Source organism: Adiantum capillus-veneris, chromosome 30, assembly GCF_014529385.1.
Source record: "Adiantum capillus-veneris isolate H3 chromosome 30, ASM1452938v2, whole genome shotgun sequence".
In the NCBI taxonomy this organism is placed as follows: domain Eukaryota; kingdom Viridiplantae; phylum Streptophyta; class Polypodiopsida; order Polypodiales; family Pteridaceae; genus Adiantum; species Adiantum capillus-veneris.
Genome location: NC_140960.1, coordinates 58,866,825 through 58,931,273, shown reverse-complemented (window position 1 = coordinate 58,931,273; position 64,449 = coordinate 58,866,825). Strand labels below are relative to the sequence as shown.

General features: G+C 45.9%; 2 protein-coding genes across 2 annotated transcripts; one reads left to right on the top strand and one right to left on the bottom strand.

The window, feature by feature from the left end:
* Positions 1 to 12,896: 12,896 nt before the first annotated feature.
* LOC147418028 (thymidine kinase-like) lies at positions 12,897 to 61,870 on the top strand. The gene is made up of 4 exons (XM_086507425.1): positions 12,897 to 13,416; positions 26,174 to 26,318; positions 26,436 to 26,557; positions 61,496 to 61,870. The coding sequence occupies exons 1-4, from the start codon at positions 12,920 to 12,922 to the stop codon at positions 61,833 to 61,835; spliced, it is 1,104 nt and encodes a 367-aa protein (XP_086363551.1). The 5' UTR covers positions 12,897 to 12,919; the 3' UTR covers positions 61,836 to 61,870.
* Positions 47,344 to 60,597, bottom strand: LOC147418029 (uncharacterized). The gene is made up of 3 exons (XM_086506476.1): positions 58,042 to 60,597; positions 52,091 to 52,450; positions 47,344 to 47,442 (listed from the first exon to the last, which is right to left on the bottom strand). Exons 1-3 carry the CDS (start codon positions 58,930 to 58,932, stop codon positions 47,344 to 47,346), a joined length of 1,350 nt encoding a protein of 449 aa, XP_086362602.1. The 5' UTR covers positions 58,933 to 60,597.
* Positions 61,871 to 64,449: the final 2,579 nt, after the last annotated feature.

The window sequence follows — 64,449 nt, the reverse complement described above, 5'->3', positions numbered from 1 at the left end:
AGGGAAGATAAAGATGCGCTAGTATCTGAGCTTATCTCTTTGCTGTAGAGCATCATTTTTTGCCAATTGGGATTCTTGAATTATGCAATCATATGGAGTCCCGCCTATTCAAAGCTGTAAACGTTTGCAAGCAGTGCAATGTGTTTAAACTCCACTTTTGGGCCTAGAACCTGCTTCAAGAAAGATGTACAGATGCGGTACCTAATGTTTTCTTTCACAGTTTTTTCAGTATTCCTCTCACCGGGACGGTGAGCGGTCTTGTGGCGGGAAACCTGTAGTAGCAGGCTACATGGTCACTTTCACAGGACACAGTACAGTTGGTCTAGGCTCTTTCACACTGGACGGACCCTCTGGGCTGGGAGTGACACGTGGCAGTGGCAGGGTACTGACGGTGGTCTAGTGGACATCGTGGCCAGGTCACCACATGGCTGACATTTATGAGCCGTTGGTGGCCCTTTATGGTGTTACATATGAGTAGTAGCGGTTGGTCATCGGGATCATCCTCTTCACCTTTGGTCCAGCATCGTTCTCGAGAGCAGTGGGTCTTTACACACAGCACGTCTGCACCATCCCGGCACATCTGAGCCTCGACACCCCCATTGTACCTGAGAGTCCTGGGCTGGAGCTGAGTGTGATGCCACGCCAGAGTCTATATCAGTCTTTGAGATAGTCGAGTCATATGTTCTGGTCTGTTGTTGTGTCGACGTCTATTGTTTCCTTTCTGTTCATCTATTAGAGGGAGATTTATTCTGTTTGAGTGAGATTTTCACGCACATTGCACTGAGGACCACCCACTGTAGAGAGCACGACACGTTATCGAGCACGACACGTTATCCGCGCTACAGTCTCAAGAATCATTGAGACATTAAAAGAAGTTAAGTTCCACCACTTATCCAAGCTTGGATCAATTGAAACATGGAGAGAAAGAAGCTTCACCAGTTGTCCAAATTGGGGTCTTTTTCAAGTTTCACCACCTGTCCAAGCTAGCCCAATTTCAATTGAATCATGGAAGCATCTAAGGACCACCACTTGTCCAAGCTAGGATCCATTGAGACATGGAGAGAAGAAAGATGCACCATTTTGTCAAGCTAAGCTCCATTGAAACATGAAAACCCATATATATGTTGTACAAGGGCAGTTTTGTTTCAAGGTCCACCACTTGTCCTAGCTAGCCTCTATTGAACCTGGAAAACTCTAGGAACTGGGAAAAGTGATGCAATGCACCACTTGTCCAAGCTAACCCTATTGACAAAGGATAGAAGCAAGCTCCACCATGTGTCCAAGCTAGGCTCTATTAGGACATGGAAAACCACTTGTCCAAGCTAGGCTCCCTTGAAACATGTGTAGTTACGAAGATCCACCACTTGTCCAAGCTACAGACAACCTTGAAGAATATTGCTTCTCACCAATTGGAAAATCATGGTGTGTTTTACATAAAATTTTTTGTTACAAGGCCCATTACTACTTGCTAAATCTTTCTCTAAGCTACGATATTGTTTCTCATCATTGGCAAAACCCATGATATGTTGTACATGGAGAGTTCTACTCCAAGCTCCACCATTTGTCCAAGCTAACTCTACTGAAACATGGTATATAAGAAAGCTTCACCATGTGTCCAAGCTAGGCAACATTGAAACATGGGAAACCACTTGTCTAAGCTAGGATCCCTTGAAACATTAGCAAAAGAGAAACTCCACCACTTGTTGAAGCTAGGGACAACCATAAATGATATTGTTTCTCACCAATTGTGAAACCCTTTCTGTGTTTGTACATGGAGAATTTTTTTACAAGGCCCACCACTTGTCCAAGCTACCTCCACGCTACAATAAAATCCATGGTATGCTGTACATGGGGGGTTTTATTCCAAGCTCCACCACTTGTCCAAGCTAGTTCTATTGAAATATAAGGTAGAAGCAAGTTCCACCATGTGTCCAAGCTAGGCTCCATTGGAACTTGGAAAACCACCTGTCCAATCAAGGCTACCTTGAAACATGGAGGGAGGCAAAGATTCACCGCTTGTCCAAGTTAGGCTACATAAATAATGTGTGGTTAAATACAAAGGGCCACCACTTTCTCAACCTTTAGAGATGCAAGGTATACCAGATGTATAAACTAGGCATGAGAATACCAGAAGATCCACCATTTGTGTAGCCTATTTTCTTTAGTAGCAAGCTCCACCATGTGTCCAAGCTAGACTCCATTTGAACATGGAAAGTCACTTATCCAAGCTAATCTCCCTTTAAACATGGGGAGAAACAAATCTCCACCACTTATCTAAGCTAGAGATGACATGTTCAACCTGTAAGTTTATATCTTGAACAATATTGTTTCTTACCAATTGGAAAACCCATAATATGTTGTACATGAATAATTTTTTAGCAAGGTCCATATCCTGTCCAAGATTCCCCCAAGCTACAATATTTATTTTCACAATTTGAAAGTCCCATGATGTGTTGTACATGGGGGATTTAGTTCCAAGCTCCACCACTTGTCCAAAATAACTCTATTGACATGTTTATCCCATGTTGTCCAGTTCCTATCTTCTCATTAGTAGGAAGGAATTCTTTTTGAAACATGTTCTTGAAAGCAACCTGTGCGCGTGGTATGAGTCTCTTCTCCTTAAGATACCTACACCATTTACTAAGGAAAATATTCATCGTATCTTTGTTGCATTCTTTCTCTTTACACCGAAAGACACACGGTTTTGTGTTTTTCAACAGTTCATCCACCTCTTTTTTAGTAAGAGACTTCAATGGGTCCATATTGGAGTCTTGCTCCAAAGTGCCACAATAAGAAATTTTAAGCCCAAAGACGTAAATTTTTTTTGCCAGCTCATTTGCAACGACCTTGGTATGCTGATTCATGAATTGCACAAGTAAACCAGACAATTTAGTGACTTTTTCACTTTGATGCACAAAAGTTCCTTTCAAGACAGTCGTGTGATTGCAGTGCTCTAAATGTTTGAATGTCAAGCGATTCGATATGATCATCAATACCAATTAAGATGTGGGTATTCTCTATGAGAGTATCTTGTTGTGGAGCAACTATGGACCAAACAGGCAACACATGCTCAAAAGTAAAAATATGATACATATTAACATGTGAATCCATGGTGCAAGTGTAGGTGCTAATTATTGTTTTCAATTAGGCTTCAATGAAGCTAGCTTGCCCTTAATAGCCGGTTGATTTGCTTTGTCAATTGCACATGGATCGTCCCTCACCATTATCAAGACTTTGAATGTTTGATTACTTCGGTAGAACCATCTTGCAAAGAGGACTTTTTACGAGATAAGAAGCCATTTGTCTCGATAATCGGGAAATTCCCCTTGACAACTTCTGGATTTCCTTGGGGCATAAGTCTCCAAGTACTAGCAAAAGTCTGGTAAGAATCTGGCAGAGCATCAAGAACAGTCTGCACAAGGGAACTGTTAGAAATGACTTTGCCTGAAGAAGTAAGTTGCTCATTTATATCCTTGACACCGACAAGGAAAGTGTCCATTTCATGTTCCTCGTGCATAATATTTGACTCCAGCTCTTTACGCAAAAAAACCAAAACCTGCAACATCCTCAACGTTGCCTACATCCTCAGAGCCAGGATGTACATCAATGCCCTCCACAATATTCCAAACACCCTTTGACACAAGGACATGCTGCATCATATAAGCCCACATAGGGTAATTGTCCACATCCAACCTATCCTCACCAACAAACATCTTGAACACATTTGTGTTGTCGTCAGTCATTGCAAATGATGCACCTGATGTGAAAACTGTCTGAAAAGAGGAGAAACAAAGCGGGAACAACACATGCTATATAGCACAAACCGTAGTAGACTGTAAGGAACCTGTAATACAAAAAATGGCACTAACAAAAAATTTGCACGAAATAACGAAATATCATGCGTAGTATTGCCTGTAATGGAAACGAAGACCGAAATGAGCCCGAATCAGAAATCTAAGCAGATTGAGCTCCCAAAGTATTTGTTGACCTTTTGGCGCTCGACAAAGCTCACAAAATTTGGAGAAACTGAGTAGGAATGTGTTGGAGATGCTGGCGACTAAGCTCGGGAGGACGCAACCTGCTCTGATACCAATTGTTGGAATTAGGGTTGCAAGAAAACACACACAACTTGGAGATAACGAAGGAAGCTCAAGGCACACAACAGAGAGAGTATTACTTAGTGTGCAAAGGAAAGATAAGATAGCCCTAGAGTGATGGGTGTATATGCAATGCACGGGGGAAAAACCTCCTAGAGAGGGAAAATTGCCCCGGCTGTCCTAAGTGTGTTCACACACATCACTACCATATGTATATGGTAACATCTTCCTCACGCATAATCTTCGATTCCAACTCTTTACGCAACAATGCAATTTTAGCCTCATTACGACTTGCATAAAGACCAACCATAATATCCCAAGCCTGTTTTGCAAATTTAGCTGAGCGAATGTGAGGAGTAATAGTGCGCTTCATAGATAATGCAATCAATGCATGAGCATGCGCATCTCTAACATCCCAACGAGTTTGCTCAGTCGTAGGCAAAACAAATCTAGCAACAGCAACCCTGCCACCAAAACCTGTAACATTCTCAAGATCGCGTATATCCGCAGAAGCAAGGCGTACATCAATGCCCTGCACAACATTCCAAAGGCCCTTTGACACAAAAACATGCTGCATTATGTAAGCCCACATTAGGTAATTGTCCCCATCCAATTTATCCTCAATAGCAAACATCTTGAACACATCTGCGTTGCTGTCAGCCATTGCGAGTGCCTACACCTGTTGTGAAAACTACCCAAAAAGAGGAGAAACTAAGCGAGACGAACACGTGTTATGTAGAACACCCCGTAGAAGACTGTAAGGGACCTGTTATGCAGAAAACAACACTAACAAAAATTTGCACTTAAGGGAAAAATTGCTTGCCTAGTATTGCATGTAGTGGAAACGGAGGCCGAAAGTATTTGTCGACCTGCTGGATGCTCACCAAAGCTCACAAAATTTTGAGAAAGTGAGCAAGCGTGTGCTAGCGACGCTGGCGACTAAGCCCGAGAGGACGCAATCTGCTATCATATCAATTGTTGGAAATAGGGCTACAAAGAAACACACACAACTTGGAGAAGATGAAGAAGCTCAAGGCACACAACATAGAGTAGTATTACTTAGTGTGCAATGGAAAGAACTTACCCTAGAGTGATGGGCGTATATACAATGCATGGGGGAAAAACCTCCCGGTGAGGGAAAAAATGCCCCGGTGGTCCTAAGTGTGTTCACACACATCACTACCACATATGTATTCACACACATCACTACCACGTATGTATGGTAACACTCTCTCATTTGTGGCTTGAAACCCCACCTTTGGGCCGAGAGCCCATCTCCTTAACCAACACATTCATGTGCATTTGCTTGACATAAATGTGAAGCTGTGGGGATAAAAATTGAGAAAAACTAATCTCAAGATAAAACCTAATCTCTCGACGCCAAGATTAGTCTTTATTCCATCAAAACGAATCTCAATATCTTCAGATTTGCTTTCATCACAAGAGGTCAATGATCACAATTAAGCAGGGAGGCTCCTTTTGCATGGGGACCATTGATCCATGCACATGAGCTCATGGCTGAGCACCCCCACCCCCCCACCAAAAAAGAAAAACAAAACAAAAGACTAATTGACACAAGGATGCCAGGTGGGATCAATCTTCTCCATTTTTGGGTGGCTCTGGGATGTGCATCTTTGGATACTAGATTAATCCCCAAATTAATGCAAAGGAATCCAAAGTAAAGTGCAAAGTAATTCCCAAGTGAACCACATGTGAACATCAATGATCTCTAAGTGTACTCCTCCTTTATGTGAACCCCACTCATTGCTCATGTGAATCAAGTGTGAACTCAAAGTGAACTTTTCCCTCTCATTCATAATATTGCTTCAATGCTTCTATGCTTTATTGGAATAAAGACTTTTGGGTTTCGCAAAAAAAAGATATTGCCTCTCTTGCCTTCAACTCCCGTTAGCGTATTTCCTAGAAAGTTGAGGAAAGCTTGGCTCGATGAGTTGTTTTGTTGTGCTCATGCCAACCCCGAGTAGTAAGTTGTCACCGTTGTGGATCGTCTCCCTGATTAAAGCTTCCCCCTAGTCCACAAATTTGTAGTCAGGAACATGCAGACGTGGAGCACAAGTAGTAGCAAGTGCACATAGTCCATGCTAGTCTACAACATCCCCATGCACTATCTTCATTACTTTGCGGGTTCTCGAGGTTGCCTCATTCTCCCTCGTTCAACCCTTGCAAATCCTTGCCGGAGCATGAGTCATGCAACACAAGTTGCTGGGTGGTGGGCAATCCTTGTCACTTCTTACAATCCTGGGATTGATCTCCTCTCTATCTAGCAAAGAGATGCATGCACATGGAGGATGTCAGATAGCTAATTATCATTTTGACCTGCTACTGTCGGAGCATGCATCATGCAACACAAGATGTTGGGTGGTGAGCAATCCTTGTCACCTCTTACAATCTTGGGATTGAGCTCATCTCTATCCAACAAAGAGGTGCACACACATGGAGGATGTCAGGTAGCTAATTATCATTTTGACCTACTTGCTTCTATTCTTTCTCTTGTGGATAAAAAATTTACATGTGAGGTGTGATGCCCTGGCCATGACCTCACAGACTTGAATTTAAGCACACCTCATTCCACCCAGCCACTTCCTCTCATAGAGTTCTTAGTCTCTATCTTTAGGAAACACCTATGCATGGTGTGCCCTCTTGGAATAGCGACATCTAGCCACCATTCCCATGCACTTGTACTCATAGCTTCTAGGTGTCAAGCAAAGAGTCACTTAAAGATACTCACCAATAGTTTCTCTTTGTTGCACCTATGTTTGCAAGCAGAGTAGCACAACATACAAAGGAGGATAGAGTAGCTTAGTGGTGGATGTTTTGCAATCTTGACTATACACCTTGGCTTGTTACATAAGAAAAGAGAGCTTAGAGGACATATCATGTTTCTCTCTCTCTTTCTCTCTCTCGCTCTCTCTATTTTGAACAAGTGCCTTGTTTACTGCCTACTCTCTTACCCTTATTAAACCACAAAGCATTAACATTTACGTAATGCATTTTTATGATCTATGATGGTATAAAGAAATGGTACAAATACAAAGGAACCCATCCAAACTTCGACAACTATTAGTGAAAAAATCTAGAAAATAGAGGAAGAACGAGAGAAAAGTATGCATCCTTAGAGAAGCCATTAACTGTAAGGATCCTTAGCCACTCCCAATAATGTCACAGTCTCTTTTGAAATTTCATGATAAGGAGTGCTTGTCAACGTTCACAACTAAACCTTGCCTATATTTCAAGCTTGTCTTTACCAATACTAATGATTTTAAAAATCCATTTTCTTTCGTGCATTTGAAAATCGTGGTGACCTACTTGCACATTCATTAGAAAACTAATTTGTTAGACGATTCATTTCTTCTTCAATTCCCACGCCCCCCTCAACCAACACCTACAGTTGATGCAGTGCCTCTCGCTTCTCATGCCCCCTTCTGCTCCCTTCTTTTGTGCCCCCCCCCCGACCACCAATCCCTCCTTTGCATTGCCAAGCACAAATAACCCCTACCTCATGAATTCTCTAAGGCATGCCAACATCTTGCGTAAGGCCAAAGGCCATCGAGGTGAAGGCATATGTGATTGTATCTAGAGAGAGGCCTTCCCTTTGGATCCATTGCTTGTTTGTCGTGTGAGAAGCCCACCATGACCAAGTCATCTAGTGAAAATGGTGTTGGGATTCATGCCAACTAGCCAGACATCCTACTTACTACTAACCCATCTACTAACTTAACCTATATACACTTATTCTTTAATACAAAAGAATTAGGAGCTGCAACAGAATAACGTTGTTGTGCGCTCCACCCAACAATAGGTCTCTCTCTTTGCTCTCACACTTGCACTTGCACACGTTTCCCGCGGCACCTTCAGCTGGTATTAGAGCAAGGTTTATGCTTGCCGTCCGCACACGCGCACTTTCAAAAGTGCAAACAGGTTTTCGATTTCGGCATCGGCAAATTCAGTGTTTCGAGAGTGTTTCCAACAGGCATCCTGAGGGTTTTACCCCCCTCTCGAAGCTGTTTGTGCAGTCGAAAGCTTCATCCGAGCTACGCTTCAGGAGTTGTATTTTTCAACTCCACTTTTGCTAGAGGTACAAGTACAGGTACAGGACACAGGTGCAGGTTGAGACGGTGGTTATGGGCTGATTAGGAGAACTTTTTCAGGCATCCATCTCCTCACAGGTTGTTGCATACATACAGGACATCCAAGTTTCTTACAGGTTGCATTGTTTTGAATCAGCACAGATTTCAATGGGAGTACTTGATGCGCATATGCATTATTTTGGCGCTTTTGATAGTGCTTGAGCTCTTTTGAGAGCGGTTTTACTCCCTGCAGGGATTTGTTTACTGCTTGCATATTTTGTTTGACGCCTATTTGAGCACGTATATTGCACCTTGCAGTATTATTGACAATGGATGTACGTTGAGTTGCGGAAACTACCATATGTACCTTTTGTGGAGCCGATTAGGCTTCTTTCTGGCAGTCCCGACCATTTATGAGACTTGGTTTAGAGGCCCTTTCTGAGACTAGGCTGGTTTCTTGTCTGCATAACCTTTTGTGAGGGTCGATAGCGTGAGGTTTTCTTGAGCTGGGGAATTCTCGAATGTTGAGATCCTTTCGGTGATACAGGTTGCTGGAGTACCCCTTTTTTGTGGCCTCACCATAGGACATGTATAGAGAGGGCTAGGTGCATTTGACGCCGTGCTGGCAGTCTTGGGTCAGCTTTTGACTTTTTATGCACAGTTAGTGGTTGATGCGCTTGTCTTATGCTTTGAGAGCATTACTTTTAATGCGTTACTGATCTCTTGTGACAGTTTTGGATTGAGATTCTGTCAGTTTTTCTGGGGAACTCTGTCGAATTTTTCCCAAAATTACCAGTGTTTATCGCCATATTATCTTTAGCTTGTAGCCATGTCATGTAGTGGTGAAATGGATATTTACAATATTCGGAAATTTGATGAGACGAATTTTGCTATCTGGAAAGAGAAGATTCAAGATGTTCTTATACAAAAAGGCCAACTGGATCCTATCATGGAGCGTCCAGAGGGCGAATATACAGATGTTGAGTGGGAGAGACTTGATGCTAAGGCCAAATCTACCCTCCGTTTGCATTTGGCCGAATTTGTGTACTTTACTATAGTTGGAGAAAGGACTGCTAGAGATGTATGGGATAAGTTGTGTTCCAGTTATGAGAACAAAAGTGCCACTAATAAGGTTTTCTTGATGAAGAAGCTGTTTGACCTTCGTATGAAGGAAGATGCACTATTTCTACTCACATCAATGAGTTCAGTGTCATTTTCACTCAGTTGACCACTCAGGGTTTGGTCTTCGATGAGAAAATCAAATGTATCTTCTTGCTATGCAGTTTACCCTCGTCTTGGGATACGTTCTGTACTGCGATTAGCAACTCAACACCTAGCACCGGTCTAGTGTACAATGAAGTCCTTGGGACTCTGTTTACCAAGAAGATTTGCAGGAAATCTATCGAAAACAAGAGGAACGGTGATACGTATGTTGCTAGTGATAGACAGAGGGGTCGCACTCAAAGTCGTGCCAAAAGCAAGGAACGTGGGGGCTCACGCAGTAAGTCTCGGGGTTCTATGCGTAATGTCGAGTGCTATCATCACTGCCATAAAAAAGGGCATGTAAAGAAGGATTGCAGGAAATGGCAGCAAAGCAAGAAGGATAAACAATCCGGTGACACTGCTAAGTCTGATGATTCAAACAAGGGCAAAGCAAAGTTAGAGGAGATCAATGTGCTAGAGTTTTCAAATGCTCCTATTGTAGAGAGTCTTCCATCGGTTGTTATGCCACTTACCTCTGACGTATTGGTCTTCATAGCATAACTACCTGTCGAGGCTCTTGTTACAGAAGATGCACAGTATGCACATAATTGGATAGTAGATTATGGTGCGAGTTTCCATGTGACACCACATCGAGAGTGGTTCTCTACTTATTCTCACTCTTGTGGCAAAGCGAGACTTGGTGATACTCATGAACTAGACATTGAGGGTGTCGAAAACATCAAATTTTATCTAAGGAATGGCACGCGCTTTACTTTATGTAATGTCAGACATGTGCCCAAGTTGACTAAGAGCTTGTTTTCTGTTGGCCAGCTTGATAAGTTGGGCTACAACACCACATTTGGCAATGGTTCATGGATAGTATGCAAAGGTAATCTTGTTGTACTCAGAGGTCAGAAGCATGGTACCTTGTACTCCATGCATGTGTCAGATGTTGGTCATGATTACATATCTATAGTCAAGCTGTCGTCTACTGAGTTGTGGCATTGCCGGCTAGGTCATATTAGCCAAAAAGGAATGAGAACTCTGACTTGTTTTGGCTACTTACCTGTCTTGTCTTGTGTTGATTTCCTGTTTGTGAGCAATGTATCTACAGCAAACATAGTAGGTCCGTTCACTTACCATTGAGTCAAAAGCGAGCTGAACCTCTAGATTTAGTACATAGTGATGTTTGTGGTCCTATGTCAACCAAATCTCTAGGGGGGGCTAGCTATTTTGTGACATTCATAGATGACTCTACTCGAAAGGTGTGGCCATATCCTTTGAAACATAAGGATCAAGTTCTTTCTGTGCTCCAAAAATTTTGGGCACTCATTGAGATCCAGTCTGGCAAGAAACTCGAGAGGTTGCGGACTGACAACGGTGGAGAGTATGTCTCCAAGGAGTTTGGCAATTTTTGTGCTAAAAGGGGGATTAAAAGGTAGTTTACTGCACCATACACACCAGCTCAGAATGGAGTTGCTGAGCGCATGAATTGTACGATTCAGGAAAGAGTCACAACCATGCTTTCTATGGAAAATCTCACACAAGGCTTTTGGGCAGAAGCCGTCTTGACCGCAGTGCACATTATAAATCGTTCGCCTAGTACGCCATTGAATGATGAGATTCCAGAAGAGTTATGGTCTAAACTTAAGCCCCACTATGACCATCTACGTGTTTTTGGTTGTGAAGCTTATGCTCACATGCCTAAACAACTTCGATAGAAGTTAGAGCCAAAGTCACACAAATGTATTTTCATTGGATATGGTGCAAATGGAGAGATGGGATATCATCCTTGGCACTCGAAATCTCGTCGAGTCATCCGTAGTTCAAATGTGATCTTCAATGAGTCGAAGATGCATAAACAACGTATCAAGGAAATAGAGGTTCGGAGAGTCACTTTTGAGGATGTTGCCTCAAAGACAGTGAAATCAACTCAGCGGGCTAGTGATGTAGCTTCCACTAGCAATGCTCCAGAGGGAGCGGATAGCAATGGTCAAGGAGTGAGACGGTCTATGAGAGTCTCTCATCCACCTGCGCATTTTGAGCCAGGTTTTGATTACATCATGTTTACCGATTGCAGTGAGCCAAGCTGCTACCAAGAAGCCATGATGACGAATGATGTGGTGAAGTGGGAGCAGGCTATGGAATCTAAGTATAACAGTGTTATTCTGGCTAATAACACTTGGGACTTGGTAGAACTGCCAAATGATGCGAAAGCTTTACCTTGCAAATGGGTTTACAAGAAGAAATTTACCTCGGGTGATCCAAATCCAAAGTACAAGGCTAGACTTGTAGCCAAAGGGTTCAAACAGCAAAAGGGAGTGGATTTTGATGAAATCTTCTCGCCTGTGGTCAAGATGACAATGCTTAGAACCGTACTTGGTCTTGTAGCGATTGAGAACATGGAACCTGTCCAAATGGATGTGAAGACAACATTTCTTCACGGAGATCTCGATGAGGATGTTTACATGCAGCAGCCTGAAGGGTTTGTTCAGGAGATCATTTCGTGAGGAGCTAGTATGTAAGCTCATTGATTTGGTTAAGGTACACACTGACGACAACCCAACATATGCTTTGACGAAAGGCTTAGCTTTGGAGCGGTTTACACATTGCAGTGAGTTGATGGGTATAGGTTAAAGCCACTAGATTGCTTCACATTTGTACATACCAGGTCACTTGGGCTGCGTTGGCCTTTAAGTGGGAGTTTGTTGGGATTCAGGCCAACTAGCTGGACATTCCACTTACTACTAACCCATCTACTAACTTAACCCATATACACTTATTCTTTAATACAAAAGAAGTAGGAGCTGCAACATGATAACGTTGCTGTGCGCTCCACCCAACAGTAGGTCTCTCTCTCTGCTCTCGCACTTGCACTCGCACACGCTACTTGCGGCACCTTCAAATGGGTGCACCCACATGCTTTGAAAATTGCGGCCAATGAAAGGACCTAGCGTAGAGAGAGAGAGAGAGAGAGAGAGAGAGAGAGAGAGAGAGAGACGCCATACATCCATCGTGATGCAGTTAGACATGAGAGAGTAGCCTTGAGAACTAGGGACACCTATTGACTTCACTTTCAAAAAAATCAATAGTAAGAAGATTTCGTTTATTGCCCCACATGCTATTAGCTGATGCACGCATGGTCCACTTTTATTTTGCATAGCTCATCCCCATCATGCTGCTTTATCCTGCTTCTCCACCTTGGTCACCTAGTCTGCCCCTAGCAAGCAATCACATCATGAATTTCTCTCATCCTATGCATCATCTAAACACACGCGAGAGGCCTTACATCTGTTAAAATAGAACAAACCTTGCAAGTCGTAATTCAAAGAGAGGTTGGAGGGGGGAGAGAGAGAGAGAGAACAACAAGCGGTTGCACAAGCGTCTTGAAAGAAAGATTCGATGATTTATTCAATTAAAACCATCCTCGGCATCTGTACCCCCTAGTACTCCCTTCGATGATTTTTTCAATTAAAACCATCCTAATTGCCTTTCCCCGCTTCCACATAAGTAGGATTTGCGTATGAAACAATGCTCAAAGTGCTCAGGCAGCGAAGCATGCTAGCTGAACAAGCACAACGTTTGCTGCCCACGCAGGTGTCTAGCAGAGACGAAGTCACAGCTTTCCACGGAACGTGCTCACTGCTACCAGGCGAGAGGGCCCTCACACGCCTAGGAGGCTGCTCCTCCCAGACCTTCAGTCCAATCGGGCCTTTCAAGTCAACTTCTCAGTACCGGCAGATCTTTCTTGCAAGCCAAAATGCAGTTCGGGGCAGCTCTTTCTGCACGCAGACCCTTATTTCCAAGGGCAAGGTGCACAGAGCGAGCAACGGTGGTTGGCTACAGCCTTTCTCGACACAGAAGCGCAGTTTGACAGTGTTTGCGGCACAGCATGATGCTGTGCGCGGGCTTGAACTTGGTGATTGTGAAGTGGCCTCTGGCAGCATCCATCTTATCGTGGGTCCCATGTTTGCAGGCAAGACCACTGCCCTTCTACAGCGAGTGGAAGAGGAGGCAAGTGCAGGCAGGTTTGCCTCCTCATTGCTTTCTTTGACACAGATTTGCAATTTTATAGAGACGATGAAATTCTTATGCTCATGCTAGTACGAAGAAAGAGTTGCTTTTATGTTACTTAGAGAAATGTGCACGGGCCTTTGCTAATAGGAAGAGGGTTGCTATTACTTACGTCCCCCCCCCCCCCCCCCCCCCCCCCCCCCCCCCCACAAAGCCCACGCCCCCGCCCCTTCCAAAAAACACACACGACACTACACACTGTGGTGGTGCCCGCGCGTGCAGGAAGGAGCTAAATATTGTGTACAAGAGGCCTTTGGGATACTAAAATAGCCTATATCTGTCACAACTTGTGACCACACTATGCGTACATACACCCAATGTAACACTTCCCACTACTCTATAGTAGCTGTGAAAACTACAACACCATCTGAGCTTCATGCTACACCAATAGGGGGGATTAGCAGAAACCGGACCTTTGTGATCTTGCATGCAACGCACTCTTAACTTCAGAACGGAGGCCAAAACGCGTCCGAAACGGAAATCTGGCTATAAAAATAATGTTCCAAAGATTGTACACACTCTGGAACCACACCATCTTCCACAGACATTGTTGAAATCGGGGATCATTGCCACGCCTCCCGAAAATCCTGAGGTTGAGTGTAGTACCAACACACATGGGAGAAGAATGGAGAAACCCTTACCCTCAACCACTTCTTCCGCTACTCTTGCTTGTCGGTCGTAAGCGCACACACACAACCAAGAGAGCACACAAAGGGAGTACAATTTGGAGTAGTGTAGTGTGTGTATTAGCTATACACAAGGTGGCATTTACGATGAGTGCAATTTGAACCACCGTGGATGTGTATAATGCCATGTAATGTGTCCCCGATCCATACTGAAAGATACAATGAACGTTTATATAGTCTAAGATAGGAGTGTCTCCATCGCTCGGCTACCTTGGAGGAGCTTTTTGATGCATCCCACTAGCTGCAAAGAGTATGCGGCAACTCCGACCAGAAAGCAGTCAAGGTAGTAGTTGTAGGGGAACACTGAGAGCAATCACATTGAGCCTTCCACATCATCTATATCACAATGTAGCAAATAATAGCAAAGGTTGTATGTCCTAGATGGAGAATCGAGATCAAACTGGTGCACGATGGATGGAAGCACATCAAGAGGTTTCTGTCCATAGCCCAAAGATGTAATCATGAAGACCAGATCTATAGATAACCCTCATATAGAGTATGTGACCTTGGAAATTGCAATAGCCATGTGACCGCACCCACATCTCATACCAATTCTAAGAAGCAAGCAACACACTACCCAACAAGCCAGCTGTGCATATGGGCATATACCAAACAATGGCATAGTGACTCCTCTTGTTGTGTAGTACAATGCTCACTTGCAACTTATTTAAGAAGCGTATGGAGTCCCCTTGACACAATTGATATGGGATTCTTGTGAGTGGCAGTGGCCTTGTATGCAAGTGGCCTTGTACGCAGTCTCTTTAGAGTGCATTGTTGGGCAGCAGATTCTTATGAGGCAGCACCACCCCCACCCCCCTCACGTGTGATTGTCTACGACGGTCCAAGGCACTGGTCACAACAGCCACTCTCTCACGCTTTTTTGTTGCAATGGTCATGCATTTGGAGACTCAGAGTCAATAGACAAATCAATTATTTCATGCAAATATTGCACATGCAGGCTTTGTGTTGGCACTTGGGATGCACGTGTTATTAGGTTCAGTGCTCTAAAGGTGCCACCTAATTCTGAATCATAAACTCTGCAATTGTTGTGGTACCTCTTCCAAATTTGATGCATGTGATTTTGCAAAGGACGAAGGTTCTCAGCTGGCTCCTACTTCGACACGTATATAAGGCTTTGTATATAAGGCTTTCTCTCAAAGATACCATCTTTCCCACGCCGACAAGTGTTTCTACCTTTATCAGTGGCGACTTCTCCCCTCTTTCAGGGTAGATCCTACTCTGTTTGGTGCTTTTGATAGTACTAATGAAACCGGCCCGTAGGGCGGTAGGCGTTGGCTTTCACCCGAAATTCTTTACTTAAAACACACACACAGAACACTTTGCAAAGAGAACCTGCGACGAGAGTTAACACTTGAATACACACATGGCTCGGAAGCTAGAATGCTCCGAGCAGACGCCGACAACCTGTAGGCCCCAAAAATTGGCGCCCCTTTCGGTATTTCTTTATTCTTTAGGAGGGTAAATTACAAGGTAAGGTCCTGGGAATCCTTCACGTGTATCCACCTAGATACCATTTGATTTGGCCAAATTTCGGCAGCATAACAGCCCCAAAACTTGCGCGAAACCAATTCCCCTGCTGGAACTCGCTTGCACTGGCGTATACCCTCTGATTCCTGTCCAAAAACAGTAAATTCAGCACGCTGTATTTACTGGTTTTTGCCCTGTTTTCAGCCCCAAACAGTCCCCTAATTGTCCTTTGCCAGTGGGGCATGATTCCCAATGATCCTGGCGTCCGTACGGCTGAAAAACAGTGAATTTACAGCGCATACACAGCGCTGATTTTGCACCTGTACGGTGAGGTTATGACCCTCACCAGTGCCTGCTTTGGAGCAGCAGTTAGCTACCCCTGTTCCTGCTCAAGGAGGCTCTTGCCTCAGCACAAAAGCATGAACCCACACAACTGTACATCAGTCAAATGAGTAGCCCTCTTGTGGGGCATCACATAACTGCACGTAGGGGAGAGAGAGAGCAGTGTGTAGTGTGCAGGGCATCACTCCTAGCACCACACTGTACATGAGAGGGAAAGAAAGCACTCCATAGCTCTTAACCTGTGACAAAAGCTGAAATGAGGCCTCTCCCAGCATAAAAATCAGCGCCCATTTTTCTGCAAGAGGAAAGTTCACCAAAATGTGACACTTGGCGCATTTTCAAGCATTTTCCCGTTTCGGGTTCGCTGCTTAAAAATATCCCAACCGACGCGTCAGTTGACTTCGCGGTAGAGTTATAAAGTGTTCCCCTAGTCATACCGGAGGTAATGACGCGAACACATTTCACGGCCCAAAATAGCAGTTCCCTAAATTTTAGGAGATGCTTCCGTTGGGCTCCCACTGGTCTTCTGACCATCTATCCTCATTGGAGCCGCATCCAAAAGTTCAATGTGGCCCAACTGTCGGATACTTTTTGTTGGTAGTCCCACCTTGACTTTACGCCTTAATTGAGTTCACTTCCTAGTATCCATCAACTTGCTAAGTGCGACGGGGGGACCTATATGATCTTGCTCTGAGCCTAGACATCCTCTTACCATACGAATTCCAGTGCCGACCATTTTTCCGTCTGCGGGTGAATCTACCGTTCACATTGGCCATACAATGTCCGACCGTTTGCTACTTCAAAAAGAGGGTCTTAAATAAATAAAATAAACCCCATTGGAAAGAAACCAACAACCAAGGTTAGTAGTTGCCACATCTCTGTGACATGGTTAATAACTGCCACGTCCTCGTGACATACCCCTCTCTTGAAATCGCAAACGTCCTCGATTGCATACCATAAATACACGCCACTGATGATCTTGTGCTATTCACACTCTTTTATCATCGCATGTATCCGCAAGAAAGGTCGTAACATACATAGATACAAATGACTTAATGAGGCCTTCATACTTTTGCCATTTCTATCTATGGCACTGAACTCATATGTACATTTGATGTACTAGCTCTATCATTAGCCCTCCTATGCACACGTTGGGTTGGGGCATAAGTAGGCTGTAACCCAAAGGCTTCAAGGTAAAGCTGCAATACATTTGGTGACTCTGACAGTTCATGCTCTTCCATCCACTTTGCATCCATAGGCGGATAGTTCTTGAACTTCACCAAATAGCGTCTTGCAACTTGTCCTTTAACTTTTCTGTCCTTATGTGCCAAAACTTGCTCAGGTACCAGGATCTCATCAAGTTCCTCAACTTCTGGCTGATCCTCAACTGGCATATCTTCTGGCACATCACCCACGAAGGGTCTTAGAAGACTCACGTGAAACGCATTATGAATCTTCCACGCATCAAGCAATTTCAGCCTGTAAGCCACATCGCTGATCTTCTCAAGCACTTGAAAAGGCCCATAGTAACGCATGCTGAGCTTAGGAAACAGTCGTTCCTTGCCCTTCATCTTCTTTAACCTTGCCTTTTCGAACCTTAAGAGAACCCAATCACCAGGTGATAGTACCAATTCACGACGGTGACGATCAGCAGCCTTTTTTTGTTTTGCCTGAGTCTTCTCCAAGGCAACTTTAATCTTCTTATACATCTCATCCATGTTCTCAACATATCGATCTGCCTCAAAGATCTTGTCCTTTGTGTGCAAAATGGGAGGAACCTTTTTGCCGCCTTCAACAATTTCAAAAGGTGCTTTGCCAGTAGACGAATGCACCGTATTATTGTACGCATACTCAAGCATAGGCAAATACTGTTCCCACTTGCCCTTATTATTTGACACATAGCATTTCAGCAGATCTAAGACAATAGAATTGGCCTCTTCTGACTGTCCATCAGCTTGTGGATGAAACGAAGACGAGAACTTGAGCGTAGTACCCATGTTCTCAAACAATCCTCTCCAGAACAAACTGGTCATGCGAGGATTACGATCACTGATAATCGATTGTGGCATACCATGGTACTTAAACACATTGTACATGAACAAGCGTGCCATCTGATCAGATTTTATCTTCTTCCTGACAGGGATAAAATGGGCCTGCTTGCTGAACTTGCAAATAATGGTCCATATACTATCATTCCCTGTTGGCGTCCTTGGAAGATCAAAGATAAAGTCCATAGCAATGCTTTCCCATGGCTTATCCGGAATCGGCAGTGGTTGTAACAACCCTGGTGCCTTTTGCCTGTCAAACTTGACCTTTTGGCAAACTATGCATGCTCGCACAACGGCATCCACATCTCTCCTCAAGGTAGGCCAATAGAAGAACGTCTCTACCGCTTTAACTGGTGCATCAATGCCACGATGCCCTGCATACGGTGGGACATGACTCTCTTCCATGACCTTATGTCGCAGTGGCCTAGTGACACAAAGTCTGCCATGCATCATCATAAAACCATCTCTGAGGAGGTAGTGCTCGTGATGTTGCCCCTCTTGTAATTGTTCAAAGATCCTTGCAAAATCTTCATCAGCAGTATACTGTTCCTTCATGTCATCTAACTCATGATGATAAGGAATTGACACAGCTGAAATTTGTGGCTTTCTTGATAACGCATCAGCCATAACATTCTTCTTGCCTTCCACATGCATAATCTGGAAGTGGAACATGGAAAGAATGTTTGCCCATCGCATATTCTTTTCGGATAACTTTGACTGTGTCAAGAAGTATCGCAAGGTCTGATGATCTGTTTGGACAACAAAATCAGCACCTAAGAGGTAGTGCTTCCAGCTAGAAAGCGCATGAATCACGGCCAAGAGCTCTTTCTCATAGACTTGCATAGTCCTCTCTGGCCCTTGCAAAATTCGGCTTTCATAAGCTACTACCCGTCCATCTTGCATTAGCACTGCTCCGATGCTACTGCCACACGCGTCACACTGGACCACAAATGACTTCCTGAGATCTGGCAAAACAATAACTGGATCTGAAGTCAAATTTTCCTTTAAGAGACTAAAAGCTGAAATCTCTTTTTGGGTCCATCTGAAAGTGACCTCTTTCTTTTGCAATGCGTGAAGAGGCGATGCTATCACTTCTGTAATAAAGAATCATCTTTCTGTGTACTTGATTTTTGCACGTGATGTCTCAGATAGTGATCAGTCAAATTTATCTGTGTTAGATAAAGAAAGGTCAGCATTTTTGCAAAAGTTTAGTGACTATTTTTTTGATTCATTACCGTCGCAATTGCCGCCAGAGAGACCTGAGGACCATCGGATAGATTTGGTGCCAGGGTGTAGCCCACCAAATAGACCTCCCTACAGGGTTAGTGCGGCGCAGCAGAAAGAGATTATGGGCCAGGTTGAGGAGTTATTAGAGAAGGGGCTGATTCAGCCTAGTTCTTCACCCTTTTGCTCCCCAGTACTCCTAGTGCAGAAGAAGGATGGCTCATGGCGCATGTGTATTGATTACCGTGCGTTGAATAAGAATACCATCAAGAATAGGTTTCCTATTCCTTGCATTGATGATATTCTCGATCGTTTAGAGGGTGCTGCAATTTTCAGGAGGATAGACCTGAAGAGTGGGTACCATCAGATTCGTATAAGCCCAGAGGATGTGCACAAGACTGCGTTTAGAACGACATTTGATCTTTATGAGTTTCTAGTGATGCCGTTTGGGCTAACAAATGCTCTTGCCACGTTCAACAGAATGATGGACCGGATTTTCCGCTCGCATCAACAGTTTGTCGGAACATTCTTCGATGACATGATTGTGTATTCAAAGAATGAAGAGGAGCATAAGCGTCACTTGACCATTGTGTTCGAAGAGCTGTGCAGTCACAGGTTACTTGTCAATCCTAAGAAAAGTGAATTCTTCCTCGAAGAGATCCACTTTCTGGGCCACATAGTCTCAAAGGATGGTGTAAGAATGGATCCCGCAAAGGTCGAAGCTATCAAGACATGGCCAGACTTGAAGAGTGTGCACGATGTCAGATGCTTCTTGGGATTGTGTTCCTACTATAGAACCATGGAACCATGAAACCGGCCTGTAGGGCGGTAGGCGTTGGCTTTCACCCGAAATTCTTTACTTACAACACACACACAGAGCACTTTGCAAAGAGAACCTGCGACGGGAGTTAACACTTGAATACACACATGGCTCGGAAGCTAGAATGCTTCGAGCAGACACCGACAACCTGTAGGCCCCAAAAATTGGCGCCCCTTTCGGTATTTCTTTATTCTTTAGGAGGGTAAATTACAAGGTAAGGTCCTGGGAATCCTTCACGTGTATCCACCTAGATACCATTTGATTTGGCCAAATTTCGGCAGCATAACAGCCCCAAAACTTGCGCGAAACCAATTCCCCTACTGGAACTCGCTTGCACTGGCGTATACCCTCTGATTCCTGCCCAAAAACAGTAAATTCAGCACGCTGTATTTACTGGTTTTTGCCCTGTTTTCAGCCCCAAACAGTTCCCTAACTGTCCTTTGCCAGTGGGGCACGATTCCCAATGATCCTGGCGTCCATACGGCTGAAAAACAGTGAATTTACAGCGCATACACAGCGCTGATTTTGCACCTGTACGGTGAGGTTATGACCCTCACCAGTGCCTGCTTTGGAGCAGCAGTTAGCTACCCCTGTTCCTGCTCAAGGAGGCTCTTGCCTCAACACAAAAGCATGAACCCACACAACTGTACATCAGTCAAATGAGTAGCCCTCTTGTGGGGCATCACATAACTGCACGTAGGGGAGAGAGAGCAGTGTGTAGTGTGCAGGGCATCACTCCTAGCACCACACTGTACATGAGAGGGAAAGAAAGCACTCCATAGCTCTTAACCTGTGACAAAAGCTGAAATGAGGCCTCTCCCAGCATAAAAATCAGCGCCCATTTTTCTACAAGAGGAAAGTTCACCAAAATGTGACACTTGGCACATTTTCAAGCATTTTCCCGTTTCGGGTTCGCCGCTTAAAAATATCCCAACCGACGCGTCAGTTGACTTCGCGGTAGAGTTATAAAGTGTTCCCCTAGTCATACCGGAGGTAATGACGCGAACACATTTCACGGCCCAAAATAGCAGTTCCCTAAATTTTAGGAGATGCTTCCGTTGGGCTCCCACTGGTCTTCTGACCATCTATCCTCATTGGAGCCGCATCCAAAAGTGCAATGTGGCCCAACTGTCGGATACTTTTTGTTGGTAGTCCCACCTTGACTTTACGCCTTAATTGAGTTCACTTCCTAGTATCCACCAACTTGCTAAGTGCGACGGGGGGACCTATATGATCTTGCTCTAAGCCTAGACATCCTCTTACCATACGAATTCCAGTGCCGACCATTTTCCCGTCTGCGGGTGAATCTACCGTTCACATTGGCCATACAATGTCCGACCGTTTGCTACTTCAAAAAGAGGGTCTTAAATAAATAAAATAAACCCCATTGGAAAGAAACCAACAACCAAGGTTAGTAGTTGCCACATCTCTGTGACATGGTTAATAACTGCCACGTCCTCGTGACAACTAACCCCATGATGACGCCTAAGTACCTCTCTTTGCTGCTTCTATGACAATGTTGATGACGACTATCATCAATTCAACACGTTTTATCTAATCCCTTTTACTCATATACTTCTTCTAGTAGAGCTTATCCTACTATGATGCCAACTTCGTTCAATTCATTCTTAGAGTCTCTCAATCTCCCATCTCTCTCTTTGATACTCAAAAGTTGACGATACATATTTGTTCAATTCTATGTGGTTTCTCTTGAGTAGGGCAGAAATTTGGTCTATCATTGAGAAGCCACACACGGTATCGTCATCCTACATAAAATATATTGAGACTCCAACTATCACACTCATAGTTCATGGTATGTTTCCATCTATCTCCTCAGGTTCTCTCCTTTTTCACAATTGTTTGTCTGCTTTGGCAGAATCTATATGCTTTTTATGGATCTATTTCTAACATCAAGCTTACACAGCTTGAGATGGATTTGGATGAGCTTTTATTTCAAAAGCAAGATCCTTCTTGAGAAAATCGAGAGTTCTCACGATCAAGAGGCAATTGGAGGAGTGTGGTTCTATTGTTAGCAATCTAGTTCACAAGATCCTTGGTAAGCTTGCTTCGCCATTCAAGAACTTTTGTGATACCATCACTCTTCGGGTTGCTTATGTTGCTTGTGCCTCCCCCCCCGCCGTCGGTCCTCTCTCGTGGTGATAGCACAATCCACTCCACAAAAAGCTTGAGGTTGTGACCAAGAATGAGTGGACTGGCAATATCAAAGCATCCTCTTATATTTCTCACATTTGTCACTCTCTCTCCACCACATACATTGGTGATGATTTACCTTGCTTGTGGTTGGAGTTTGAAACATATTTCTTGGAAATATTATTTTGAATGATGTGCTCTATATGTGTGTTGCTAAATTGGCTTTATCTGATAGGAAAATAATTTCAAATGAATTATTGGATTTATAAGAGTGAGGGTTTTCTCGCTTGGAACACCAAGAAAAATAATTCTAAATGAATTATTGGAATTTTAAGAGTGAGGGTTTTTCTCACTTGAGACATCCGAGTACAGAGTATTCCTAGTGCGTCATTCAGAGTAATGACGGGAGCACTGTGAAAGGGAATATCTGTAAGGCCACCAGGAACGGGTACTTCTGATGCGTCACATCGGATGGGTGACAGGGAGCATTGGAAAGAAGTATCCGACCATCCGGGAACGAACATCTCTAATGTGTCATAGGATGGGTGACATAGAGCATCGTGAAGGAGATTGTACCGTAAGTTCAGTAGGAAAGGACTAGGTGATGGGTATTCCTGATGCGTCACAAGGTGGGTGACGGGTGCATCGAAAAGGGGATATCCATAGTCGAGAGGAAATTCCAAACTGTGTTAGAATTGTGCACAAGGAAAAGCAAGCACTTGAATGAAGATGGGTCCAAAGGAAACTTTGAGGAAAAACAGATGTTTTCTGAGAAAGCGGGGTTGCTTTTTGGGAAAGCAGATGCTTTCCCGCGAGTAAGTCTATGTCTGCATTGCAACTGTGCATGTGATTGCATCTAGGGCGCCTGGGAAGTGCTGTGAAAGCATTATTTTTAACGTATAAGGTTTTATTGAGTTTTTGGGTAGATTCAAACTATTTTTAAAACACGCATGCTGCCCACTATATTAAGTGGGCAGCCATCTGATAAATAAGGCAACAGATCACCAAGCGTTCTCTCTCTCTCTCTCTCTCTCTCTCTCTCTCTCTGTGCAAGCTTTGCAAGCCTCATCACGTTTGTTGAATATGTGCAAAAGGCAAACGACACAGGGACTCAGAAAGCCGCATTTCGTGGCTTTCGTATTTTGGAGTTGATTCATGCTGATCTTGTAGGTGCTATGGAGGTTGATTTCACTTGTTGGATCTAAGTATTGGTTGATACTTGTGGATGATTTTTCTAGAAAGATTTGGGCATTTTTTTTGTTGGAGCTGATTGATATATTGTCTTGTGGATGACTACCATGGGTCTATACCTTGCACTTTCCTTCAAGGGTGAATCTGGGCTTATCTTGGATTCATCTAGGTATATATTTTTTCTTGCTAAGAAGTTTGATAATTTGTTAGATGCCAGATATATCGTTTAGTTCTCTTGGGATTGTTCTTACGACGTTAAGAAGTTCTCTTCTTCTCACTTTCAAAGGTAGATAAGTCAAGTCAATACCAATTTAACTTTAAAGTCTCTAGTTTGAGATCTGATAATGGAGGTGAACTTATATTCATTTCTCTTTTAGGGGTATTCAAAGGTAAAACTCTCTCCCTTACATATATGAGTAGATGGTGTTGTGGAGAGGAAGAACGGCATAGTGAAGGAGATTGTGCGCGCTGTTTTGCTTTATGTCCCTCCCCCTCCCTCATTTTGGAGTGAAGCTGTGGCTTCATTGGTTTATCTTCTTAATCGCTACCTCACAAAGGTAGTGGATGACATTACTCTATTGTAGGTTGTAAATGTTACAAACTGCTAACGTGTCAAGCCTTTGAAGACCGAGAAGGTTAGGACTCCTTGAGCCTAACCCTAGCCAACTTGCCAATCTTTATCAAGGGGCCTAAAGGCTAGCAGAAGGGAAAGAAGAAGAAGTCCTCACCAACTTATGGGGTCCTGTTAAGTGGCCCTGTTATTAAATTTGGTTAGGAGTAAAAACCCTAACCTCCGACCATCTGGTCGAGCGGCCCAACTTAAAATAAAGCAGGTCACACACCCATACTCAAATTGCATATAAGGTGGATGACATGGTTGCTGTACGGATTTTCGTGAATTGCGCCGACACAATGCTGTATGGACAACCCTTTGGGCGCATGCTTTTGGATGAGACGCTTTTAGACTTGATGCTTTTTGTAATTGCTTCCGGCAAGTGATCGGATGGAAAGACAGGCAGAGCGGTTATCTACACACTCAGCAACACTTAAGCACTTCAAAACACTCGAATAAAAGAGATAGAAGACGACATGGTGCGGCATAGTTCCGAGCCAAGACATGGTGGCCCCAAAGACGCACTAGCGCCCCTTTCGGTATTTCTTTATTATTGATTCAACAAGATACAACCCCGAGGGTCCAACTCTCTCCGAGACTCTGCGTCTTGGACGCCCCACAGACTGGCCCATGGGGCACTTATAAAGAGTACAAGGGATGCTAAAAACAGAGCCCCAAAAGCATCAAGTCCAAAAGTAGTTAATCCTAAAAACAACTACTCTCAAAAGCCAGTGTTGAAAATTGTTCAAAGCTGCCAGCGTAAAAAGCGGATCCATACAACAGTGCCATGTCATCAGCTTGCCCAAAAAGCGGAAAAGTCTATACATCCTACCACGTGGCATCTGCAACGCAAATCGTGGAGGGTCCATACTGTACTGCCACGTCATTATTATTTACGCAGGGCTTTAATTTTAGGCCCTCTCGGTGAGCACTCATAAGTTGATAAATCTTTCCTCTAGGTTTTAGGCTCCTCAACCGAAATATTCAAAAGATAGTCAAGTTAGTTTCAGACCTGAAGGTCACTTAGATATCCTAGCATCATGCAAATCATTTTTAATGCAAATACTAATTCGGGCTTTGACCAAGAGATTGGCATGGACCACCTTCCTAGTGAGAGTGAATCTAAACAGGCCAAACGAACGCATTGGACCGATGCGTCTATGACCTCGGCACAAAAACCCTAACCCTAAAACCTGTCACATAAACGTTTGTCTCAGTCTTTTCTTTTGAGCTGGCATGTGGTGCCCGTCCTGTTACAGTAAACCCATTGTCTCTCATCTTCATGCCTTTGGTTGTTTGCTCATGTTCATATGCCATCAAAGAAGAGGACCTTGGGTGCTAGGGATGATCTTTTGTCGTTATGCCTTCCGCTTGAAAGGATGTTGGTTTTGGGATTGGGATCCTTCATTGGATTGTTCTCTCCCATGATGTTCCGTTTGATGAGACTAGATTTGGTCCTAACTCAAGTGGAGCTTCATCCCATGCTGGTATTGACCCATTCCCACATATTGAGACGGTTCAGCCTCTTCTAGCATCTCCACCCCTTGTCGCCACCATCACCCCCCTTGCTGGTTGCTTTATCAGCCTGAATTTCTTTCTTAACTCATAGTATTCGTTTAGATTTATCTTCATTGCACTTCAGCTTCGTGGGTCTGCAGGTTCTGTGGTCCGAGCTGAGTAATGTAAATGTTATCGAGGGAAGGGTGACTATATACAGGGTGACTTTAATTGCTACCTTTTCCAATCCTGCTAACAATTGATATGAGAGAAGATTTTATGTCTGCCAGAAAGGGCCAACCTTGCTGTTATCAAGGTTTGATACACGTTTTTAAGGGCTTGCGTGCGCATTTGTGTTCATTCTCAAAACAAGAAGAGTGATGGCTTTAAAAGCTAGCGAAGGGCTGTTTATTTGTGTTCATTCTAAAAGCAAGAAGAGTAAAGGCTAGTGAAGGGCTGTGTGTTTGGGTTCATTCTGAAAGCAAGAAGAGTGATGGCTTTAAAAGCTAGTGAAGGGACCTGTGGCAGGCCATTGGTTGGCCGGAGTTTTGATCATTTGAAGTGGAGACTTTGTTTTCCTTTTTTGCTGACTCTTTTTGCAAAAAGAAATTAAAACTAGATAACCTAGAAATGATTTCTTTTGCCCAGCAGAAATGTTGCGTTGGTCAAATCAGACAAGGACACAAGATATGGATTGTCCTCCATAGTTTCTCATGACGGCAGACAAATGCCTTGTTGGGCAGTGCCAAGCCTTGCAAGCTTTAGGAGCCAGATTGGGGAAGACGAATATGCAAAGGTGTGTTGTAAGTTTCCTTAACACTGGAATGTGCTTCTGATTTCATACTTTTTGTCTTCAATTCCAGAATTTGATCAGTTCTTTAATCTGACATTTTCATTGTTGTGTTTCTGCCAGCTTGACCTCATAGGCATTGATGAAGCCCAATTTCTTAAGGATCTCTACAGCTTTTGTCAAATTGCAGCAGATTATGAAGGCAAAACGCTGATTGTTGCAGGTCTAGATGGCGATTTTCAAAGGTAATTTCACCTGCTGAACGGTCTCTCTCTCTCTCTCTCTCTCTCTCTCTCACACACACACACACACACACACACACACACACACACACACTTGGAGCTTCTCTACTATAGTGCCTATCCTCAAGGCAAGGGACCCTATGGACCTTGGGAACTATTGTACTAATTTGATTGGGCACACATTGGTACGGTTGTGTGCATCCATTCTTGAGCAACAGTTGAGCAGATGGTCAGAGAGATCAGGCATGCGAGCAGTGGGACAGGCAGGTTTTAGGCGGGGGTTTTCCACTCGATCACGTTGTGACGCATACAGCTATTATTGAGGAGGGTAGATCACATGGGAGGAGGATTTATGGTAGCTTTTTGGATTTCCGCAAAGATAGGTTGATGCGCAGATGGGGGTACCCAAAAGGCTGATTTGGGGAATTATGGCACTCTACAAGTCAGTGAGAGGAGAGGTTCGCACCCCGGAGGGATTATCTCATGTAGTTCACTCCACTATTGGGGTGAAGCAAGGATACCCGCTATCTCCTACGCTCTTTGGCATATATGTGGATGAGGCTTCTGATTACATTGAGAGGGGAGGTGACAGAGGACCTCAACTGGCTGGGACGTGGATTCTGTTGTTGTTATATGCTGATGATGATGTGCTAATTTGTGATTTCCCGGGTTTGTAGCGTCACATAGATGCTTTACATGCGTTTGCCCACGATAGTGGATTGTCTCTCAACCTTGGCAAAACCAAGGTTTTAGTATTCAATACCACACCATAGTGGGTTAGGAGATTAGCACCCACATTTTCTTATGGCCAGGAGTCAGGGGAGTATACAGATGCATACACTTACCTTGGGATAGTCTTTAGCGGCCAATGTTTTCATCGAGGAGAGCAGCTGAGACTAGATTGACCGGAGCTTATGCTGCCCTAGGCAAACCAGAGAGGATGTGTTCGCAGGTTCAATTCCAGGAATCTCAAACAAAGCTATGGCTCTTTGATACGTTTGTGACATCAGCTATGCTTTATGGAGTCCAGATATGGGGACCTTCAGTGGACCACCACAGCAACTCTGGTAGCACTAATGGATGGAGATGTATGGAGAGGCCTTTGGTTTCTCTAATCTCTTGGATGATTAAAGATAAGGCTTCAGTACCACATGAGATTATCAGAGCTGAGGTGACTGCATCTCCACTCGTGGTCGAGGCACTCACCAGATCAGTCTCCTTTATGCACAGTTTATGGGACCTGCCCAAATATGCTGGAGTCTTCCCGACAGCTAGCACTTAAGGGGGATACTACTTGCTGGTATGGACAGACGACGTCATGGTTTCAGTTACACGGTTTCAATATCGATAGATTGCCTCCTTTCAAGTACTCTTTGGATGCACCCTCTGTGTCTATTATGCGCACAGAGATCACCAGGATTATCTGTCAGGAACTGTCTCAGCTTGACACTAGCAGGATTTGGATCCAGCCGACTGTAGCGGGCTATAGTGTCAGTGTCACTTTCACAATATAGTTAGTACAGTTTGGATTTTACAGTTGGTCTTTGGTTTGGTTGGTTCACACTAGACGGACTCGTTGGGCAGCGACACGTGGCAGGGATACGGTGGTTTAGTGGACATTGTGGCCAGGTCACCACCGCCACCCAATGGGGATAGACTTAGGTGCTGTCATTTATGAGCCGTTGGTGGCTCTTTATGGTTGTATATATGAGTAGTAGCGTTTTGGTCAGTGGGATTTTTTCACGTAGTCGTCTAGAGTGAGTCTATACAGAGAGCACATCTTCACCATCCCGGCACATCTGAGCCTCGACACCCCCATTGTACCTGTGAGTCCCGGGCTGGAGCTGAGTGTGCTGCCACACTAGAGTCTGTATCAGTTCTTTGAGATAGTCGAGTCATATGTTCTGGTCTGCTGTTGTGCCTTTGTGAGCTCTGTTGATGTCTATTGTTTCCTTTCTTTTCAGTCTGTTTGAGTGAGATTGTCACGCACATTGCACTGAGGACCACCCACTGTAGAGAGCACGACACATTATCCGCGCTACATGTGCTCTCATTTTGGCGATCACGGTGGGACCTCAAATGAAGTCTCACTCTTTGTTGAGACACAAATCGTGAAGCTAATTGGTTGTTACCTAGCTCCGCACACTTGCTTGCACTGTGTAGATAGTCTTCTGGTCTGGTCCTCTCTCGCCCTGGTCCAACCAGTCCTCGTCCTCGTTGCGGGTTCTGGTCTAGTCCTCGCCTTGGTCCAGTCCTCCTCGTCCTGCCAGCTAGGTGGTCTAGTCAGCTAGGTGGTCTAGTCACTGGTCCTGGACCATGTGGTCTAGTCACTATTCTCACTTGTCCTGGTCTAGACCTGTGTTGTTCAGCCCACAGGTAGAGTCTTCTTGCCCAAAGCTTGGTTGGATTGGTGGTCACTGTATGACACATACAAGGCGGTTAGTCGAGCGTCAAAGCGCACTACTGAGCCCTCTGAAGCACTATAACAGAAGACGACCTTTGGTATCTAGTAGAAGTCCATTAACTCATCACCCATACCTCCACATACGACATCCCCCATTCCTTCATCCGGTTCCACATCTTCCAGATCACCTTCTCCTATTCTGCTATAGCAGGCTATTGAGCAATAGGCTCAGCAAGGGGCCATGGAGGCGTTGGCTAGTGTGTTGGCCAAGGTAAACATCAAGTTCCCCACCTTCAAAGGACTCTCTTCAGAAGATGCTGACGACCATGCAAGGAGGTTCGTATCTCTTTGTAGGGGTCGTGGTCTTAACAAAGAAAATGCTTATTTGGTACTTTTTCCATCCACCTTGGACGGCTTAGCAAACAAATGGTACAGCCAGTTTGTAGAGAACCATTTTGCAACTTGGGCAGCCTTAAGGCAACAGTTCCGTACAGCTTTCAGGCCAGGTGACTACCAAGAGAAAGTGTTGGATGAGTTGGCCAACATGGTGCTCCAGCCAAAGGAGACTTTTGTAGAGCTTATGACTAAAACCAAGTCTCTGGTTGCCAAGCTTCCCCAGCAACCCGATGAAATCATGGTTAAGAAGTGGGTGGAGAAGGCGCTCCCCAAAACCTCTCAGCAAAAACTCTGAGAGAGCCTCCGACCCGACGTCACTCTGGAGGAATTCATTGAAGCTGCTACTAGGATAGAGGGGGCTAGGAAGCTGTTCAACAACTCCCCTCACATAGAGACTCCCTCTGTGTTCTCGGAAAGTAGTCCTCCTGATCCATTGACTTCTTTGCGCAGGGAACTTGAAGCCCTAAAACTACAACGCGCTCTCCAAGAAGAGAAATCAATCTCTCTTAGACAAGAGAAACCATCGTACCTTGAGGCTTTGGATCAAATCAAGAGAGAGCTAGAAGAGCTTCGGTCTCAGCAGGAGACTAAAGCTATGGTATGGTGCAGCTCTTGTCGCTCTCTAGGACATCCTCCAGAGGACTGTCCCCTTCGGGCTTATTGCCACTTCTGCGAAAAATCTGGGCACGAAGATAAGGATTGTTACTATATCAAAGGATTGCGGCAAATACAACAAAGTCTAGGTCCTTCTCTCCAACAAGGGCTAGCACTTGCATCCAACATGGTCTCACCCTATGGCCATCAAAACCCGTTGCCCCCTCTGCTGACAACACCTCCTATGCAGCAAGGTATGCACAACAACTTTGCATCCCCCTGCTTTTATCATGCTAGTACTCCCTCAGTTCCCCAAAGCTTCTACACCTCAGCCTCCAGCTCCATGCAGCGACAAGAGCAGCGACCACCTCGTCCCCCATTTCGTCCGTCTAATCGGCCAGTCTTATGCTACAGATGCGGTGAATATGGGCATTACCAAAGTAAGTGTCCTTTACATGAAGGGTCTCCTCCTTGCAGACATTGTCCCGAGTCTAAGGACCACTACAGTAAGGATTGTCCCAAGGAAAGGGCATCCTCATCTTCAGGCCTAAATCAAAACCAACAAGAGTTTACATTCCCGAAGATCAATCTAATCACAGTGAACACCACCCCTCAGCCAGCACGTGCTACACATAAAGTTCGGCCACAACAAGTGGCAGAGCCCGCTGGCGTGCTCACTCGGGCACAAAGAGCAGCCCTGGGTTTAAGCTTGCCAACAGGACCATCTCCTCCATCACTTCCGCAACCTTATCAAAATGTCGAACCCTTAAGTGGTGAAAAGAATAGGCCAATCTCTATGCTTTCGAACATTGATGGAGCCTTCCTAGCAGCAATGGCTGACTTGCAACAGGTCAAACTTTCCGAGGAGGCTCTTTCGGAGGGCCGAACACGTTTTTATGTCACATTGATGGCATGGCAGCCCTTTGAGAGATGGGGCATTGATTTTGTAGGTCCAATTACTCCCTCCGCCCAACCCGGCAATTGGAAGTATCTCTTAGTCGCTACAGATTATGCAACAAAGTGGGCAGAGCTACTGGCAACAACGGACTGCACTGGCACTACGGTAGCCAAGTTTCTCTACGAAAATATTTTGTGCAGGTTTGAATGTTCTTGGAAATCACCAATGATAGGGGTAGTCACTTTGTGAATGAAACAATTTCAACCTTGCTTCCCAACTACAAGATTTTTCATCGAAAATCTTGTTCCTATTACCCTAGAGCAAACGGGCAGGCAGAGAGCACTAATAAGGTTCTGATAGCAGTCCTACGGAAAGCATGTCATCTTCATCCTTCGACTTGGGCTCAAGCTATCCATGGCACCCTTTGGGCATATCGAACTTCTTTCAAAGCCACAACCAATCACACTCCATTTCAATTAGCTTTCGGTTTGGAAGCGATAGCACCCTTCGAATTCAACTCAGGATCTCCGCGAGTCGGGAGTCTGCGTGCCAATGGAGATTTGGGGTCGGCATCTGTCTCTCGTCTTTCCTTCTGGATGAAAGCCGAAGTTTGGCTTATCTGGCTCTGAAAGCAGAGCAACTTCGTCGCAAAGCCTGACATGATCGCCATCTCAGAAAGACGCAAATAACGCAAGGAGCACTGGTGCTACTTTATCAAGCTAAGTATCTGGAAAAAGCAACGAAGTTGGTCCTAGCTTGGCAAGGACCATATAAGGTGATGGAGGTTCTACCCCACGGAGCTGTACAATTAGCCACCCTTGAAGGAGTTCCGCTGCCTTTAGTCAATGGATTTAGGATAAAATGCTATCATGCTTAAGCTGACGATCAACGGTCTAAAATCAAGTGTTGATCTTCGCCGACTCCTTAACCCTTAAATAACTTCTGGATCACTATCTTCGACATCCCTGCTGTTCTTTTTCATCCTATCTCATACACCCTCTCCTTATACAGCTCTCCTTCTGCTGACTCTGTTGCGTTCAATGGGCTTGATTCTAGAATTGGATAAACCATCTCCTTCACTCTCTGTCTGTATCCTATGTAACCCCTCTTTTGTGTGTAGGAATGATTCTAGTCTTGGGCGTAACCTACCCACCTCAACTCCGATTCATGCCCTTTTTCAAAGCACAAAATTCTGTTGATCTATAACGTCTCAAGTGAAACTAAGTTCTTTTGCTATGCATAAATGCCTTAGTATTATTGAGTGGTGTATTTATGAAGGTACCATGTTCACTAGCAATTTTACTTCGCGTTTTATCTGCCACGGATTCTTTCAGAGGGGTTAGATGATCTCCGATTCCGAGAATCTTCCCTGCTCGTGCTTTGCTCGTCCCTTTGCCTGTTTGGTGCTTCTGATGTCCTCTCACTCATTCTCTTTGCTGCTGAGTGCCTCGAAAATATCAATGTTACCTCGCCCTGAAGCCTTGCTGCCCTGACTCTCCCCTCACCCCTCCCTTGCCCTTTCTATCACCCAAGTGGTAGATTGGTTATGCCATTTCCCTCTTGAATAACAGGTCTTGAGTTCAACTCCTCGGCGCCGGCTATCTTTAAGGTCTCTTGGGATAGTTTCCTACACGTTAAAACTCTCTTCTTCTTCTTCTTCTTCTTCAACCCTCGCCCTTGCCCTTACCCTCTGCCCTCAACCCTCGCCCTTGCCTCTCCTCTCAACCCCCTCCCCTTGCCCTTTCCTCTACCCCTCCCCCTATCTCCTTGCCCTCGCCTTACCCCCTCCCCTTGCCCTCGCCCTAGCCATTACCCCCGCTAACCCTTGCCCTCGCCCTAGCCATTACCCCCGCTAACCCTCGCCCTCGCCCTCGCCCTCGCCCTTGCCCTTGCCCTTGCCCTTGCCCTAACCCTTAACACCTCCCCTCGCCCTCGCCTCTCGCCCTCCCCCCATCTCCTCGCCCTCGCCCTTATCCTCTCCCCTATCCCTCGCCCTCGCGTCTTGCCCTCCCCTATCTCCTCGTCCTCGCCCTCGCCCTTAAACCTCCCCTCGCCCCCTCCCCCTCCCCCTCCCCCTCGCCCTCGCCCTCGCCCTCGCCCTTGCCCCTACCCCTCTCGCCCCTTGCCATCCTCCCGCCCTCGCCCCTCTCCATCCCTTTCCTCTCGCCCTCGCCCTTGCCAAGCTGCCCTCGCCCTCGCCCTCACTCTCGGGCCTATGCAAAAAAAACAAAAAAGCACATTAAAAGCAATTGACACCTATACTTACCTGGCTTTAAATTAAAGCTCAGCGTAAAATCAGCCTCACTTTCATAAAATTTAGCAGCGAGTTCTCTCTGCATGTTTTCAGCCGGGCGTTCCTTTAGGCGTTCGATCTCTAGGCCTCTCTCCATCACCAGGTGTGCCTCCAGGAGTTCTCTCTCCGTGCTCCGTGCGGTCAGGACTTAAGAATACAGTTTTTTTTTAGATTCATCAGTTGAAGATTCTCGGGCACAGTTTATCAAGATGGTTCGTACTCGGAATAGAGAGTAGCACCTCTAGTCGGAGGAAGAGTCCTCTGCCTCTGGGGATAGCTCTGACAATAAATCAGACTATACTCCTAGTTCAGAGCAGCTTTTAGAAGAATCTTCAGAGGAAGATTCACCCCAATCAGTCACTGCTGGCAAGGTCACCACTCTCGAGGTGCCTCGCCCTTTAGGTGCCATCTCGAAGGTACCTTTACTAATGATCTATCATTTACAGGCGCCAAACCTGGCACTCAAAGATGTGTTCTCTCAGTAGCAAATGATACACTTGGGTCTCCAAAATTTGGCTCAGGCCGATTTGTCTTGCACAATCTCTAGTGCCAAGCTAAGTTCCCTCTTGCTTACTTTTCCAAAGCTAAATGGAACTACACTTACAGTGGAGGATATCAGACAGGCTATGGGAATATTGAATGTGCTGGCACCTTTGCCCGCTGAAACTGGCCCGTAGGGCGGTAGGCGTTGGCTTTCACCCGAAATTCTTTACTTTAAACACACACACAGAGCACCTTGCAAAGGAAACCTGCGACGGGAATTAATACTTGAACACACACAGCTCGGAAGCTAGAATGCTCCGAGCAGACACCGACAACCTGTAGGCCCCAAAATTGGCGCCCCTTTTGGTATTTCTTTATTCTTTAGGAGGGTAAATTACAAGGTAAGGTCCTGGGAATCCTTCACGTGTATCCACCTAGATACCATTTGATTTGGCCAAATTTTGGCAGCATAACAGCCCCAAAACTTGCGCGAAACCAATTCCCCTGCTAGAACTCACTTGCACTGGCGTATACCCTCTGATTCCTGCCCAAAAACAGTAAATTCAGTACGCTGTATTTACTGGTTTTTGGCCAGTTTTCAGCCCCAAACAGTCCCCGAACTATCCCCTGCCAGTGGGGCACGATTCCCAATGGTCCTGGCGTCCGTATGGCTGAAAAACAGTAAAATTACAGCGCATACACAACGCTGATTTTGCACCTGTACAGTGAGGTTATGACCCTCACCCGTGCCTGCTTTGGAGCAGCAGCTAGCTACCCCTGTTTCTGCTCAAGGAGGCTCTTGCCTCAGCGCAAAAGCATGAACCCACACAACTGTACATCAGTCAAATGAGTAGCCCTCTTGTGGGGCATCACATAACTGCACGTAGGGGAGAGAGAGAGCAGTGTGTAGTGTGCAGGGCATCACTCCTAGCACCACACTGTACATGAGAGGGAAAGGAAGCACTCCATAGCTCTTAACCTGTGACAAATACTGAAATGAGGCCTCTCCCATCTTAAAAATCAGCGCTCATTTTTCCGCAAGAGGCAAGTGTATGAGAATTTGCCACTTGGCGCATTTTCAAGCATTTTCCCGTTTCGGGTTCGCCGCTTAAAAATATCATGACCGGTTGCCCAGTTGACTTCGCGGCAGAGTTGTAAAATGTTCCCCTAGTCATACCGGAGGTAATGACGCGAACACATTTCATGGCCCAAAATAGCAGTTCCCTAAATTTTAGGAGATGCTTCCGTTGGGCTCCCACTGGTCTTCTGACCATCTATCCTCATTGGGACCGCATCCAAACGTGCAATGTGGCCCAACTGTCGGATACTTTTTGTTGGTAGTCCCACCTTGACTTTACGCCTTAATTGAGTTCACTTCCTAGTATCCACCAACTTGCTAAGTGCGACGGGGGGACCTATATGATGTTGCTCTGAGCCTAGACATCCTCTTACCATACGAATTCCAGTGGCGACCACTTCGCGTCTGCGGGTGAAACTACCGTTCACATTGGCCATACAATGTCCGACCGTTTGCTACTTCAAAAAGAGGGTCTCAAAACAAATAAAATAAACCCCATTGGAAAGAAACCAACAACCAAGGTTAGTAGTTGCCACATCTCTGTGACATGGTTAATAACTGCCACGTCCTCGTGACACCCGCCACCAAAACCTTCTCGAATCTCTCCCCTGAAGACACTGTAAATGCGTGCCAGGAACTGTTGCTGCACTCTCATGCCCCTGTTATGTATTGGGTAGTGCAAATTATGCAACAAAAGGCAGATGCAACCGCTGTTCTCACCTTGCAAGATGATGCTAAAGAACAAGAACAAGGCCGTTCCAAAATGGCCAAAGGGAAAGGCACCTTGCGCAAGAGGACGACAATACAAAAAGATTCGACTAAGGAGCTAGCAACACTACCCTTCTCCGAATCACAGGTCAAAATCTCCGACGTCCATAGTGCAACACCAGGAGTGCGCATGACTACTTCTGTGGCCACCTCTACTTTCACACCACCTCTTGTGAGTAGTGTTGCAGGCACCAAAACACAACCTCCAATTGTGTCGGCATCACCGCGTACTACTCTTAGTGCAGGGGCACCTAGGGATACTGCAGGGGCATCTAGCTCTGGGACACCTACATCTGAACAGCCTGACATATATGCCAATTTTGTGCCTCAAGCCCACAGACTTTTAGATGTAGACAAAAGAGCCATTTCGACGATTATGGATGCAGCCCTCTCATTGCAAGGAACCAACAGTCTGCATCGCGCTGTCTATGACAGTATGCAAAGGGAAGTGTGCAGCCATTTGCAACAAGCGATGGATAGGGACATGTTAATTGCTACGGCTCAACGTCGCATAAAGGTCCTCACTCAACAGGTAGTGGACCTCAAACATATTGTCCACACTCAACAAATATAGTTAAAAGAGGCAAATGATATGGCCGCAGTTCAGGACCTCTCTCTTGTGGTACATACAGTGTGTCCCTCATGTGCCAAATACCAAGCTGTAGTCATTTCACAGACAGCTACAACTACAGCTACAACTACAGCCCTGGTTTCTACGCAAGTTCCTGCTATGGCAACAGGATATAGAGGGATGTTTCCTAAGCCCATTCAGGGGATTCTCAAGCAGCAGAGAAAACAAATCCTACCACTATGGAGTCTAAGCCAGCAGGATCGGCTTCATCACAATTTCATGGACCCTCTATGGCCTCCCCCTCCCAGTCCACCTCTTTCCCTCAGCACTTCTACAGCTTCCCTGGATTCCAACCACCTGTTCCACCATCTCAGTCTACTCAGTCTTTTCTTGGGTTTCCACTTGTCCCGCCTTCTCAGCCTACTCAGTCTTTCCCTGGGTTTCCACCTGCTCCACCTACTCACCCTACTTAGTTTGTTGCTGCTCCGAGGGTGGCCACTCCATATCCGATGTGCCCTCCTCATGGCCACTACCCCCCACCATACACATGGCCTGCATCTCCTTACCCACCTTTCTACCAGCCTCCCCCTCCTCCATCATCCGACTACCAACAGTAGATTGCCGATCTTTCAGTTCTTCAGTTCCGCTCTTCGGGACGAGAAGCGGTCTTGTGGCGGGCAACCTGTAGCAGGCTACAGTGTCAGTGTCACTTTCACAGTACAGTTAGTACAATTTGGATTTTACAATTGGTCTTTGGTCTGGTCGGTTCACACTAGACGGACTCGCTGGGCTGCGACACGTGGCAGGGATACGGTGGTTTAGTGGACATTGTGGCCAGGTCACCACCGCCATCGAGTGGGGATAGACTTAGGTGCTGTCATTTATGAGCCGTTGGTGGCTCTTTATGGTTGTATATATGAGTAGTAGCGTTTTGGTCAGTGGGATTTTTTCACGTAGTCGTCCAGAGTGAGTCTATACACAGAGCACGTCTTCATCATCTGGCACATCTGAGCCTCGACACCCCCATTGTACCTGTGAGTCTTGGGCTGGAGCTGAGTGTGCTGCCACGCCAGAGTCTGTATTGGTTCTTTGAGATAGTCGAGTCATATGTTCTGGTCTGCTGTTGTGCCTTTGTGAGCTCTGTTGATGTCTATTGTTTCCTTTCTTTTCAGTCTGTTTGAGTGAGATTGTCACGCACATTGCACTGAGGACCACCCACTGTAGAGAGCATGACACATTATCCGCGCTACACCGACACGAGAGTTGGGCACGAAGATGGCTTTCTATAGGGAGCATCTTCTCCAATTGATGGAGGACGGGATGGTGACTAGACCTAGTTACATGGATACACATGTATCTTGAGGGAGACGGTGCACTATTGGTTTCACATCAGCTTGAGGTCGAGACTGGCAGATTTAGGGGGATACTTGCTGAGGCTAGGATATGCCAGCTATGCCATTTGGAGCCTGGGATAGATCTGCATACAAAAGTCATTGTTCGGTGTACTAAGAGATACCGGGGCGCTTTCACTCTCTCTTCAGAGGGGGTTTTGGACCACTATCGAGGGTCATGAGATATCAGGATCAGAGATGCCTTGGGTATTGGCCTGTCCCAAAGGGGTGAGGCCATAGTGCTGCCTTTCCTTTTTCTTAATGAAAAATAGGTGGTTAGTAAAATGCACGATTTTTTATTGGCTGCAGGATACTCATTACATGGGCACTGAATAATTTTAGATTCTATATTTACTCAATGGTAGATAGCCTTGATTCTGTGAATCTCTCTGGCCTCCAGTAGATCTCTGTTGAGACTGCCCAAAGGGCATATACGATTGGTAGATAAATAGAGCTATGATGGGTGAATCTTTCAAGTTTATTATGTTGTGATCTCATGAGTGGTTTTTGGCCTGCCCAATGGTTGCAGCCTTAATATGGCAGCCTTATTAAAGAGAAGTTTTTTTTTGAAAATTAGGGGGATGTTTTCTTAGGGGAGAGGCATGCCTTTTTGCATTGCTAGCACGAAAACTGCTCGCGCTCGCTACCCCACAGTGGATCAGGAGATCAGCGCTCGCATTCACATACGGCCAGGAGAAGGTGGAGTATACAGATGCTTATACTTACCTTGGAGTGGTATTTAGTGGGCCAGCATTTTCATTGAGAAGGGCAGCAGAGACTAGATTGACCAGAGCCCATGCAGCATTGGGTAGATTGGAAAGGATGTGTTCACAGGTTCAGTTTCAGGAGCCTCGGGCGAAGCTCTGGCTCTTTGACACTTTGGTGGCTTCTGCATTGCTTTATGGAGCTGAGATTTGGGGACCTTCACTCGATCATCACGGGGAGGACTGGCCGTAGTGATGGATGGGGGGACATGGAGAAGCCTCTGGTGTCTATGATCTCGCGGCTCATTAGAGCAGCGATCTCTAGGACTGGCCGCAGTGATCGATGGGGGGACATGGAGAGGTGTCTATGATCTCGCGGCTCATTAGAGCCAAGGCTTCAGTACCACGTGCTATTGTACGAGCAAAGCTAGCTGCCCCACCACTAGTGGTTGAGGCGCTCACCAGATCTGTCTCCTTCATACACCACATGTGGGAACTTCCCAGAGACAGATATGTACGCCTTGCACTTGAGTCCTCTCGACAGTTAGCCATGCAAGGAGATACAACATGCTGGTATGGGGAGATGACATCATGGTTTTAGGCGCATGGGTTCAGCATAGACAGATTGCCGCCCTTCCAGTACTCACTGGATGCGCCCTCTCTGACTCTTACACAGTTCGAGATCACCAGGTTCATTTGCCAGGACTTGACTCAGCTAGACACCAAGAGGACATGGATACAACCAACACAGGAGCTGGGCACGAAGATGGCTTTCTACAGAGAGCATCTCCTCCAGCTTATGGAGGATGGTTTTGTGACGAGGCCCAGATACATGGACACCCACTTGTCTCATGGGATACGATGGGCTATTGGCCAGATACGCACATCTTCACACCAGCTGCGGATCGAGACTGGGAGATACAGCGGAGTACCAGCAGAGGCCAGGACATGCCCCGTGTGACATCGAGCCTGAGACAGAGTTGCAGTACGCATGCCACTGCCCCGTCTACTACGAGATATGAGGCCGCTTCCATTGCTTGTTCAGAGAGGGCTTTGGACCATTCTCTAGAGTGATGCGGTATGAGGATCAAAGATGCCTGGGTTTGTTTTTGCTCGAACTGCGCAGACACAGAGAGAGCCTGATGAGAGGAGAGGTAGCCAGTCTCAAAGACAGATCACAGACTTCTTTAGAGCTGCCACTGGACACCCGGAGCAGTTACTACCACAACAGAGCTCGTCGCCTTACACCAGAGGCACACTGATCGATCGAGTGACTGAGCTGGGGAGATCCAGACGCCCGCGACTGCGGAGGACTACATAGCATTGACGGAGGCTGCATCAGAGGATTCGGATCACTTTGGCTCGACATGCATGACGCCCAGTCAGACTACTGACCATGGAGGAGATTTATGAGATCCGCCAACGACAGATACTGGATCTCCTATGATCTAGCTATCCCAGCTAGTTGTTTAGCTGCTTAGTTCACACCTAGCAGTTTAGGATTCCATAGTATTTTATTTTGTCATTTTATCATTTTGTCATTCTGTCATTTTGTCATCTTGTTACTCTGACTTTGTATCAGATCCACCACATTGTAACTTTCTGGTCTCATAGGTCACTTTGGCCTTTTGAAGACGTTTATATAACATTCATTTCTCTCTCTCTCTCTCTCTCTCTCTCTCTCTCTCTCTCTCTCTCTCTCTCTCTCTCTCTCTCTCTCTCTCTTCCTGCGAGCTATGGACGACAAGGGGGTGGGGGCCTTCAAGCTCATCTTTAATAGAGCGAGGGGGGAGTTACATCCTGCTTGTACTGCTTTCATCATGTCAATGAGCGACTGGTCAGCAGATGTGCGATGGCATTATTTTGCACTGCCTTGGTTCATTGTCTACAGACAATGCTTGGGCTGGAGCCATTATGCATGTCGTCAGCAGTTTAGGATTCCATAGTATTTTATTTTGTCATTTTATCATTTTGTCATTCTGTCATTTTGTCATCTTGTTACTCTGACTTTGTATCAGATCCACCACATTGTAACTTTCTGGTCTCATAGGTCACTTTGGCCTTTTGAAGACGTTAATATAACATTTCATTTCATTTCATCTCTCTCTCTCTCTCTCTCTCTCTCTCTCTCTCTCTCTCTCTCTCTCTCTCTCTTCCTGCGAGCTATGGACGACAAGGGGGTGGGGGCCTTCAAGCCCATCTTTAACAGAGCGAGGGGGGCGCTACATCCTGCTTGTACTGCTTTCATCGTGTCAATGAGCGACTGTGTTAGGTGCAGCGGAATGAATGTTGTATTTTCTCAAGATTAGTGATCTTTACTGCTCAAGGTTCCTTTTAGTTCTTAGGGAAAGAGAGAGCTTTCCGTCTTATAGAGAGTGTGGTGATCACAAACAAAGTGAGTGGATCTAGTGCGTGCAAATGAATGAGACTGAGAGAAGGAGAGAGAAGAGATACGACACCGAGGGGTTGTAAAACCCTCCTCCGAAGGCCCCACTCTCATCGGCGAGAGTGGTCTACTTGATTGCACGAAAGAGTACAATGCGAATGCAAAGGACTGATGCTGTTGGAGTATGCCGATGACGACGATGGTGACGACGACGGCTTCGTGGCTGGAACTGGGACTCTTTTGTGGCTGATCTGGACTGTTTCCTATTGCTGAACCGATGAAGAATTTGCTGGTATAGCTGCTGACAGAAAACGCTGGTTTTTAGGGTTTGCTGCGTTTTTAGGGTTTCGACAGGCTGCTGAAAACGCTGCCACAGCAGGGTGGTAAGGGGCTGAAATCGCTGTAAAGGCTGGGTTTGGCTGGCGTTAGAGGCTTGCAAAAATGCTGGCCTGAACTGTGTGAAAAAACGCTGATCTGGTCTCTTTGCTGGCGATCCTTGTAATGCTGAAAACTCTAGGCTCAATGGCTTGCTGGCGATGGTTGCTGGGGGAAAACGCAAGAGAGATGAGATGCTAGGCGGTGATCCAGAACTCTGGTGGCTGTGGGTGAAGGGGTCTCCCAAGATGGCTTGGAGAGGGTCTTGCTGAGAGAGGGAGGGAACACCTGCTGCTTGGGGAGGCCTGTTGTGTTCTCTGTTCATCTGCCAAATTATGCTAACTTGGGTTTGCTTATATATTAACTTAGCAAAATTGCCCTACCTACTTTTGTTGGAAAGTCACTTAAAAATAATAAGTGAAAATCCCAATAAATAGGAAAATAGGCTAAATGCACTGGAAAATTCCCCTAACTGATGCTAATGGATTCTGATGGGAATTTCGATGATCATGTTGTGTGCAACCGGAGGATATGCATCTATGCTAAGTGATTGGGCATGCACGGTCTACGAATAGACTCACAAAAGTGCCAGATCACCGCTAATCTAGACTTGACTTGATTGACGAGAACCCTGCTATGGTGTAGCTTGTCCACGGACACATAGGGTTGGGATGTGTCACGTGACATCCCCTCCTTTTCAAAGTGAGGTACTGGTACCGAACTGTATGGCGTCGAGGGAGATCGCCAACGGTATCCGGAATCCTGGAAGGGACTCTTCGTCGGCCCACTCTAATGTGTGGGTCGTGCGGTACTTGAACTTCATAAAGGTCTGCAACGCTTGCTTCTTTGGGCCGCGCCGAAAGCGACACAAAGTCTTCTGAATCTCGTTTCTTGCTTCAACTTCGTCTAGAGTCGTGCTTCTTCCATCTTCAAGAATCTCCATGGCTGAAAATTCCTGAAACAATCTCCAACACAAAACCATGAACATACCCATTCCATGTAAAGTGAAGGAAAAAAATCTTGTCTTCTCTAAAGACTGTGCATGCAATGTAGATGAACAAATAGACAGAGTGACAAACCGTTCATCAAACACATGCAAACAATGAGGTCGAATTTTTTCAGTTTGATCGAAATCAATCAACTGTGGCAAATCACAATGGAAATGCCCATGCTTGGTGCTCATACTATCATGTGCTCTTTCGGAAACTGTGTCATACCAAGGAAGAGACATGGAATGTGACTTCTTGACATACAAACTGTTCAACTTTTCATGAACAATCCGGATACATTCGTGCTCATCCATGATAGAAACGTGCTCAACATACAATATGTCATGCCTAGGAAAAGGGATCACATAACGATGCTGACTAAAATACAGGAAACCTTCACGAATGAAACACTCGAACAATGCGTGCGTATCAATCATGCGAACACACAATACTTCCTGTGATGGTTCTTTGGACCAAGGCTTGAGAGCCAAGATCGGTTCGTCCTGAATGATCGAATCGTCCTGTGGGGGTTTTGTGGACCTCGACTCGAAAGCCAAGATCGCTTTTGCGTGATTGATCGAATCTACCACGAGGTTAGTTTCGCTAGGAAAAGCATCAACTAACACATCATCAATCACATCATCTTCGTGCAATTCATCATGCTTTTCATCCAAATCATCATGCAAATCATTATTATTCAAATCATCATGCTTTGCATAATCATGCAAATCCTGTGTGTCATGCTGTGGAGAAGTATAGACTGAGAGAGTCTCCTTTTCTCGAATTCTTTCAATCTTGTCCTGCATATTAGCAATGAGAGATGGAGAAGGAGAAGTATCCATTCCATGAAAGACAGTAGGAGATTCACTTTTGGCATTGAGAGTTAAAGTGCTAGCCTCCCAATCAACGAGAGGGTTGATTTCACAAAACCATTTCATGCCTAAAATCATATCACATCCTGAGAGAGGAGAAACAACAAATCTTCTAGTGAAGGCAGTCTGTTGAATTGCAAACAACACATCAAGGCACTCCTTCGTGATGATGAGAGCGTCCATACCAGGGCAAAAGCCAGAGACCTCGATAGGAGATCTCGGACTAACTTCAAGGCGGACTCTCTCAACAAGAGAGGGGCTAATCACATCATGCATACTACAATATGACAAAACGGTGCCCCGACGTACGACCATAACATTTAATGAGAGAATCATCAATGGGAGCGTCCTGAGAAACTTTGGGCACAATCGTGTTATCATTCATTGCATTGACAGATGTAGTGGGTGCTGTGGGTTCTTTAGATTCATTCGATTCAAGCTTAGGACATGTTCTTTTTATGTGACCCTTAATGTGACAATGAAAACAACGACCTTCTTTAGAATACGTGCTTTGTTCTTCCGCAGTGATGTAACCTCCTACAATTCCTTGTGCTACCTTTTCATCTGGAGTAAGCTTAGGTTTAGCAATAGTGTTAGCCTTACCCTTAGATTCATTGGAAGAATTCTTTGTTGAGATACTGTTGGAAGATTGGTTAGAAGAGTTATCATTCTTACCATTCTTACCGTTCTTACCGTTCTGAGGAGTCTGCAAGGTACTTGTGGAAGTCTTGTTCTCCTTAGGCTTTCCCTTGTTGTGCTTCATCTCCTGTGCGAGAGCAATCGCTACCGCCTTGTTGAGATCGATTGGATCGAATACCTCGACATCGTACTTGATATACTCGTCCAATCCAAAGAGAAAAGCCTCTTTGCGTTCATCATCCGACATGCGTAATTGGGTACCTAGCTGCAAAACACGATTAGAAAAAGACATAACCGGCATACCATTTTGCTTGAGAGCGCGCCAATCGTCTTTCAATCGTGCGAGGTACTGAGGTGGCATAAACCGTGCCTTGAGCTTGTCTTGGAAATCAGCCCAACTAAAAGAGGGGCGTGAAATCGTCGGCTGTCTCTAGGTGCGCGGCTAGCTGTGCCTCTTGCCATGCGTGGTACCAATTGATGGCATCACCGGCAAGGTACATAGCTGCCGTCAATACTTTGCTATTCCCTGTCTTCTTAGTTGTCGCAAAATAAGCATTAAATTGATGCAACCAAGAATGAATCACTGTAGCATCCATCTTACCGTCATACTTACTGAAAGTTAACTTTTTTGTGACTGGATGATTGGAATCCGCGTCGTGGCTTGCGCCACTTGACGAACTTCCCCGATCTTTGGGTGGATCGGTCTTCGAGGCTAGGACTAGGGCAAGAAATTCTTGATTGCGAAGCTCCCTTTGAGCTTCACGATCGGCCTCCATAGCCAATCTATGCGCAGCACGATCGGCCTCCAATGCTGCGTTTCTTGCTGCGGCTTCTTCCTTCCTTAGTTCCTTCCTTTCTTTTCTTGCGTCGCGCTCGCGTTCCAAAGCAAGGCGCTTGTCGTCCTGTCGATCCATCATGGCCATCATTTGCTTCATCATTGCCTCCATAAGGTCTGGCGTAGATGGCGAAGGGGGAGGGTTGGAAAAACCTCTTGGTGGGGAGAATCCTTCGTCGCCTCTCTCATGCTCATCACCTGAAGGCAAAGTATCCATGCCGCTTCGGGTGACGACCATGCACTATGATCTTGGGGTCTTAAGCTCGCGAGGAACTTGGTTCTTGAGGGTCTTGAGGTTCTTGAGGTCCTTGATTCGTGAGAATCTAGGGTTCTTGAGGTTCTTGAGTCTTGAGGGTTTTGAGGTTCTTGAGGTCCTTGATTCGTGAGAATCTAGGGTTCTTGAGGTTCTTGAGTCTTGAGGGTCTTGGGTTCTTGGGGTTCTTGAGGTTTTCTTTCGCTTGCCAATCGCGTTGGAGAAGGATCTTCTCTTCACGCGAGTTCTACTCTTTTCTGCGGGCGCACCCCTTGGTGGCCTTGCGCTCACACCAAGGTTGCTTTTTCCCACCTCACGTCGATTGGCTGGCCGCTAAGTGCACGGTCCGCTCTCAATGAGTGAAAAGAGACACAAGGGGAGGCTGGACAAGCCCTTCTTTCTTGGGATTCCTGTCACTTTTCAACCAAACACGATTAGGAATCGCCACGCCCAAGTACACTTGGGTTCGTGCGATCGCAACAAGCAAAAAAAATTCTTGTGGTTCTTGTGGTTGTTTCCTTGAGTAATGCAGAACACTTCGAAAGCTCTGATACCAATGTTAGGTGCAGCGGAATGAATGTTGTATTTTCTCAAGATTAGTGATCTGTACTGCTCAAGGTTCCTTTTAGTTCTTAGGGAAAGAGAGAGCTTTCCGTCTTATAGAGAGTGTGGTGATCATGAACAAAGTGAGTGGATCTAGTGCGTGCAAATGAATGAGACTGAGAGAAGGAGAGAGAAGAGATACGACACCGAGGGGTTGTAAAACCCTCCTCCGAAGGCCCCACTCTCGTCGGCGAGAGTGGTCTACTTGATTGCATGAAAGAGTACAATGCGAATGCAAAGGACTGATGCTGTTGGACTATGCCGATGACGACGATGGTTACGACGACGATGGTGACGACGACGGCTTCATGGCTGGAACTGGGACTCTTTTGTGGCTGATCTGGACTGTTTCCTATTGCTGAACTGATGAAGAATTCGTTGGTATAGCTGCTGACAGAAAACGCTGGTTTTTAGGGTTTGCTGCGTTTTTAGGGTTTCGACAGGCTGCTGAAAATGCTGCCACAGCAGGGTGGTAAGGGGCTGAAATCGCTGTAAAGGCTGGGTTTGGCTGGCGTTAGAGGCTTGCAAAAACGCTGGCCTGAACTGTGTGAAAAAACGCTGATCTGGTCTCTTTGCTGGCGATCCTTGTAATGCTGAAAATGCTAGGCTCAATGGCTTGCTGGCGATGGTTGCTGGGGGAAAACGCAAGAGAGATGAGATGCTAGGCGGTGATCCAGAACTCTGATGGCTGTGGGTGAAGGGGTCTCCCAAGATGGCTTGGAGAGGGTCTTGCTGAGAGAGGGAGGGAACACCTGCTGCTTGGGGAAGTCTATTGTGTTCTCTGTTCATCTGCCAAATTATGCTAACTTGGGTTTGCTTATATATTAACTTAGCAAAATTGCCCTACCTACTTTTGTTGGAAAGTCACTTAAAAATAATAAGTGAAAATCCCAATAAATAGGAAAATAGGCTAAATGCATTGGAAAATTCCCCTAACTGATGCTAATGGATTTTGATGGGAATTCCGATGATCATGCTGTGTGCAACCGGAGGATATGCATCTATGCTAAGTGATTGGGCATGCACGGTCTACGAATAGACTCACAAAAGTGCCAGATCACCGCTAATCTAGACTTGACTTGATTGACGAGAACCCTGCTATGGTGTAGCTTGTCCACGGACACATAGGGTTGGGATGTGTCACGTGATAGACTGGTGAGCAGATGTGCAATGGCATTATTTTGCACTGCCTTGGTTCATTGGCTACAGACCATGCTTTGGCTGGAGCCATTATGCATGTCGTCAAGAGTGGGTCTTGTGCAGACCTTAGCATCAGCTTGAAGTCCCATAAGATAAGCTCTGTGAAGGACACGCAGGTCGAAGGAGAGCCAGGGTAGAAATGTGACCAGGAGGGAACTTTGCCAACTGCCTTGTGAGGTCTTGGCAACAGGTGGGGGAGCCCTGGGAGCTGCTGCTAAGGGCCCTCCGTGGCCTCCATGTTTGCCATTTCCTTCCCCGACGAGAACAGATCATTCACCAGAATTACATTGTAGGCCGTGGCTGTGGCCTCTGTCATCTTGTGCATCACCTCCCCCATTTTCCCCGGCAGCTCACATGCACTGGTTCCCGGCAACTCCACCCGCAGTGCATACTCTATCAACAGCAACGTTGGCCACGCAAACCCGTTCTCTATGCTCAGCTCCATCATCTCTTTCCCAATGTAATCACTAAGCCCCTTCTGCCTTGACAGTTGACACCCATATATCCTTCATCGCCTCCATCGACCTCAACATTTCCCCCGCCAACCTCCTTTGCAGCCCGTCTGACATCCCTCTACACATCTTGATTCTTCTCCCAGACCTCCACCTGAAAACGTACCATGAACGACACTATGCGCTGGTCTGTCGTTTGTACTGGATAGCTTGGCCTGTCGGGCGAGAGAAGGTAGCGCTGATCACGGTGGCAAAGGCTCGCCCACTTCAACTGCGGTCTGACCATCTGCCTCCTCAATAGTGTCATCGAGGAGGAAGAGCCAAGTGGTGAAGTTGATGAGCAGGACAAGGCGCTCTCTGGCGATGGTGAAAGGGTAGAAAGAGGCAAGGAGGAGGGGAAAGAGACTCCGAAGGCACGAGGGGCGAATGGAGTCGCGCGGGAGGAGGGGTTGAAGAAGGAGAGGGACCATCGCTCGCATTCTGATCGTACTGATTTGTAAGCGGGGTGGTGACGAACGAAAAAAAGGCAGGTGATGGGGTGGGGGAGGGGAAGGGCAACAAGTGACGCCGGTGCAGGAGGAGACTGAAGAGCAGGAGGGGGAGCTTCAGAGACAGGAGGGGGGAGAAGCAGCGATTGCGGCGGCGGCAACAGTGCTGTTGCCCTTCAGCACAGATGTAGCAGCTGGCAGCTGGAGAGCGGGATGCTACAAAGAAGAGGACCATAACGTTGGAGGTAAGAATTAGTACAAGCTGAATGGTTATTAGGGTTTATGTTAGTGCTTACTAGTAACTGCTGCTGCTGCCGACGTCTTATCATGCAAATTGTCATCGCGGGATGCAACACAGTCCTGTTGGTGCCATCCCACACTCGTGTTAGCCTGCACCTCATTTCTCTTCCTTCGGAATCTTGAGATCAATTAATTCAAGTTTGGAGTTTAGAGAGTAATCGTGAGGTGGCACAATGTTTGTCGGGCACCCAGTATAGTGCTGTATTTAACACATAGGCATTCTAGTAGCTATTTTGCTTTATGTACAAGCCCCATTTACTGAATTCAACCATTGCATTGCTACTGGTTTATTCACACACACACACACACACACACACACACACACACACACACACACACACAGAAATGAAATGATATATTAACGTCTACAAAAGGCCAAAATGACCTATGAGACCAACTGATTACAATGATGAGTCTAGTACCAAGTCTAGGTACAAACAAAGAAAACTACAAACAAAGAACTGAGATAATAGGAAAGCTACCGACTCCTATGGGTGGCTGGTAGGCTGAGCAATGGTATCATGCCACAAAGGTACAAAGTGGGGATAAGTGTCACCATGATATAATAAAGCAATGGGATGGAGCCTATATTGGTCGACACTCAGGGTGTCGTGCTAGAATCCTGTGGATCCTCTGCCGCAATCTCCGCCGGTGCTGGGTGGCTCCCCTCCTCAGTCGCGGTCGTCTCGATCTCCCCAACTCTATAGCTCGGTTAATGAGAGTACCGCTGGTGTGTGTATGGGTGGGAACCGAGCTCTGTGATGATGGTGTCCCCTCTGCCTCTGTGGTACTCAGACTGAAGAAATCTGAGATGTGTCTTTGGGACTATCTCTGTCTTTGCCCTCTCAATAGAGCGTCTCTATGTCTCTGTATCTCAAGTAGAAATAATCTGAGACACCTTTGATCTTGATATCTCATCACTCTATCTAACGAGTCAAAACCATCTTTGAATAAACAATGAAAGCGTCTCCGTATCTCATAGTAGATTGTGCAGAGACATATGTAGTGAAACTCTGTCTGTGGCTCTGCATGGCATAACTGACAAATCCTACTGTCTGCTGGTATGCCTCTGAATCTACCTGTCTCAATCCCAAGCTGGTGTGAAGATGTGCGAATCTGGCCTATGGCACATCGTAACCCATGAGATAGATGTGTGTCCATGTAGCTGGGCCGTGTGACAAATCCATCTGTCTTGAGTTGGAGAAGATGCTCTCTATAGAAAGCCCTCTTCGTACACAACTCCCGTGATTGCTCTATCCATGTCCTCTTGCTATCAAGCTGGATAAGATCCTGCCGAATGAGTCTAGCACTCTCCATCCGTGTAAGAGCCAAAGATGGTGCATCAAGAGAATACTGGAAAGGGGGCACCCTGTCCATGCTGAAACCATGCCTCTGAAACCATGAGCTCATCTGTGCATACCAACATGATGTATCTCCCTGTAATGCCAGCTGTTTGGATGACTCAAGAGAAAGTCTAGCATACCTGTCCGTGGTGGTGTCCCATAAGCTGTGTACAAATGATACTGATCTGGTGATACTCAACCTCCATAGGTGGGGCAGCCAGCTCCGCTCGTATGATGTCATGTGGAACCGAGGCCTTGGCTCTAATCAGCCTAGAAATCATAAGTATCAAGGGTCTCTCCATATTACTCCATCCAGCACTGTCAACAGACGGTCCCCAAACCTGAACCCCGTAGTGCATAACTGGAGCGACCAAAGTGTTGAAAAGCCAGAGCTTTGTTCGAGGTTCCTGGAACTGAACCTGCGAACAAATCCTCTCCAAACCGCCTACGGCTGCATAGGCACGAGTCAATCTAGTGTCTGCTGCCCCTTTCAGTGTGAACCTCGGTCCACTAAAGACCACCCCAAGATATGTGTATGCATCAGTGTACTCCATATTGTCCCGCCCATATGTGAATGTAGGTGCTGATCTCCTAACCCACTGTGGCGTGGTATTAAATACCATGACCTTGGTTTTACCAAGGTTGACAGACAATCCACTATCCACTGCAAAACTATGCAATGCGTCCAAATGTCTCTGCATACCCTTTGGGGAGTCTGATATCAACACAGCATACAATAACAGAGGGATCCATGTCCCCGCAAGCTGAGCACCTCTATCTCCTCCTCTGTCAATATAATCAGAGACCTCATCAACATACATACCAAATAAAGTAGAGGACAATGGGCATCCGTGTTTCACTCCGATAGTGGAGTGAACTATGTCAGATATCCCCTCTGATGTGCGTACATGACCCATCATTGAACTGTACAATGCCATAATCCCCCATATCAGCTCTGTGGGTACCCCCAATTCCATAAGTCGGCGCTTCAATTTGGCCCTCGGTACTGTGTGAAAAGCTTTGCGGAAGTCTACAAAGCTGCAATAAATCCGTCTACCATGTGCTCGACCCTCCTCAATGATAGCTCTGAGTGTAAAGACATGATCTAGTGTGGAGAAACCCCTCCTGAAACCAGCCTGCCCAGGTGCCCGTATGCCCATAATCTCTGCCCAACTGCTTAGCCTATGTTCAAGGATGGATGCATACAACCGTGCCAATGTGTGTCCTACCATGATAGTACGGTAATTCCCAGCACTGTGGGGTCTCCCATCTTGAAGATAGGTACAATAGTAGATAATCTCCAAGACTCAGGAAAGCCCTCACACATGACACGGTTGAATAACCGTGCAAGCATCTCTGCCAACAAATCCCCAGCATGTATAATGTGCTCTGCTACCAAACCCTCATGATCCTGTGCCCGTCTGGTCTTCATCCTATCAATGGCCTCCTTTACCATCTCAGTGGTAAAGAAGGTGCTCGCAGCCGGACATGGTTGTGGTGGATCTGGTAGTGGTGTCTGTCCAGGTACAATGTATAAGGATGCTGCATACTGCCCCCATATCTTAGTAGAAGTAATCACTGGTGGGGGAGACTGCTCATGGAATAGACACGAAGCCTCTCCTGAATCTCTACTAAGGAAGAGTTGATATAAATCTTGCTCCATCTGGACCAAGAAAGCTCGTTTCTTCCGTCGCACTAGTCGTCGTGTAGCAATACGAGACTGTCTACAGGTGATCACTCCCAATGCAAGCTCCTGCTGTATCTGAGCTCTCCTCTGTCGACACTCCTCATCATACCAGCTGTTCTGAGGCATGTGCCAGAACGACGTCTCTGACCAGGCTGAGTGTATGGGTATGCCTCTGTCGCTGCCCCATGCAATGTCACTGTCAGCATAGATGTGATCTCCTCCACCGTGTATACTTGCTCTAATGTGCATAAAAGCCTACGTATCTCCTCTGCATAGATTGAGTCAGTCTTTGGTGTAAAAGTATAGCGTGGATGTCTACCACCCCGTGAGGCCTGAGATGTATTGTACTCAAAGGAGACTGATAATGTCAAAAGTGCATGATCTACTACTGTCCCAACAGGCCTGGGCCCCACTGTGAAATCCTGAATGTGAGAGATAAAGCTCGGATGTGTCATAACAGTCTACAATACTGGACCCATGTCTGCGTGGAAAACAAGTAAAACCTGTAGAAGATGGGAAAGTCGGTAAGCCATTCAGTATGGCTAAATTGTGAGTAGTCGTAATCTCCCTCAGGTATCTCCCATACTCTGTATGCTCTCTGTCGTGTGAGCATCTCTCAAGCCCCATCGCCTCTAGCTCTAGCTCTCTGAGCATCTCCTTTGAGGTGTCATAGAAAACCGTCTGTGAGCTGCCTGTACGGGCATTGAAATCTCCCAAAAGTATGATGTCTCCATCCCTAAGGAGACTGTCCTCTGGGTGAAGCATATACTGAAGTGCTGGGAGGAAAATAGCATATGGCGATGTACAAGAAACGTCCTGTCTCTGCCCTCAGCCTCACCCACAAGTATCTGGCCTGATCATCTCTCCGAACTATGTGCAGTAGTGGTTGGAGCTCCTCTTTGAAAAGATCTGCTACACCTCTTGATCCTCTAGTCCCATGCGTAGATCTGGTGCATGTCCGGCAAGCTGTCTCCCATCTGTATCCTGATATATGCGGCATCAACTGTCCTGGAGCCTGATGAGTCTCTGAGTAGAAAACAATGTCTCTGTCTCTGAAGCTGTCCTCAAAGGCCCCCACATCAAGTCTATACGAACCATTACAGTTCCAAACCGCCATCCTGAGAGTGGTCCCATAGGTCTTGCACCGTCATGTAGAGCGGTGCTCTATAATCACTACTTGTCCATTTCTGTAGAAGGCTAACTTTCCCTTCTCCCTTGCTGCTATAATCTCCGGCATGACCTCTCTCATATGTGCAAGCTGTGAGAGCGTAAGATCATCTCCTAAAAAAATACCTGTTTTCTTGAGGGTTGGCCTCTTCTTTAAAAAGTCTTTCTTTTCTTCCATGGAGGGAAAGCGCAAAATGAGAGCCCGTTCTTTTGAACTCTCCCCATTACCTTCACTCTTCTTGCCCACTCTCCAAGCTTGTGTGTGCGAGGGCTTCTCCACCCCCATCATTGAAATGAGGCTCTTCACCTCTTGGTCCACCTTATCTGAATCTTTCAGGCCGGTCACTCTCACGTGTAGAGCGCGTACCCTTCTTCGTTGTTCCTCTTCTAGTGTCTTGTTGATGATGTCGGGTGTAGTCGGAGTGTCCTTGCCCTTACCCTTCTTGACAACTTCAATCCACTTTTCAGCCTCTTCCATCTTCTTTTGCATTTTGGATAGAACCTCCACCCATGAGGTCTTCTTTTCCCCTTCCTCCTTTATTTCTTTGACTTGTGCTCGTATACTATTCAACTTATCTATCATTGATGGTTGAATTTCTCCATCTTCAAGGCGTCCTCCCTCTTTGGTTTCGTCGAGTTCCTTCCGAAGGGTTGAGATGCTACCTTTTAGAGCTTGAATTTCATCCCGGAACTCCTTGCGCTCTAGTTCCCTCGCCTGTTCCTCCCTCTTTTTCCATTCAAGAATTAAGTTCTTCTCTTTCTTCCACTCATCCATGTGAGCTCTGCATTCTTTCAACTCCCTTTCAATGACTGTCATCCTCTTGCTTGTGACCATGAAGTGCGCCGCCATTTTTTTCTTGCCTTATTTGTTTCACTTTCTAAGAGAGAGGAGAGACCAAACTACATTCACCGCATTATGCATACATGTGTTTCCACACTAAGCCTACATGGCATACATTGTCAATTTTGCAATTTCTGTGAGTTCTGCAGTTTCCAATTTTCTTGTAAAAAAAAACCCTGTGAAATTTTGAGATTTTGTCTCTCTGTTTTCAAATTCTTGAAGGGCTGAGTCGAAGGCTGTAAATTCCCTGCACCTGCAGGCCGGGGGGGGGGGGGGGGGGGGGCGGGGGCGCACGAAATACTACCAGCGATGGGGTGAGCAGGGCGACGTGAGCAGGGACAGCACGCAGAGAAACTGCCTGCGATGGGGTGATAAACAGGGGCGGCGTGAGAAGACAGCGTGCAGGTGACTCAGGTGAGGCAGCGCGCAGGCAGGCTTGAGCAGGGACAGTCCGCAGCAGCTCAGGTGAGGCAGCGCGCACAGAGAGAGAGAGAGAGAGAGAGAGAGAGAGAGAGAGAGAGAGAGAGAGAGAGAGAGAGAGAGAGAGAGAGAGAGAGACTCTGAAGCCTCATCATTATGCGTTTTTAAAATTGATATGGTGGTTTTTTAAACCTTTCACTGTTGCTCTCAAGGGCAGGCCTCGTGATTTTATCACTTGTTTTTGCTCAAGATACGTAGACATACAGAGAGCTTGTTGCGAGATAAACTCAAAGGTAGATTACAGATTTTTTTAGACCACCTACTGGGCAGACAGAGGAGCAGGCCACTCAATAGAGCCGAGATATCACCCACACCAGAGGTAAGTTGATCGATTGGGCTACGGAGCTAGGGAGATCTAGACGCCCATGACTAAGGGGTACCTCATAGCATCGACAAAGACTACGATAGAGGATACGGATTGCTTTAGCTCGACATGTGGGACGCCTATTCATATACTGAGATTGTATTACTCACTGTTTCACCATCACACACTTAATAGTGCTACACAGCTCTGAGATACGTAGATTCATGACAGTAACCATTTAGACTTATCTTATTTCCGCTCATTTTATTTTGTACCTTGACATTGTATCAATTCATCAGGATTGTACCGGTTTGGTCTCATAGGTCATTTTGGCCTTTTGAAGACGTTTAATAAAACATTTCATTTCATCTCTCTCTCTCTCTCTCTCTCTCTCTCTCACCCAATCCTACTTAGGTTTAGGTCTTGTTTTTTTCTTTTTCTTATCTTCTACCCTATTGACGGACCCTCAGTCCTTAACTGATATGTATCGAATGCCTTCACTTAAAAGGCTGTGTTGTAATGTTTTTGTCTTCGGTCACATGGGTCATATATGACCTCCGTGGACGATAATGCAATCTGTGTGTGTGTGTGTCCGCGCGTGCGGGGGCTTGAGGGAACAGAGCTGAATGAAAATTCCTCTGGGATGCTACAAGGAGTCTGTTATCAAGGGGAACAACATGAAGTGTAGGCCATCCAAACAGATTTATGTTCATTAAGGTGGCATATAGGTGCATAAGACGAACCATTTTCCTAGTCTGAGACTGAAGAAAGCCGCATGTAAGATCATCACTCAAACAATCAATGACGATACTTTTTTGTGCCTGCAGTATGAAATGCGTTGACTGATCTGAATGATTGACGGGTAAAGCATGGATAGCCTTGTGTGTGGGCTCTACATCATACCTCTTGCCTATGGACCCTGCCACCCGTACAGTTGTCAAGGGAATAGTGGCCAGCTGATGTCCAGATTCATGCCAAGGTAATACTAGAAAACTGCAAAGCTGGCCTCATAATTCAGCTGAGAAGTGGCCATTATCTCTAGTCACAGTGAGTGGTGGGGAATGGAGTTGAGCCTGGCACAAGACTACCATCATCATCAGAAAAGCTCCATAATCCCTGTGAGCTTTCCGGTGATAGTTATGCCAATGATCTGCGATAGGTCTGCATCTAGGCAGCATGCTTGTGACCACTGAAGCAAAGAGAGGAGGCTGGCTTCTGACCAGCTGACCAAATCAATGTGTCCTCTCACCTAGCTGGAGGCCTTCTTGATCTCATAAAGGAAAGTTTCATTATAGCAGCGGCTATTGCTCTATTCCGTAGCGAGCCATGGCCTGTGCCGAGTTAGGTCTCTCCTAGTAGACAACCAGACATGAACGAGAGAGCATAAAAGGCCAGGCATCAGAGCCTTGGTGTGGCTGGAGTACTCTTGATATATCGCCGAGCACCTGAACAATGTTTTCTGCACTCCTGAAAAAAGCGAGGAAAACATATTATTTATGTGAGGAGCTTGACTAAATCTGTCTAGATAGTGAAGCATGATAGAAGAATTCAGATCTTTCTTGTTGGAAAATAAGGGGCTGCTCTCAAGCCCTGCAACCATCCCGAGGGTGTTGCTGCATCAAGCCATGAGTGGACCCAAGACTAGCAAGCTAAGCTTTCTTTTGCATATACAAAGCATGTCCCCTTGTAAAGGCAGTAGTTTGACATGCCTGGTTGGAAACAACAATGTATGAGGAAAGAATTTGAGCAGATCCAGCGACATCCTTATATCTAGGCACCAACTACCCTGATTTTTCTCTTTGACATATGCATGGGAGAGGATTGAAGTAGGTATCTGTCAAAGGTGGTAGCGGAATATGCAATGAAGACTCCGATCTGGAACACCTGCAATGCCAAACACATGAACAAGGCATACTTGTGGAGAAGAGAGATCACTGAGGTAGAGAGAGACAAGACATCTGAGAATGAGAGAGAGAGAGAGAAATGAAATGAAATGTTATATTAACGTCTTCGAAAGGCCAGAGTGACCTATGAGACCAAAAAGTTACAATGTGCTGGATCTGATACAAAGTTAGAGTAACAAGATGACAAAATGACAAAATAACAAAATAAAATACTATGGAATCTTAGACTGCTGAGTGTGGACTAAGCCGCTAAAACAGCTAGCTGGGATAGCTAGATCACAGGAGATCCAGCATCGGTCGCTGGCGGATCTCATCAATCTCCTCCATGGTCAGTAGTCTGACCGGGCGTCGTGCATGTCGAGCCAAAATGACCGGGATCCTTTGCTGTAGCCTCTGTGTAGTCCTCCGCAGTCGTGGGCGTCTGGATCTCCCCAACTCAGTCGCTCGATCGATCACTATGCCTCTGGTGTAAAGCGACGAGCTCTGCTGTGGTAGTAACTCCTCCGGGTGTCCAGTGGCAGCTCTAAAGAAGTCTGTGATCTGTCTCTGAGACTGGCTAGTCTTTCCTCTCATCAAGCTCTCTCTATGTCTGCGTAGCTTCGAGCAAAAACAAACCCAGGCATCTCTGATCCTCATACCGCATGACTCTAGAGAATGGTCCAAAGCCCTCTCTGAACAAGCAATGGAAGCGGCCTCGTATCTCGTAGTAGATGGGGCAATGGCATGTGTAGTGCAACTCTGTCTCAGGCTCGATGTCACACAGGGGGCATGTCCTGGCCTCTGCTGGTATTCCGCTGTATCTCCCAATCTCGATCCACAGCTGGTGTGAAGATGTGCGTATCTGGCCGATAGCACATCGTATCCCATGAGACAGGTGAGTGTCCATGTATCTGGGCCTCGTCACAAAACCATCCTCCGTAAGCTGGAGGAGATGCTCTCTGTAGAAAGCCATCTTCGTGCCTAGCTCCTGTACTGGTTGTATCCATGTCCTCTTGGTGTCTAGCTGAGTCAAGTCCTGGCGAATGAGCCTGGTGATCTCGGATTGTGTAAGAGTCACAGAGGGCACATCCAGTGAGTATTGGAAAGGAGGCAATCTGTCTATGCTGAACCCATGCGTCTCAAACCATGACGTCATCTACCCATACCAGCATGCTGTATCTCCCTGCACGGCTAACTGTCGAGAGGACTCAAGTGCAAGGCGTGCATATCTGTCTCTGGGAAGTTCCCACATGCGGTGTATGAAGGAGACAAATCTGGTGAGCGCCCCACCAGTGGGGAGGCAGCTAGCTCTGCTCGTATAATAGCACGTGGTACTAAAGTCTTGGCCTTAATGAGCCGTGAGATCATAGAGACCAAAGGCTTCTCCATGTCCCCCCATCCATCACTGCGGCCTGTCCTCCTGTGATGGTCCAGTGAAGGTCCCGAAATCTCAGCTCCATAGAGCAATACAGAGGCCACCATAGTGTCAAAGAGCCAGAGCTTCGTCCGAGGCTCCTGAAACTGAACCTGTGAACACATCCTTTCCAATTTACCCAATGGTGCATGGGCTTTGGTCAATCTAGTCTCTGCTGCCCTCCTCAATGAAAATGCTGGTCCACTGAAAACCACTCCAAGGTAAGTGTAAGCATCTGTATACTCCACCTTCTCTTGTCCATATGTGAAGGCGGGCGCTGACCTCCTGATCCACTGTGGGGTGGTATTTAAAACAATGACCTTGGTTTTACCAAGGTTGACGTACAAACCACTTTCTTGGGCAAACCTATGCAAACCATCCAGTTGACGTTGCATCCCCTCCGGAGAGTCAGAAATCAAAACAATATCATCAGCATATAACAATAGTGGAATCCATGTCCCCGCTAGCTGGGCACCTCTATTACCATCTCTCTCAATGTAGTCAGAAACCTCATCTACATACATACCAAATAGAGTAGGAGAGAGCGGGCAGCCCTACTTCACCCCAATAGTGGAGTAAATTGGTGTGGATAGACCCTCTGGGGTGCGTACGTGCCCCACTACTGACCTGTATAATGCCATGACCCCCCAAATGAGCTCTGTGGGTACTCCCATCTGCTGTAATCTGCGCATCAATCTCGCTCTGGGCACTGTGTCAAATGCTTTACGGAAATCCAGAAAGCTGCAATAGATCCGTCTCCCACGCGATCTGCCCTCCTCAATGATGGCTCTGAGTGTTAAGATGTGATCAAGAGTAGAGAAACCCCTCCTGAAACCTGCCTGCCCGGCTGCGCGCATCCCCTCTCTCTCTGCCCATCTACTCAGTTGCTACTCAAGAATAGATGCGTACAACCGTGCCAATGTGTGTCCAATCATGATAGTGCGATAGTTCCCAGGCTCCATAGGGTCTCCCGACTTGAAGATAGGTACAACAGTAGATAGGCTCCAGCTATCAGGCAAGCCATCACACATGGCACGGTTAAACATAACTGCTAGAAGCTCTGCTAGTAAATCTGTGGCATGCATGAAATGCTCAGCCACTAAGCCATCATGATCATATGCTTTCCCAGTCTTCATCCTGTCAATGGCCTTCCTCACCATCTCAGCGGTGAAAAAACCACATGTGTGCGGGCATGGATCGGGGGGGTCGGGAAGGGGGGTTGCTCAGGAACCGTGTACAAAGATGATGCATACTGGCCCCAGTCCTCTGTAGAAGTGATGGCAAGGGGGGGGGGGGGGGGGGGGGGGGAGTGCTCATGAAAGAGCCTCCACGCCTCACGTGAGTCCTGACTCAAGAAAAGCTGGTATAGATCCTGCTCTAGGCGAGCCAAAAATGCCCTCTTCTTCCGCCGCACTAGACGTCGGAAGTCAATTTGTGACTGCCTATGAGTGATGTTCCCCAAAAGCACCTCCCTCTGAAGTCTAGCTCTAGTGTCCCGGCATTCCTCATCATACCAACTTTTCAGGGGCATGCTCCCTGAACGGCGTCTCTGCTCAGGTTGGGTGTGTGGGTATGCCTCATCTGCTGCATCATGTAGTGTCTGTGTCAGTATAGTAGTAAGCTCCTCCAGAGGTCGCCCTGGCTCCTCTGTGCACAGGCGTCTGTAGATCCCATCTATGTATACAAAGTCCGTCTCCCGAGTGAAGGTGTAGCGAGTAGGGGCTGTTGCCCGTAGCCTGTGTGTTACACTAAACTGAAAAGAAATGGTTAGCGATACAAGAGCATGATCCATTGCCACACCAACAGGTTTAGGTCCAACCGTGAGGTCCTGGATACTAGAGATGAGGCTCGGTTGTGCCATGACATAGTCCACTGTGCTGGCTCCATGTCTGTGTGGGAAGCATGTGAAGCCTCCCGAAGCGGGAAACCTCTGTATGCCATTCAAGATGGCCAGTCCATGTGCGGTGCCCATGTCTATCAGGTGTCGTCCATATTCAGTATATTCCGCATCGTGTGATAGTCTGGACAGGCCCGTCTCTACAACATCTAGCTCTCTCAGCATCTCCTCTGAAGTATCATAAAACACTGTCTGGTGATGAGCAGTCCTAGCATTGAAGTCCCCGAGAATGATAATGTCACCATCTCTAGAGAACTCCCATATGTCATCATCCAAAATAGAGAAGGGGGACTGTCCTCTGGGTGATGCATAAACCGATGTACTCGGGGGAAAGTAGCAAATAGCAATGTAGAGATATCTGCCTGTCTCTGCTTTCAATCTCACCCACATGTACCTAGCCTGCTCATCCTTGCGGGCTATATGTATCAATGGCTGCAAATCCTCTCTAAATAACACTGCCACTCCCCCCGAGCCCCTTCCTCTGCGCTCTGAGCGTGTCTCCTATCTGTAAGCTGTTTCCCATCTGTATCCACTGGATTGCCCAGGGGCCTGATGTGTCTCAGAGTAAAAGATGATGTCTCTTCCAGTAAAGCTATCCTCAAAAGCACCCGCATCAAGACGCATGGATCCATTACAGTTCCAGGCCGCCACTTTATGTGTGGTCCCATAAGTCTCGCACCGTCATGTGGAGCGTCGCTCCAGTATTACTCTTCTTCCATCTCGGTAAAAGGCAATCTTGCCTTTCCCCCTTCCCGCTCTAATCTCCGGCATTACTTCCTGCATATGAGCGTCCTACGAGAGAGTAAGATCATCCCCGAGAAAAATGCCCGTCTCTTGAAGAGTTGGCCTTTTCTTCAAGAATGACTTCTTCACTTCCATGGAGGGAAAACGGAGGATGAGTGCCCTTTCTTTTGAGGTTTCCCCACTGCTTCCATTTTTCTTTATGTTGCCCACTCTCCAGGCTCTTGTGTGCGTCGGCTCATGAACCCCCATCAAGGCCATGAGTTCTTTTACCTCTTCGTCCACATTGCCTTTGTCTTTAAGACCGCAAATTCTCACATGTAAAGCGCGTACACGTCTTCTTTGCTCCTCATTTAGTGTCTGATTAATGATAGCGGGTGTGGATGTGGACGTTATCTCCTTGCCTTTCCCTTTCCTGGCCACCTCGATCCATTTCTCGGCTTCATCCGCTTTCTGTTGAGTTTTTGTAAGAACATCCACCCAAGAAGTCGTCATCTCTTTGTGTTGCTCTTCTCCCTCTTTGATGGCCTGGACTTGCTCCTTGATAGTATTGATTTCTTTGATTACTGAGGGTTGCAATTCGCCCTCTTCCAGTGTGTTGCTTGATTGTGCTTCGGCGAGATCTTTTTTGAGTGACTTAATCGCTTGTCCTGAGCCGTCACTCGGTCTTCCAGTGCGCTTATCTTGCTTTCTTGGATCAGGACGCGTCCTTCGAGCATATTTATTGTGCCCAATAGATTGCGGTTCATCTTGGTAATAGTCTCTGTCATTTCCTCTTTGCACTTTTGAATGGCATCCTCTAGGGGGTCGGCTTTATCGCTCAGCTTCCTCATGCTTAATCACTGTCCGAAAAAGAGCCACTAAGCGCACATATGCATCCACACTATGCATACATTGTCTCCCGCATCAAGCATACATCCGCATCAAGCCTTCCACGGCGGGTAAAGATACAATTACAGCCTACTGCGGGCGTCACCCTTAAAGACAAAAGCCAAAATAATGGAGGGGCCTTGCGCCCAATGTCCTATCTAATGTTGTCCTGCATACACCACAAAACCGAACCTGTCGAAGCTGTCCCACACAACCAAAACAGCCCTGGGTCTGCTCCTGTTCTAGCACCTGTACTAGTAGAATCGGCCTTTCTGATTTTGTGATTTTCCTTTTTGCTTTTCGGTGGGCAGTGCTTTCCACAGGGAGAATTGAAGAAAAGCAAAAATTAAATTAATTAATCCGAGCAAGCAAATTAATTAATTAATTTGTGTTTTAGTCAAGGTGGAGGCGAGGGCGATGGGAAGAGGGCGAGGGTAGGTTCAAGGTTCAAGGGCGAGGGGCTAGAAGATAAAACTAGGGCGAGGAGAAAGGGTAATGGGCGAGGGGTGAGGGCTAGGGGTAAGGGGGGCGAGGGCGAGGAGAAAGGGTAATGGGCGAGGGCTAGGGATGAGGGTTGAGGGCGAGGGGTGAGGGCGAGGGCTAGGGACGAGCGGCAAGGGGTGGGCGCAGGGCGAGCGGCGAGCGGGGGGCGAGGGTGTAGGGCGAGGAGCGAGGGGCGGGTGCTGTAGGGTGAGGGAGGGGCGGGTGGTGCAGAGAGAGGCATACTCCGCCATGATAAAGGTTTTTATTTGTCAAGAAAGAGCAAAAATACTAGAAGCACTAAAGATCTAAACAATAAAATAGTGTGTTACTAAGTCAAACAATAAGTGGGCTTTTAGAACTTCCAATCCCAAAGGAATTTGAAAAATCTTAAGTTCTAAAAAGACACAACAATCAGTTTAGTTAAGTTCACAAAACTCATGAGAATATATTTCTCCACCTACAGAACTCGAATCTAAATAAAAATCTCAAAAAGAAGGAACACCAGAAACAAAAAGATCATCTACAAGGCGTCTTACATTGCATAACTTGTGCAAAAATATTGGACTAGTGTTAGCAAGTAAAAATATAGAAATTAACAATAAAGGCAGCACAATCGATGCCCATAGGGACCAATTGTTTGCTTAAAAAGAGAGTGACCGACGGGTATATATAACTTATTCACTCTCTCTCTCTCTCTCTCTCTCTCTCTCTCTCTCTCTCTCAGTGGGAGAAGTTTATCTGTGGTGGGTTGACAATGTCTGGGTTGTGTTTTGGCTAAAATGTCCATTTATTTTGGTAGTATCTCTTGTTTTCTGCCTTGGAGAATAATTTGATGTATCTTTAATTACATGGTTGACAGGAATAAGTTCGGATCTGTTTTAGACTTGGTGCCCTTGGCAGACAGCATTATCAAGCTGTCTTCTAATTGTGAGCTATGTGGAAAGCCAGCCTCGTTTACATTCAGAAAAACAGATGATAGCAACAAGGAGGTGATCGGAGGAACTGACATATATATGCCAGTGTGCCGGCAGCACTATTATAGTGGCAAGGTTGCCTTGGAGGCTACCCGGACAGTACTAAAAAGTGGGAAGATTGCTACGGAGGCTACCCGGACTGTATTAAATAACCATGAGTTCCTATCTTTGCAGTCTGAGAAAGCTGACAAATCTACCAATGTATTCTTTGATAAAGAGCTCTAGACGTTGCCTTGATAATTAAGTTTTTTTTGTGTGCATTGATTGATTTAATCTAAAGATGCTCATTAACTATACAAAGTAAGCCTTGATAATTAAGTTTTTGTGTGTGCATTGATTGATTTAATTTCTTAAGTTTGCACATTAACATGCAAGGTAAGGGACATGGTCATATATGCCTTCTGTCTTGTTAGACAGGTGCATTTTTATCTCCTTTGCGTACGATTTATGTATGGGTGCATTGGTTTGGTACCAACCTAAATCTGATCTGCTCTTGAATGTGGTATGACTTGTTCTACACTTAATCTGGCACCGATGCTCATGCTTTTCACTGTTCCTTACATCATTTGCAGACATTATAAAGACTCAGGGGCATGAATATAATTGAGTCGTACAATTGATCTTTTCATTTGACATTAAGGCGGCTCTTCATCCAGGTTTTCATGCAGTCTTTGAAACCTCGTACATGTGAGAGCAATATTTTGTCCATGCCCATGTTGGGAATATTACATGTGGGTAGATGGACATGCCCGCTCTTTCCACTGGACCGGCGGTCATCTACCAGTGGTGGCAAGCTAGATGGTGAATTAGAACCATCAAACTGTTCACTAATTGGAGGCGCAAGAGTATCATGACCCTCATCATTTAGTGATGCAACATCAAGGCCACTATAATGATGCAGGCAAGTGCTTGGTGATGGTCAAGGCATGCGACTGATAGTGGTCAATGTTCAGAACATAGTGCAAGAATCATTTGTGGACAACCTCAAAACTTCTCAACAATGCTCCACACCCCAAGTTCACTCAAGGAAATGAATGTGTATTGGAGACTCATTAGGAGCAAGAAGTTGGACTAGAGGCATAAATGTGGCTAGCTTAGGGGGAGAGCTAATGAGGGTCACTTTCTTTTTTGTTAAACATAAGGTTGGTAAACGAGGCAATTGCAAAGAGGACTTACAATACTCCCTAGGTTATCTTATGGCAAATGCAGTGGAACAAATTGCTTGAACATAGCTGTTGCATCGCAGTCTCAAGGTAAGCATAAGATAAACACCAAACCTTTCTGAGTATCACCATGCATGGCTCTCAAGTTTTACTCCCTCAAGTGCCTGATGTGATAACCTTTAAGATTATATTCTAGCTCTAAATTTAAAGGGCATCTCTATTAAAGAATGGGGAATGGCCCCACCATAGATCAATGATACATTAGCCACGACGGTGCTTGCCTTCATATTGAACCTCTATTTGATTCGATCTTATAGGTTGAATGTCTCGTTTGGACCCCTTCACAAGGCTACTTATCTTTGCATAAACTTGTTCGATGTTGTCAACAAAAGAAATGTGGAAACGAGAATTTAAGAGGTGAGCAAATTTTAATTACCCTTTAATTCAATCTCTAAGATTAATTTATAAGCATCATTTTGAGAGCTTGACAGTATGATAATTGTGGCTCTTGAAGTGTAACTTACTTGGCTGTCTTTCTGCTTTGAGAATCACATTGTTAATCTCACCCAAGTGGGTATCCTTGAATCTAAATGACAATAATGTAGTGCTTGAAGCTTCATTGTGACCATCAATGAAATGTTAGTTCTTGTAGTGAATAAATATGGGACAAAGAAATTCCCAAGTAGAGGAACTCAACATAGTGAAGTGGAGAAGAAGATAGAAAAAGGCTAAAATATGGTTAGATGGGACCATTTTTCTTCTTTTTGAAGAGTTAAACAGGTTGTTTTTTAAGAGGTATTTTTAGAACCAAAAGGATGACAGTCATCCCAAGTTTAAACTTGTGTATCTTTTAAGTTGCTAAGGCTTTGGGCCTATAAAGAAGTATCAACAAGACGTTTAATGGATGTTTGCTAGTAGAACTTAGTGCACTCTTTTTAGTTCTTGGGGTTTCTTGAACGAATTAGTGTCTTGCTCATTTTTTAGGAACTATTTTGATCATGTTCTAAAGTTGTGAATTGAAGAAATGTATATTCTTCTACCCCCCTCCTCTCTCTCTCTCTCTCTCTCTCTCTCTCTCTCTCTCTCTCTCTCATGTGGAGACACCCCTTCAAGATACACAACTTCGAGACTCCATCACATCCAGATTGAAGAGATTCAGACTTGTCACCACTGAGCAGCCCAAGAGACATTTGTTTTGGCAAACCCTTCTGTGATTATACGTGCAACCCATACTCCACACCCACCCATGTACCAGATCTTACACCCAGTTTGACATAGGATGGAGCTAGTTAGATTGATGCACTTCATGATTGTACTTCCTTGAGCATATAGATGTGCACCCATATCTTGATACATGGATGATACACATGTATATTTGATTTGCCTCATAGGTTGACTTTGGCCTCTTATAGACGTAAAAAGATCTCTCTCTCTCTCTCTCTCTCTCACACACACACACACACACACACACACACACACACACACACACACACACACACACATTGCCATTTTAATCGATTGTGATTGCTCATATAGGTACAACCTTTTGGCGGCCATTGCATGGTTCTTTAAAGGAGCACACACTCTTGTGTCATTTTACTTGTGCTAGTAGTTGCTTTAGCTTGCTAACACATGATGAATGCTCACCTTTGCACCTACATGTGCTCATAAACCTT

What these genes read in the sequence shown, in the direction of transcription:
- LOC147418028 (XM_086507425.1), top strand. Translation starts at nt 12,920, where the DNA reads ATGCTCAAAGTGCTCAGGCAGCGAAGCATGCTAGCTGAACAAGCACAA. An exon ending in GGGAAGACGAATATGCAAAG is followed by an intron (nt 26,319 to 26,435) that starts GTGTGTTGTAAG and finishes TGTTTCTGCCAG; the next exon opens with CTTGACCTCATAGGCATTGA. An exon ending in CTAGATGGCGATTTTCAAAG is followed by an intron (nt 26,558 to 61,495) that starts GTAATTTCACCT and finishes CATGGTTGACAG; the next exon opens with GAATAAGTTCGGATCTGTTT.
- LOC147418029 (XM_086506476.1), bottom strand. Translation starts at nt 58,932, where the DNA reads ATGTGGGTGAGATTGAAAGCAGAGACAGGCAGATATCTCTACATTGCT. An exon ending in TAGTGCGGCGGAAGAAGAGG is followed by an intron (nt 52,451 to 58,041) that starts GCATTTTTGGCT and finishes GAATGGAAAAAG; the next exon opens with AGGGAGGAACAGGCGAGGGA. An exon ending in AAGAGGAACAACGAAGAAGG is followed by an intron (nt 47,443 to 52,090) that starts GTACGCGCTCTA and finishes TCTTCTTTGTAG; the next exon opens with CATCCCGCTCTCCAGCTGCC.